We start from the raw sequence: 69,248 nt of genomic DNA on the forward strand, positions 1-69,248 counted from the left end.
TATACAGGGGGTACCAGTACAGAGTCAATGTGGAGGCTATATACAGGAGGTACCAGTACAGAGTTAATGTGGAGGCTATATACAGGAGGTACCAGTACAGAGTCAATGTGGAGGCTATATACAGGGGGTACCAGTACAGAGTTAATGTGGAGGCTATATACAGGACCAGTACCAGTACAGAGTTAATGTGGAGGCTATATACAGGAGGTACCAGTACAGAGTCAATGTGGAGGCTATATACAGGGGTACCAGTACAGAGTCAATGTGGAGGCTATATACAGGGGTACCAGTACAGAGTCAATGTGGAGGCTATATACAGGGGTACCAGTACAGAGTTAATGTGGAGGCTATATACAGGGGGTACCAGTACAGAGTCAATGTGGAGGCTATATACAGGGGGTACCAGTACAGAGTCAATGTGGAGGCTATATACAGGAGGTACCAGTACAGAGTCAATGTGGAGGCTATATACAGGGGGTACCAGTACAGAGTTAATGTGGAGGCTATATACAGGAGGTACCAGTACAGAGTCAATGTGGAGGCTATATACAGGGGTACCAGTACAGAGTCAATGTGGAGGCTATATACAGGAGGTACCAGTACAGAGTTAATGTGGAGGCTATATACAGGAGGTACCAGTACAGAGTTAATGTGGAGGCTATATACAGGGGGTACCAGTACAGAGTCAATGTGGAGGCTATATACAGGGGGTACCAGTACAGAGTCAATGTGGAGGCTATATACAGGAGGTACCAGTACAGAGTCAATGTGGAGGCTATATACAGGAGGTACCAGTACAGAGTTAATGTGGAGGCTATATACAGGGGTACCAGTACAGAGTCAATGTGGAGGCTATATACAGGGGGTACCAGTACAGAGTCAATGTGGAGGCTATATACAGGGGGTACCAGTACAGAGTTAATGTGGAGGCTGTATACAGGAGGTACCAGTACAGAGTTAATGTGGAGGCTATATACAGGGGAGTACCAGTACAGAGTTAATGTGGAGGCTATATACAGGAGGTACCAGTACAGAGTCAATGTGGAGGCTATATACAGGAGGTACCAGTACAGAGTTAATGTGGAGGCTATATACAGGAGGTACCAGTACAGAGTCAATGTGGAGGCTATATACAGGGGTACCAGTACAGAGTCAATGTGGAGGCTATATACAGGGGTACCAGTACAGAGTCAATGTGGAGGCTATATACAGGGGTACCAGTACAGAGTTAATGTGGAGGCTATATACAGGAGGTACCAGTACAGAGTTAATGTGGAGGCTATATACAGGAGGTACCAGTACAGAGTCAATGTGGAGGCTATATACAGGAGGTACCAGTAGTCAGAGTTAATGTGTTAATGAGAGCTATATACAGGGGGTACCAGTACAGAGTTAATGTGGAGGCTATATACAGGAGGTACCAGTACAGAGTCAATGTGGAGGCTATATACAGGAGGTACCAGTACAGAGTCAATGTGGAGGCTATATACAGGGGTACCAGTACAGAGTCAATGTGGAGGCTATATACAGGGGGTACCAGTACAGAGTCAATGTGGAGGCTATATACAGGAGGTACCAGTACAGAGTCAATGTGGAGGCTATATACAGGGGTACCAGTACAGAGTCAATGTGGAGGCTATATACAGGAGGTACCAGTACAGAGTTAATGTGGAGGCTATATACAGGAGGTACCAGTACAGAGTTAATGTGGAGGCTATATACAGGAGGTACCAGTACAGAGTTAATGTGGAGGCTATATACAGGAGGTACCAGTACAGAGTTAATGTGGAGGCTATATACAGGGGGTACCAGTACAGAGTTAATGTGGAGGCTATATACAGGGGTACCAGTACAGAGTCAATGTGGAGGCTATATACAGGAGGTACCAGTACAGAGTCAATGTGGAGGCTATATACAGGGGGTACCAGTACAGAGTTAATGTGGAGGCTATATACAGGGGGTACCAGTACAGAGTCAATGTGGAGGCTATATACAGGAGGTACCAGTACAGAGTTAATGTGGAGGCTATATACAGGAGGTACCAGTACAGAGTCAATGTGGAGGCTATATACAGGAGGTACCAGTACAGAGTTAATGTGGAGGCTATATACAGGGGTACCAGTACAGAGTTAATGTGGAGGCTATATACAGGAGGTACCAGTACAGAGTCAATGTGGAGGCTATATACAGGAGGTACCAGTACAGAGTTAATGTGGAGGCTATATACAGGAGGTACCAGTACAGAGTTAATGTGGAGGCTATATACAGGGGGTACCAGTACAGAGTCAATGTGGAGGCTATATACAGGAGGTACCAGTACAGAGTCAATGTGGAGGCTATATACAGGAGGTACCAGTACAGAGTCAATGTGGAGGCTATATACAGGACCAGTACAGAGTACCAGTACAGAGTACCAGTACAGAGTAATGTGGAGGCTATATACAGGAGGTACCAGTACAGAGTTAATGTGGAGGCTATATACAGGGGGTACCAGTACAGAGTTAATGTGGAGGCTATATACAGGGGGTACCAGTACAGAGTTAATGTGGAGGCTATATACAGGAGGTACCAGTACAGAGTCAATGTGGAGGCTATATACAGGAGGTACCAGTACAGAGTTAATGTGGAGGCTATATACAGGGGGTACCAGTACAGAGTTAATGTGGAGGCTATATACAGGAGGTACCAGTACAGAGTTAATGTGGAGGCTATATACAGGGGGTACCAGTACAGAGTCAATGTGGAGGCTATATACAGGGGTACCAGTACAGAGTCAATGTGGAGGCTATATACAGGGGGTACCAGTACAGAGTTAATGTGGAGGCTATATACAGGGGTACCAGTACAGAGTCAATGTGGAGGCTATATACAGGGGGTACCAGTACAGAGTTAATGTGGAGGCTATATACAGGGGTACCAGTACAGAGTCAATGTGGAGGCTATATACAGGGGTACCAGTACAGAGTTAATGTGGAGGCTATATACAGGGGTACCAGTACAGAGTTAATGTGGAGGCTATATACAGGAGGTACCAGTACAGAGTTAATGTGGAGGCTATATACAGGAGGTACCAGTACAGAGTCAATGTGGAGGCTATATACAGGGGGTACCAGTACAGAGTTAATGTGGAGGCTATATACAGGGGGTACCAGTACAGAGTTAATGTGGAGGCTATATACAGGAGGTACCAGTACAGAGTACCAAGAGTCAATGTGGAGGCTATATACAGGGGTACCAGTACAGAGTCAATGTGGAGGCTATATACAGGAGGTACCAGTACAGAGTCAATGTGGAGGCTATATACAGGGGTACCAGTACAGAGTTAATGTGGAGGCTATATACAGGGGTACCAGTACAGAGTCAATGTGGAGGCTATATACAGGGGTACCAGTACAGAGTCAATGTGGAGGCTATATACAGGGGTACCAGTACAGAGTTAATGTGGAGGCTATATACAGGGGGTACCAGTACAGAGTCAATGTGGAGGCTATATACAGGGGGTACCAGTACAGAGTTAATGTGGAGGCTATATACAGGAGGTACCAGTACAGAGTCAATGTGGAGGCTATATACAGGAGGTACCAGTACAGAGTCAATGTGGAGGCTATATACAGGAGGTACCAGTACAGAGTCAATGTGGAGGCTATATACAGGGGGTACCAGTACAGAGTTAATGTGGAGGCTATATACAGGGGGTACCAGTACAGAGTCAATGTGGAGGCTATATACAGGAGGTACCAGTACAGAGTTAATGTGGAGGCTATATACAGGAGGTACCAGTACAGAGTTAATGTGGAGGCTATATACAGGGGGTACCAGTACAGAGTTAATGTGGAGGCTATATACAGGGGGTACCAGTACAGAGTCAATGTGGAGGCTATATACAGGGGGTACCAGTACAGAGTCAATGTGGAGGCTATATACAGGAGGTACCAGTACAGAGTTAATGTGGAGGCTATATACAGGAGGTACCAGTACAGAGTTAATGTGGAGGCTATATACAGGGGTACCAGTACAGAGTCAATGTGGAGGCTATATACAGGAGGTACCAGTACAGAGTCAATGTGGAGGCTATATACAGGGGGTACCAGTACAGAGTTAATGTGGAGGCTATATACAGGGGGTACCAGTACAGAGTTAATGTGGAGGCTATATACAGGAGGTACCAGTACAGAGTTAATGTGGAGGCTATATACAGGAGGTACCAGTACAGAGTTAATGTGGAGGCCAGTACAGAGTTAATGTGGAGGCTATATACAGGAGGTACCAGTACAGAGTTAATGTGGAGGCTATATACAGGGGTACCAGTACAGAGTCAATGTGGAGGCTATATACAGGGGTACCAGTACAGAGTTAATGTGGAGGCTATATACAGGGGTACCAGTACAGAGTTAATGTGGAGGCTATATACAGGGGGTACCAGTACAGAGTCAATGTGGAGGCTATATACAGGAGGTACCAGTACAGAGTCAATGTGGAGGCTATATACAGGAGGTACCAGTACAGAGTCAATGTGGAGGCTATATACAGGGGTACCAGTACAGAGTCAATGTGGAGACTATATACAGGGGGTACCAGTACAGAGTCAATGTGGAGGCTATATACAGGAGGTACCAGTACATAGTCAATGTGGAGGCTGTATACAGGAGGTACCAGTACAGAGTTAATGTGGAGGCTATATACAGGGGATACCAGTACAGAGTTAATGTGGAGGCTATATACAGGGGGTACCAGTACAGAGTCAATGTGGAGGCTATATACAGGAGGTACCAGTACAGAGTTAATGTGGAGGCTATATACAGGGGGTACCAGTACAGAGTTAATGTGGAGGCTATATACAGGAGGTACCAGTACAGAGTTAATGTGGAGGCTATATACAGGGGTACCAGTACAGAGTTAATGTGGAGGCTATATACAGGGGGTACCAGTACAGAGTTAATGTGGAGGCTATATACAGGGGGTACCAGTACAGAGTTAATGTGGAGGCTATATACAGGAGGTACCAGTACAGAGTTAATGTGGAGGCTATATACAGGAGGTACCAGTACAGAGTTAATGTGGAGGCTATATACAGGGGGTACCAGTACAGAGTTAATGTGGAGGCTATATACAGGAGGTACCAGTACAGAGTCAATGTGGAGGCTATATACAGGGGGTACCAGTACAGAGTTAATGTGGAGGCTATATACAGGGGTACCAGTACAGAGTTAATGTGGAGGCTATATACAGGGGTACCAGTACAGAGTTAATGTGGAGGCTATATACAGGGGGTACCAGTACAGAGTTAATGTGGAGGCTATATACAGGGGTACCAGTACAGAGTTAATGTGGAGGCTATATACAGGGGGTACCAGTACAGAGTTAATGTGGAGGCTATATACAGGGGTACCAGTACAGAGTTAATGTGGAGGCTATATACAGGGGGTACCAGTACAGAGTCAATGTGGAGGCTATATACAGGGGTACCAGTACAGAGTCAATGTGGAGGCTATATACAGGGGTACCAGTACAGAGTCAATGTGGAGGCTATATACAGGAGGTACCAGTACAGAGTTAATGTGGAGGCTATATACAGGGGGTACCAGTACAGAGTCAATGTGGAGGCTATATACAGGGGGTACCAGTACAGAGTCAATGTGGAGGCTATATACAGGAGGTACCAGTACAGAGTCAATGTGGAGGCTATATACAGGAGGTACCAGTACAGAGTTAATGTGGAGGCTATATACAGGGGGTACCAGTACAGAGTCAATGTGGAGGCTATATACAGGGGGTACCAGTACAGAGTCAATGTGGAGGCTATATACAGGGGGTACCAGTACAGAGTTAGTGTGGAGGCTGTATACAGGAAGTACCAGTACAGAGTCAATGTGGAGGCTATACCAGTACAGGGTCAATGTACCAGTACAGAGTTAATGTGGAGGCTATATACAGGGGTACCAGTACAGAGTTAATGTGGAGGCTATATACAGGAGGTACCAGTACAGAGTTAATGTGGAGGCTATATACAGGGGTACCAGTACAGAGTTAATGTGGAGGCTATATATACAGGAGGTACCAGTACAGAGTTAATGTGGAGGCTATATACAGGGGTACCAGTACAGAGTTAATGTGGAGGCTATATACAGGGGTACCAGTACAGAGTTAATGTGGAGGCTATATACAGGGGTACCAGTACAGAGTTAATGTGGAGGCTATATACAGGGGGTACCAGTACAGAGTCAATGTGGAGGCTATATACAGGGGTACCAGTACAGAGTTAATGTGGAGGCTAATACAGGGGGGGTACCAGTACAGAGTTAATGTGGAGGCTATATACAGGGGTACCAGTACAGAGTCAATGTGGAGGCTATATACAGGGGTACCAGTACAGAGTCAATGTGGAGGCTATATACAGGGGTACCAGTACAGAGTTAATGTGGAGGCTATATACAGGAGGTACCAGTACAGAGTCAATGTGGAGGCTATATACAGGGGTACCAGTACAGAGTCAATGTGGAGGCTATATACAGGGGGTACCAGTACAGAGTTAATGTGGAGGCTATATACAGGGGTACCAGTACAGAGTTAATGTGGAGGCTATATACAGGGGTACCAGTACAGAGTTAATGTGGAGGCTATATACAGGGGTACCAGTACAGAGTTAATGTGGAGGCTATATACAGGGGTACCAGTACAGAGTTAATGTGGAGGCTATATACAGGGGGTACCAGTACAGAGTCAATGTGGAGGCTATATACAGGAGGTACCAGTACAGAGTTAATGTGGAGGCTATATACAGGGGGTACCAGTACAGAGTTAATGTGGAGGCTATATACAGGGGGTACCAGTACAGAGTTAATGTGGAGGCTATATACAGGGGGTACCAGTACAGAGTTAATGTGGAGGCTATATACAGGAGGTACCAGTACAGAGTTAATGTGGAGGCTATATACAGGGGGTACCAGTACAGAGTTAATGTGGAGGCTATATACAGGGGTACCAGTACAGAGTTAATGTGGAGGCTATATACAGGGGGTACCAGTACAGAGTTAATGTGGGGCTATATACAGGGGGTACCAGTACAGAGTTAATGTGGAGGCTATATACAGGGGTACCAGTACAGAGTTAATGTGGAGGCTATATACAGGGGGTACCAGTACAGAGTTAATGTGGAGGCTATATACAGGGGGTACCAGTACAGAGTTAATGTGGAGGCTATATACAGGGGTACCAGTACAGAGTTAATGTGGAGGCTATATACAGGGGGTACCAGTACAGAGTTAATGTGGAGGCTATATACAGGGGGTACCAGTACAGAGTTAATGTGGAGGCTATATACAGGAGGTACCAGTACAGAGTTAATGTGGAGGCTATATACAGGGGTACCAGTACAGAGTTAATGTGGAGGCTACCAGTACATACAGAGGGTACCAGTACAGAGTTAATGTGGAGGCTATATACAGGGGGTACCAGTACAGAGTTAATGTGGAGGCTATATACAGGAGGTACCAGTACAGAGTTAATGTGGAGGCTATATACAGGGGTACCAGTACAGAGTTAATGTGGAGGCTATATACAGGGGTACCAGTACAGAGTTAATGTGGAGGCTATATACAGGAGGTACCAGTACAGAGTTAATGTGGAGGCTATATACAGGGGGTACCAGTACAGAGTTAATGTGGAGGCTATATACAGGGGGTACCAGTACAGAGTTAATGTGGAGGCTATATACAGAGGGTACCAGTACAGAGTTAATGTGGAGGCTATATACAGGGGGTACCAGTACAGAGTTAATGTGGAGGCTATATACAGGGGGTACCAGTACAGAGTTAATGTGGAGGCTATATACAGGGGGTACCAGTACAGAGTTAATGTGGAGGCTATATACAGGGGGTACCAGTACAGAGTTAATGTGGAGGCTTTATACAGGGGGTACCAGTACAGAGTTAATGTGGAGGCTATATACAGGGGGTACCAGTACAGAGTTAATGTGGAGGCTATATACAGGGGTACCAGTACAGAGTTAATGTGGAGGCTATATACAGGGGTACCAGTACAGAGTTAATGTGGAGGCTATATACAGGGGTACCAGTACAGAGTTAATGTGGAGGCTATATACAGGGGTACCAGTACAGAGTTAATGTGGAGGCTTTATACAGAGGGTACCAGTACAGAGTTAATGTGGAGGCTTTATACAGGGAGTACCAGTACAGAGTTAATGTGGAGGCTTTATACAGAGGGTACCAGTACAGAGTTAATGTGGAGGCTTTATACAGGGAGTACCAGTACAGAGTTAATGTGGAGGCTTTATACAGGGAGTACCAGTACAGAGTTAATGGCCTTTTGGCAAACTCCAAGCGGGCTGCCATGTGCCTTTTACTGAGGAGGGGCTTCCGTCTGGCCACTCTACCATAAAGGCCTGATTGATGGAGTGCTGCAGAAGGCTATCCCATCTCCACAGAGGAACTCTGAAGCTCTGTCAGACTGACCATTGGGTTCTTGGTTCCCTCCCTGACCAAGGCCCTTCTACCCTGATGGCTCAGTTTGGCCAGGCGGCCAGCTCTCTACTTCTTTCCTTTAAGAATGATAGAGGCCACTGTGTTCTTGGGGCCCTTCAAAGCTGCAGAAATGTTTTGGTACTCTTCCCCAGATCTGTGCATCAACACAATCCTGTCTCGGAGCTCTACGTACAAGTCCTTCGACCTCGCGGCTTGGTTTTTGCTCTGACATGCACCGTAACTGTGGGACCTTATATAGACAGGTGTGTGCCTTTCCAAATCATGTCATAACAATTGAATTTACCACAGGTGGACTCCAATCAAGTTGTAGAGAACAGCTAAAGGATGATCAATGGAAACAGGATGCACCTGAGCTCAATTTCGAGTCTCATAGCAAAGTGTCTGAAAACTTATGTAAATAAGGTATTTTTGTTTTGTTATTATGGGGTATGATGTGTAGATTGATGAGGGGAAAAAATATATTTAAAATAAGGCTGTAACGTAAAAAAAATTGGAATAAGTCAAGGGGTCTGAATAGTTTCCAAATGCACTGTAGCTGGCCACTAGAGATGTAGAGATGCTGGCCACTAGAGATGTATATATATATATATCACTAGAGATATATATATATATATGCCACCCCCGTGCTTCATGGTTGGAATGGTGTTCTTCGGCTTGCAAGCCTCCCCCATTTTCCTCAACACATATCAATGGTCATTATGGCCAAACAGTTCTATTTTTCCAAAAAAAGTACCATCTTTGTGTCCATGTGCAGTTGCAAACGGTAGTCTGGCTTTTTTATGTTGGTGTTGGAGCAGTGGCTTCTTCCTTGCTGAGCGGCCTTTCAGGTTATGTTAATATAGGACTTGTTTTACTGTGGATATAGATACTTTTGTACCTGTTTCCTCCAGCATCTTCACAGGGTTCTTTGCTGTTGTTCTGGGATTGATTTGCACTTTTCGCACCAAATTATGTTCATCTCTAGGAGACAGAATACGTCTCCTTCCTGAGCGGTATGACGGCCAACTGGTCCCATGGTGTTGTTTGTACAGATGAACATGGTACCTTCAGGCTTTTGGAAATTGCTCCCAAGGATGAACCAGACTTGTGGAGGTCTACAATTGTTTTTCTGAGGTCTTGGCTGATTTCTTTATATTTTCCCATGATGTCAAGCAAAGTATGAAGGTAGGCCTTGAAATACATCCATAGGTACACCTCCAACTGACTCAAATTATGTCAATTAGCCTATCAGAAGCTTCGAAAGCCATTACATTTTCTTACTGACTTGCCTAGTTAAATAAAGGTAAAAACAAAAAAGTCCCCTAAGTAAGCTGGTCCTGGGGCTCTGTTCACAAATAGACCCCACAGAGCCCCAGGACAGCAACACAATTAGATCCAACCAAATCATGACAAAACAAAAAGATAATTACTTGACACATTGGAAAGAATTAACAAAAAACAGAGCAGACTAGAATGCTATTTGGCCCTCAACAGAGAGTACACAGTGGCAGAATACCTGACCACTGTGACTGACCCAAACATAACAGTGCTGTACAAGATTTTGCTTTCAAATTGCGTTAAACATGATTTTAGGCCGCCGTAGGCAGACATGGCTCTCAAGAGAAGAAAGGCTATGGGCACACTGCCCACAAAATGAGATGGAAGTGCAGCTCAGTTTCCTAACCTCCTGCCCAATGTATGACCATATTAGACACATGTTTTTCTCAGATTACACAGAACCACAAAGAATTTGAAAACAAATCCAATTTTGATAAACTCCCATATCTATTGGGTGAAATACCACAGTGTGACATCACAGCAGCAAGATGTGTGACCTGTTGCCACAAGAAAAGGGTAACCAGTGAAAAACAAACACCATTGTAAATTCAACCCATATTTATGTTGATTTATTTTCCCTTTTGTACATCGTTACAACACTGTATAAAGACATAATATGCCATTTGAAATGTCTTTATTCTTTTGGAACTTTTGTGAGTGTAATGTTTACTGTTCATTTTTTATTGTTTATTTCACTTTAGTTTATCATATGTTTCCCATGCCAATATAGCCCCTTAAATTGAAATTGAATTGAGAGAGAGAGACTGTTGACTGACCTCAAGTAGAGTAGATAAGACAAATACTTTCTATGTTCTCACTCTATTTTAAGTTGACCTTTGTCCAAGCTTTTATTTATTTTAGGGAGTCCACGCCAGGACAGTTTGCCCATTTAAAAGAGCTATTGACTCTTGGCTTTCTAAGGATAAGTAACAGACATTTAGCCTACTGTGGGGAATTTACTGAGGTATCAATATCATTAGACCTATTGTGCATGACTTCTTTCATTGCAAATGGTAACTGTACGAATGTTATTCGCATGACATAACGTGACATTGTGTCTGGCAGTGGTACGTGATATAATGAAACATACCTGGTGACATAGAATAGTCTCATGAACGAGCCTGGCGAATCCATCGAGCTTCACACCTGAGTTACTGCGGCTCCGCATGTTGCCGTCTCTATCTGTCAATGTGAAATGATGACAGACAGGTAGTTAGAGCAGGATCATTTATAGTAGGGTACAGTAGTCGTGAGTCCTGAATACATGTGAAGCGTTCGCAATAGTAAAAGTACTGCCGTATGCTGTAATCAAATAACATTACTGTGTATAGAAAGTCACCTACCTTGAACCCATCAGTTATTGTGCAATGCATAAATATCGCTGTTGACAGCTTTGCAGTAGCAGCTAACAATTCCACATCCATTCAACGCATTTCATAAAACTCCTAGTTGCTCCAGCGCAGTAGCATCAGTGTCAAAATATGACCGAATACTTCACGTCGCAGAGGTGTTTTTAGCTCAACATACACCATTCCTTCACATGTAACAGATTACTGCTCCTCTCTCGGTCTCTCAATGTGCCTCTCCTCTTCCTGATGTGGACAGAATGTCCGGTATACAGTTGCCATAAAGGGGGCGCTAGAGCAGCCAACGTAGAGAAGATGAGTTGGTTATTACATATATGAATTATTGTTAGAATCTGTTATGTTTTTTTAACATAACATAGATCTCGATTTAAACCAACAAACGGTGCCTGGTTTGTTTTCGGCTTTGCTTTCTCTTTTACTTCCTGTGGTCTTTGTATCACCTCGGCATCTTTCTGTTCAATCTAATATTTTCATATTTTCAGATTTTGATTGACAGTGCGACCCCACCTTGTCCATTTACATTCTGCAGGCATAGTAAACAAGGACTGGGATAACGGAATTTTTAAGCCAATCAAAAATCCGGACAGTAGATGTGTTAACCAATCAAAATAGATCTAACTGCATCCCCGCTGAACGCTCGACTTCACTGGGTGGACTGCACATTTCTGTTGGATAGATTTGAATCTGCAATTCATAGTGTTTTTGAGTCAACAATCAAGATAAAGGTACGTTTTACCTCCTTATTTGTTTGGCCAGTCGTTGCAATTGCACATGTTGAACGAAAAAGCGTCCTGTGCTTCTGATAATGTCCACAAAAAGCCATTGAAAAAGTAGCTAGCTAGACATCCTTACTGTGCATGTTAGCTGCTAGCGCTAGCCACCCATCTCTGAGCTAGCTTTACACTCACATTGGATGGATATACTGAGGGCCATAAGCTACCTAACTAACAACAACTAGGCTAACTAGTTATATGACTGGGAAAATGTCTGTGTTTTCATAGGCAAATCCTCAGTTGGCTAGATAGTTAGACAGAGAAGACCATATGAGGTCTTGACTATGGAGAAGACCTTTCACTAGCTATGTAAGCAAACTACCATTTATGTTTGGCTACTTTACCTCCTTGCTCCAACATACACCCTCACCCTGCCTCTGTATTGTATCACTTTACTGAACAGCCTGGGTTTAAGTCTCTAGTGTGCCTGAAGACGGAATCATCCCGATGAGCTAAAGCCCACCGAACCACCTCTGTTACACTTGTATTGATCCTCGTCTCCGCTCATATCTCCTCTCACCTTCCTCCTTCCCTCTCCTCTGTCCCCTATCATTCTCCCTTTCTCTCCTCTCCCCTCCCCATCCCCTCTCCCTCCTCTCCACCCCCCCCTCCTCTGTCCTCCCCCTCCTCTGTCCTCCCCCTCCTCTGTCCTCCCCCTCCTCTGTCCTCCCCCCCCTCCCTCCTCTGTCCTCCCTCCTCTGTCCTCCCTCCTCTGTCCTCCCCCTCTGTCCTCCCCCTGTCCTCTCCTCTATCCTCCTCTCATATCTCCTCTCACCTTCCTCCTTCCCTCTCCTCTGTCGCCTATCATTCTCCCTTTCTCTCCTCGCCCCATCCCCTCTCCCTCCTCTCCACCCCACCCTCCCCTGTCCTCCCCCTGTCCTCTCCTCTATCCTCCTCTCATTCTCTCTCCTCCTCTGCTGTCCCTCTCTCATTCTTTCTCCTCCCCCCTGTCCTCTCCTCTATCCTCCTCTCATTCTCTCTCCTCCTCTCCTGTCCCTCTCTCATTCTTTCTCCTCTCCACCCCATCCCCCTCCCTCCTCTGTCCTCCCCTCATTCTCTCTCCTCCTCTGCTGTCCCTCTCTCATTCTTTCTCCTCTCCTCTGTCCTCTCCTCTATCCTCCTCTCATTCTCTCTCCTCCTCTCCTGTCCCTCTCTCATTCTCTCTCCTCCTCTGTCCTCTTCTCCTTCCACCAGATGCAGTTCATGCTGCTGTTCAGTCGGCAGGGTAAGCTGCGGCTGCAGAAGTGGTATGTTCCCCTGTCAGACAAAGAGAGGAAGAAGATCTCCAGGGACCTGGTCCAGACCATTCTAGCCCGTAAGCCCAAGATGTGTTCCTTCCTGGAGTGGAGGGACCTCAAGATCGTCTACAAGAGGTCAGAGAAAGACAGACAGACAGACAGACAGACAGACAAGGGCGTTAATGGTGGGAAATGATGTGCTCCTTCCTGGAGTGGGTGGACCTTAATATCATCTACAAGACAGACAGACGGGGGAAATGTGGACTCCATCTGATAGTGTTGAGGTCAATTCAGGAAGGGAATTTCACAATCTTTGTTAAAGTTTTTACTTCCTGAAATTGGCAGTTGTGACAACTAAATTGTAGTATAGTCTCAAACCACTATACTTGTGCCAATGTTTAGAAGGTTGGTTTCCAATAAGACTTTGCTGCTAGGGAGGCACCCTTACAGTTTTGTTTTCAGTCAGGGGGGCATTTTGTTACAGCACTCATTCTCAGAATGGTGAAGGACATCTGATGCTTTTGTTATTCATTATTATCCCTGCTGAACGAAAGTATGTTTGTCAGAATGTGGCCCAAGGTTAGTGGCTTTGTTGTTTATCCCTGTGTTATCCTGTCCTCCAGATACACCAGCCTGTATTTCTGTTGTTTATCCCTGTGTTATCCTGTCCTCCAGCCTGTATTTCTGTTGTTTATCCCTGTGTTATCCTGTCCTCCAGATACACCAGTCTGTATTTCTGTTGTTTATCCCTGTGTTATCCTGTCCTCCAGCCTGTATTTCTGTTGTTTATCCCTGTGTTATCCTGTCCTCCAGATACACCAGCCTGTATTTCTGTTGTTTATCCCTGTGTTATCCTGTCCTCCAGATACACCAGCCTGTATTCTGTTGTTTATCCCTGTGTTATCCTGTCCTCCAGATACACCAGTCTGTATTTCTGTTGTTTATCCCTGTGTTATCCTGTCCTCCAGATACACCAGCCTGTATTTCTGTTGTTTATCCCTGTGTTATCCTGTCCTCCAGCCTGTATTTCTGTTGTTTATCCCTGTGTTATCCTGTCCTCCAGATACACCAGTCTGTATTTCTGTTGTTTATCCCTGTGTTATCCTGTCCTCCAGATACACCAGCCTGTATTTCTGTTGTTTATCCCTGTGTTATCCTGTCCTCCAGATACACCAGCCTGTATTTCTGTTGTTTATCCCTGTGTTATCCTGTCCTCCAGATACACCAGCCTGTATTTCTGTTGTTTATCCCTGTGTTATCCTGTCCTCCAGATACACCAGCCTGTATTTCTGTTGTTTATCCCTGTGTTATCCTGTCCTCCAGATACGCCAGCCTGTATTTCTGTTGTTTATCCCTGTGTTATCCTGTCCTCCAGATACACCAGCCTGTATTTCTGTTGTTTATCCCTGTGTTATCCTGTCCTCCAGATACACCAGCCTGTATTTCTGTTGTTTATCCCTGTGTTATCCTGTCCTCCAGATACACCAGCCTGTATTTCTGTTGTTTATCCCTGTGTTATCCTGTCCTCCAGATACACCAGCCTGTATTTCTGTTGTTTATCCCTGTGTTATCCTGTCCTCCAGATACACCAGCCTGTATTTCTGTTGTTTATCCCTGTGTTATCCTGTCCTCCAGTTTATCCCTGTGTTATCCTGTCCTCCAGATACACCAGTCTGTATTTCTGTTGTTTATCCCTGTGTTTTCCTGTCCTCCAGATACGCCAGTCTGTATTTCTGTTGTTTATCCCTGTGTTATCCTGTCCTCCAGATACACCAGCCTGTATTTCTGTTGTTTATCCCTGTGTTATCCTGTCCTCCAGATACACCAGTCTGTATTTCTGTTGTTTATCCCTGTGTTTTCCTGTCCTCCAGATACGCCAGCCTGTATTTCTGTTGTTTATCCCTGTGTTATCCTGTCCTCCAGATACACCAGCCTGTATTTCTGTTGTTTATCCCTGTGTTATCCTGTCCTCCAGATACACCAGTCTGTATTTCTGTTGTTTATCCCTGTGTTTTCCTGTCCTCCAGATACGCCAGTCTGTATTTCTGTTGTTTATCCCTGTGTTTTCCTGTCCTCCAGATACGCCAGCCTGTATTTCTGCTGTGCGGTGGAAGATCAAGACAATGAGCTCATCACGCTGGAGATCATCCACAGATACGTAGAGCTGCTGGATAAGTACTTTGGCAGTGTGAGTCTTCATATTGCTACTGTTCTCTCTGTGGTCCTGTTGGTGATCATGACAGTGGCCATACTGTTCTCTCTGTGGTCCTGTTGGTGTTCATGACAGTGGCCATACTGTTCTCTCAGTGGCCATACTGTTCTCTCTGTGGTCCTGTTGGTGATCATGACAGTGGCCATACTGTTCTCTCTGTGGTCCTGTTGGTGATCATGACAGTGGCCATACTGTTCTCTCTGTGGTCCTGTTGGTGATCATGACAGTGGCCATACTGTTCTCTCTGTGGTCCTGTTGGTGTTCATGACAGTGGTCATACTGTTCTCTCAGTGGCCCTGTTGGTGATCATGACAGTGGCCATACTGTTCTCTCAGTGGTCCTGTTGGTGATCATGACAGTGGCCATACTGTTCTCTCAGTGGTCCTGTTGGTAATCATGACAGTGGCCATACTGTTCTCTCAGTGGTCCTGTTGGTGATCATGACAGTGGCCATACTGTTCTCTCAGTGGCCATACTGTTCTCTCAGTGGCCATACTGTTCTCTCAGTGACCATAGTGTTCTCTCAGTGACCATAGTGTTATCTCAGTGGTCCTGTTGGTGTTCATGACAGTGGCCATACTGTTCTCTCAGTGGTCCTGTTGGTGTTCATGACAGTGGCCATACTGTTCTCTCTGTGGTCCTGTTGGTGATCATGACAGTGGCCATACTGTTCTCTCAGTGGTCCTGTTGGTGATCCAGTGGCCATACTGTTCTCTCAGTGGTCCTGTTGGTGATCCAGTGGCCATACTGTTCTCTCAGTGGTCCTGTTGGTGATCATGACAGTGGCCATACTGTTCTCTCAGTGACCATAGTGTTCTCTCAGTGACCATACTGTTATCTCAGTGGTCCTGTTGGTGTTCCATGGCCACTGTTCTCTCAGTGGTCCATAGTGTCCTCTCTCAGTGGCCATACTGTTCTCTCAGTGGTCCTGTTGGTGATCATGACAGTGGCCATACTGTTCTCTCAGTGGTCCTGTTGGTGATCATGACAGTGGCCATACTGTTCTCTCAGTGGTCCTGTTGGTAATCATGACAGTGGCCATACTGTTCTCTCAGTGGTCCTGTTGGTGATCATGACAGTGGCCATACTGTTCTCTCAGTGGTCCTGTTGGTGATCATGACAGTGGCCATACTGTTCTCTCAGTGTTCATGACAGTGGCCATGACCATAGTTCTCTCAGTGGTCCTGTTGGTGATCATGACAGTGGCCATACTGTTCTCTCAGTGGTCCTGTTGGTGTTCATGACAGTGGCCATACTGTTCTCTCAGTGGTCCTGTTGTTGTGATCATGACATGGCCATAGTTCTCTCTGTGGTCCTGTTGGTGTTCATGACAGTGGTCATACTGTTCTCTCAGTGGTCCTGTTGGTGATCATGACAGTGGCCATACTGTTCTCTCAGTGGTCCTGTTGGTGATCATGACAGTGGCCATACTGTTCTCTCAGTGGTCCTGTTGGTGATCATGACAGTGGCCATACTGTTCTCTCTGTGGTCCTGTTGGTGATCATGACAGTGGCCATACTGTTCTCTCAGTGGCCATACTGTTCTCTCAGTGACCATAGTGTTCTCTCAGTGACCATAGTGTTATCTCAGTGGTCCTGTTGGTGATCATGACAGTGGCCATACTGTTCTCTCTGTGGTCCTGTTGGTGATCATGACAGTGGCCATACTGTTCTCTCAGTGGTCCTGTTGGTGATCCAGTGGCCATACTGTTCTCTCAGTGGTCCTGTTGGTGATCCAGTGGCCATACTGTTCTCTCAGTGGTCCTGTTGGTGATCATGACAGTGGCCATACTGTTCTCTCTGTGGCCATACTGTTCTCTCTGTGGCCATACTGTTCTCTCAGTGACCATAGTGTTCTCTCAGTGACCATAGTGTTATCTCAGTGGTCCTGTTGGTGTTCATGATAGAGGCCATACTGTTCTCTCAGTGGTCCTGTTGGTGATCATGATAGAGGCCATACTGTTCTCTCAGTGGTCCTGTTGGTGATCATGATAGAGGCCATACTGTTCTCTCAGTGGTCCTGTTGGTGATCATGACAGTGGCCATACTGTTCTCTCAGTGGTCCTGTTGGTAATCATGACAGTGGCCATACTGTTCTCTCAGTGGTCCTGTTGGTGATCATGACAGTGGCCATACTGTTCTCTCAGTGGTCCTGTTGGTGATCATGACAGTGGCCATACTGTTCTCTATGTTCATGACAGTGGCCATACTGTTCTCTCAGTGGTCCTGTTGGTGATCATGACAGTGGCCATACTGTTCTCTATGTTCATGACAGTGGCCATACTGTTCTCTCAGTGGTCCTGTTGGTGTTCATGATAGAGGCCATACTGTTCTCTCAGTGGTCCTGTTGGTGATCATGACAGTGGCCATACTGTTCTCTCAGTGGCCCTGTTGGTGATCATGACAGTGGCCATACTGTTCTCTCAGTGGTCCTGTTGGTGATCATGACAGTGGCCATACTGTTCTCTCAGTGGCCATACTGTTCTCTCAGTGGCCATACTGTTCTCTCAGTGGTCCTGTTGGTGTTCATGACAGTGGCCATACTGTTCTCTCAGTGGTCCTGTTGGTGATCATGACAGTGGCCATACTGTTCTCTCAGTGGTCCTGTTGGTGTTCATGACAGTGGCCACACTGTTCTCTCAGTGGTCCTGTTGGTGATCATGACAGTGGCCATTATGTTAAAGCACCATTGCTTAGCACCTATCCAAATGATCAGATCTGTGAGAAGGGGAAGAAGGCCATACTGTTCTCTCAGTGGTCCTGTTGGTGACAGACAGTCTGGTGTTCTCTCAGTGGTCCTGTTGGTGATCATGGAGCCTGTTGGTAATGTTCAAATGGGTTTGATCATTTGTGGCCAATGTTCTCTCAGTGGTCTGTTGGAAAATAATGTTCTTCCAATGTGTTCCCTCTTGGTGTCTGTGTCTGTCTCCATGTCAGGTGTGTGAGCTGGACATCATCTTTAACTTTGAGAAGGCCTACTGTTCTCTCATCCTGTTGGTGATGAGTTCCTCTGTGGTCCTGTTGGAGGAGAGGGCTCAGGAGACTCTCCAAGAAGAACCATAGTGTTCTCTCAGTGAGGTGGTCCTGTTGGTGTTCATGAGCAGGGCCATACTGTTCTGCAGGAGGTATGATGACATCTCTGGGCTATGTCCTAGATGAGTTGGTGTAGTGATGACATCTCTGGTCTATGATGTCACATACTGTTCTCTCAGTGGTCCTGCTGGTGATGACCATCTCTGTTCTCTCATGTCCTGATGAGTTGGTGTTATGGCCATACTTTCTCTCAGTGGTCCATCTCTGGTGATTCCTATGACCATAGTGTTATCTCAGTCCATTCTTGTTCTTGTTTAGTTTTGTGTTGAAAGTGTTTGTTCTCTAGTGGTCCTGTTGTGATTAGGCTACTGTTCTCTCTGGTCAGCTGTTGGTGGACAGTGGCCATACTGTCTCAGGCACTCTACCGCCATACTGTCCTCTGAGTGGTCCTGTTGGTGATCCTGACAGGGCCATTGGCTGTCTGAGCTCTCATCCATACTGTTCATCCACATGACTGAGCTATGGGAACTGTTCTCTCCCCAGGGTCCTGGCTGGCCATCTGAGCTGTTGGTGATCACATACTGTTCCTCAGTGGTCCTGTTGGTGATCATGACTGTGGCCTATGGGAACTGTTCTCCCCAGTTCTCTTGGCTGTGTTCTGAGCCATCTGTTCTCCAGTGGTCCTGTTGGTGATCCATATACTGTTCTCTCAGCTGTTGGTGAACCTCCCCAGGGTCCTGGCTGTCTGAGCTCCACTACCTGCATCCACATGACTGAGGTCTGTGGGAATCTCCCCAGGGTCCTGTTGGTGTTCATGACAGTGGCCACACTGTTCTGAGCTGGTGATCACTGACCTGGCATCCAAATGATCAGATCTGTGAGAAGGGGAAGAAGTATACATGTTGTTATTGGAACAGGGTCTGGTTGTTCCTGTGTCTAATGGAGCTGTTCAAATGGGTTTACCATTTGGAGTAAATACTTTGGACTAGGAAAAATAATCTTCCAATGTGTTCCCTCTTGGGAACCATCTTTAACCCCTGCTAGGAGGAGAGGCTCAGGGTTGGCTGTCTGAGCTCTCACTACCTGCATCCACAGCCATGACTGAGCTAGGAGGAACCTCCCCAGGGTTGGCTGTCTGAGCCCTAACATCTGACCCCAACACTAACCCTGACCTCTAAGAAGAACGTACTGAAGGCTATCCACCTGCCAGGAGGTGTTGACTGAGCTATGATGACATCTCTGGTCTATGATGAACCTCCTGGTCTATGTCCTAGGGTTGGCTGTCTGATTCTATACGTCATTCTTGACTTGTTTATCCACTATAGACTGCTGTATTTAGGAACCTCCACAGCTCTGCATCCATGACTGAGCTATGGGAACCTCCCCAGGGTTGGCTGTCTGAGCTCTCACTACCTGCATCCACATGACTGAGCTATGGGAACCTCCCCAGGGTTGGCTGTCTGAGCTCTCACTCCCTGCATCCACATGACTGAGCTATGGGAACCTCCCCAGGGTTGGCTGTCTGAGCTCTCACTCCCTGCATCCACATGACTGAGCTATGGGAACCTCCCCAGGGTTGGCTGTCTGAGCTCTCACTGCCTGCATCCATATGACTGAGCTATGGGAACCTCCCCAGGGTTGGCTGTCTGAGCTCTCACTACCTGCATCCACAGCCATATGACTGAGCTATGGGAACCTCCCCAGGGTTGGCTGTCTGAGCTCTCACTCCCTGCATCCACAGCTATATGACTGAGCTATGGGAACCTCCCCAAGGTTGGCTGTCTGAGCTCTCACTACCTGCATCCACATGACTGAGCTATGGGAACCTCCCCAGGGTTGGCTGTCTGAGCTCTCACTCCCTGCATCCATATGACTGAGCTATGGGAACCTCCCCAGGGTTGGCTGTCTGAGCTCTCACTCCCTGCATCCATATGACTGAGCTATGGGAACCTCCCCAGGGTTGGCTGTCTGAGCTCTCACTCCCTGCATCCACAGCTATATGACTGAGCTATGGGAACCTCCCCAGGGTTGGCTGTCTGAGCTCTCACTACCTGCATCCACATGACTGAGCTATGGGAACCTCCCCAGGGTTGGCTGTCTGAGCTCTCACTACCTGCATCCACATGACTGAGCTATGGGAACCTCCCCAGGGTTGGCTGTCTGAGCTCTCACTGCCTCTGTTCATAAAGGGAGCTTCACTCACTATTCAGCTCTCATTCATGACTACCATCAGCATGAAACACTGGAGAATCTGACTGGGGGGCGGGGGTGACAAAAGGGGGGGGTACTTTTCCAGTCTAATCCACCCTTTTCATCAGAATTGTTCCAACTAAAACTATAGAGCTGCATCATACTTTCTATATTTTACGTCTAGCTGAAGAGTCTGTGCTTGAGGAAGGATGATTTGTGTTTTAGGTCTGATAATGTTTACTAGTTTATACAAGGCTTGGCTAACAATGTCACAGAAACGATGCGAGCTCTTCAATGGGACCCGAAGGCTGTGTGTGGTGATTCTGGATGGTCAGATGGCAACGAGGAAGTAGGGGGACTCGTTCAATCTCGTTCTGTCACCAGAGCTCGGTGCTTATTATGGGATGTATTAGGTTACGATATCCGACTTCTTCGATATAGCGTTAGCGATATGTTAGAGAAAGAACCCACTGAACGATTCAGAATATGAAGAATCATATTTGTCTTGGTAAAATGTATTTTATAACAACGGAAGTGAAATGCAATCACCAAAGCGCGTTACGGACACCCTTTGTGTTTGAGAGACAAGTGCACATTTTTATTTATGTTTTCAATAAACATTGAAATATAGTTTACATGTTGTCAACAGTCTAATAAAAAAAAGAACGATCTCGCTCTCCCAGAACAAGCTTGGCTAGTGGTAAAAACCTGCTTATTCAGACAAAAGACCAATCTAAGCCGACCACGTCTCTGCTAAACAACCAACCCATCCATTTGTTAGCTTACTAACTGGGCCTGGCAGTCATACACATCATATGAAACTAATGAGGTGGTAAGTGCAGCACCATGCTCACAACACTAAATGCTTTACCAAGCTAGCTATCTGGCCACTGTCGCTAGTGACATCATTAACTCGCAATGGATCAGTTTTCACGAAGCAGCTGCCTAGAGACCCTTTACCTACCTACCTAGCTAGCTAGCGAATCATGCTAACCATTTAGCTTACGTTAGCCAGCTAGCTAAAAGTCTATCTATGGGGCTGTATGCGATTATGGAAAGTGAATTAAAAAAATATATATCTTTCTGTGGCCATCTGACTAGTATCAAAAAGGGCATTCTGCAACATCAGTGCAGCTAGCTAACATTGACTAGACCGTAAAGCAACACACACGGACATCCATTGCCAAACAACGCTATTGCCATCTTCTGGTTTAAAGTATTTTAACGAGGCTGAGGACTTCGCTGTGTGACAACTCTGTTCGGAGGTGCTAAGTACTGTCGGCAGGCAAACATTTGACAATCCTACTGATGTGTCTGTTATTGATTAAATACCTTGTTAACAGCGCAATTTTTGAAGCCACAACTAATGTCTGGATTGGACATTTTGTGCCTTTCCTTTATTGCTCATTTGGAACACAGGAGGTTGGTGGCACCTTAATTAGGGAGGACGGGCTCGTGGTAATGGCTGGAGTGGAATCAGTGGAACGGTATCAAATACATTCATTTTTTAAACCTTTATTTAACTAGGCAAGTCAGTTAAGAACAAATTCTTATTTTCAATGACGGCCTAGGAACAGTGGGTTAACTGCCTTGTTCAGGGGCAGAACGACAGTCAGCTCGGGGATTTGAACTTGCAACCTTCCGGTTATTAGCCCAACGTTCTAACCACTAGGCTACCCTGCTGCCCCACATGGTTTGATACCCTTCCATTCGCTCCATTGCAGCCATTTATTATGAGCCGTCCTCCCCCCAGCAGCCTCCTCTGATTTACACCAGCTGGTCTAGCGGTCAGTTGTATTCAAACAGTGCTTTTCTCTCTCTCTCCGTGCTTCACCTCCTGCTAGGATGCCAAAGTAAGTGTTACATCTACCTGATCTGCTTTATTTAATCGTGGCGTTGGAGCAGTTACTCAAGTCATTGCATTTAGGCTTCAAACACCTGTTTCTTGTATGCACTCCATAAACCAATCAAACGGGTCCATCTTCAGACTGACTACAGTGTTTTATCCTTCTCAACTGTCCTGTTGTCTGTTCCCTCCCTCCTTTAGGAAGCTGAAGCCCCACGGAGTGTCCTGGAGGAGATTGGCCTGACATAAAGTCCCTCCATCACTGCCCCAACTATCTCCCTCTCTTTACTCTCTCTCTCTTCACGGGGGCCCAAACATCTTGTTCTCGCTCCTTTGATGTGCTGTAGTGTTGTCTTGTACTAAAACTCTTATCATGTTGTTAATGTTACTTGTGCCAACTGTCTGTTCCTTGTTTTTTTTTTTGTACCTCGTCAAACACTCACCTTTTGAAACCCCTGGGGTTTATGCAGCCAGTGGCCACAAACTACACCAATAATAACTGAAATCTCACCCACCTTCCTTAAGTCCGTGTTTTTGTTGTACGTGACATGTCCGTGACGGGCATTTTAACTCCAGTCTCGTCTAGAGAATTTAAAACAATTCAAAGTATATCATAAAGAGTAAGAAACCCCTTTTTTTACTTAAATGGGATGTTCACAAGTAAAGAAAAAGCAAAACGATGTCAGTATTTTTAAAGAAGTGTTACAGTTTAAAAGTATTAATGTTCATTCTTTCATTGTTTGACCAAAGAACACTGTGTTATAATCATATCGTTTTGAAGATAAATGGTGTTTAGGGGGAAAATATGTGCTCTCTCAGGGTTGGGGTCAATTCTATTTAAATTCCAATCAATTCAGAAAGTAAACCAATTTACACTTTTTACTCATTGAAAATCATTGAAGGAAATGTGCATTGGAATATCAGTGTATTCCTGAATTTAAATGGAATTGACCCAAGCCTTGCTCTGTATAGCCTGAGTCCCAGATCTTTGTGCTGTCTTGCTACCTCCTGTGTCGTTCAGTTGGGAAGACGGCACAAACACACCTGGGACTCCTCCCATTCTGCATGCTTTAAAAGGCAAGGGAAGAGTAACACCGGGGACTCCGCCCACTCTGCATGCTTTAAAAGGCAAGGGAAGAGTAACACCGGGGACTCCGCCCACTCTGCATGCTTTAAAAGGCAAGGGAAGAGTAACACTGGGGACTCCGCCCACTCTGCATGCTTTAAAAGGCAAGGGAAGAGTAACACTGGGGACTCCGCCCACTCTGCATGCTTTAAAAGGCAAGAGTAACTCCCACTCTGCATGCTTTAAAAGGCAAGGGAAGAGTAACATCCTGGGGACTCCGCCCACTCTGCATGCTTTAAAAGGCAAGGGAAGAGTAGCATCCTGGGGACTCTGCCCACTCTGCGTGCTTTAAAAGGCAAGGGAAGAGTAACACTGGGGACTCCTCCCACTCTGCATGCTTTAAAAGGCAAGGGAAGAGTAACTCCTCCCACTCTGCATGCTTTAAAAGGCAAGGGAAGAGTAACACTGGGGACTCCGCCCACTCTGCATACTTTAAAAGGCAAGGGAAGAGTAACTCCTCCCACTCTGCATGCTTTAAAAGGCAAGGGAAGAGTAACTCCGCCCACTCTGCATGCTTTATAAGGCAAGGGAAGAGTAACACAAGTGAAAATGAACAAAAAGGGATTCTGTTACTAATCAAACTTCTATTCGTCACACAATGTTTTAACTGTCAATGAAAATGCATTTAGGGCACTTGATTCGTAGCCTGGTTCTGAACTGAATTCATGAAGTGATCGTGAAACTGGAATATTCTGTTTGAATCATAACAGGCTACTTGTTGAGGAAGGTTGTGACAATTGAAGCACAAATCATGAGGTACTCCCACTATATCACTGCCTGTGCTTAGTGCACACAGACATGACCAGTTATTGAATTGTTTACACAAACCATTGGTTAAAGAAGCCTAAACCTGTTGCAATTCCCTGTCTACCGTACAGACTGCTCCTTTACCAATGACCAGAACGGTGTCCTGTGAGGACATTTAATGTTCTCTTTCAGCTTGTACTGTATTGGCTCTTTAACTGTGGTGACATCCCAAATGGCACCCTATTCCCTACATAGTGCACTACTTTTGGCCAGAGCCTATGAAGAAGTGCACTATATAGGGAATAGGGCACCATGTCTTGCTCCTGTGTACATTATGAATCATTTCAAAGTATTGCATTTTATTTTACACAAGACAACTGTCACTACTTCAGTTCTCTCAAATACTGTAAATCATTAAAACAATACATGTCTATGGATTAGCAGAATGGTTGTTTTGCCTGGCCTTTTTTTTCACAGAAAATGTCAAGTGTGTGGAAGAAACAAGGTTCAATTGTAGGTCAAAGAGCAAATGCTCTCGAGTTACTTTTGGCAATAAAAATACACATACTGTATAAAAACATTTAAATTGTCACATCTTACATTTGGAACAAACTAACATTTGTGAAAGCTAGGTTGAGCAGTGCATTGGTGAAGATCACAAACAGTCAATGCATAAACAGTGTACACTTCAAAATGCCCATAGCAGTCATGGTGAAGTCCATACAGAACACATTTCATTCCGCTATGGGTCATAGCAGTCATGGTGAAGTCCATACAGAACACATTTCATTCCGCTATGGGTCATCATCGTCAGGGGAATCAGGCAGCATCTCAGGTCCATCCTGTTCACATTCCTCTTCAGGCACACTGGGTAGAGAGGGATACTCCTGCTTGACGAAGATACTATGGAGGTCTGGGGAGAGTGTGTTTGCCTCAGGAGTACTGTTGTCAGTGGCCCCAGGAGTCTGAGCGATGTCCACATCCCCAGGGCTAGGAGAGGGGACAATAGGTGGACAGGGATCCTCAGCCTCCTCCTTGACCTGGGTCTGTATGTCTGAAGTGACTGCATTGGCATTATCAAGAGACTCAGACAACATGAGACTAAGTATGGCATTTACCCTAGCAGTCTCCTGGGTAGTGTTGTCTATATCCACAGTCTCCTGGGTAGTGTTGTCTACATCCACAGCCTCCTGGGTAGTGTTGTCTACCTCATGAGGAGTCCGTGTACTGCTGTCTACAAGGTTTGGAGAGGGTTTCTCCTCATCCCAAGACTCCTTCCCTGACTCTGCAGATGAACTCTGACCCCCAGCCGACTGGCTCTTTTTGTCCCTCTTGGGTTTCCTCCTCTTGCTCTTCTTCTTTTTGCTTTTTTTGGAGTGTTTGTGGCGTGATGGAGCTGTGTCGCTGCTGTCGTTGGCTGGCTGCTTGTCTTTTTGGGATGTTTTCCCAGGGCTCCTGCTCCCCTGTCTCTTCCTCTTAGAGGCCTCTCCAGGGCTCCTGCTCCCCTGTCTCTTCCTCTTAGAGGACTCTCCAGGGCTCCTGCTCCCCTGTCTCTTCCTCTTAGAGGACTCTCCAGGGCTCCTGCTCCCCTGTCTCCTCCTCTTAGAGGACTCTCCAGGGCTCCTGCTCCCCTGTCTCTTCCTCTTAGAGGCCTCTCCAGGGCTCCTGCTCCCTGGTCTCTTCCTCTTAGAGGACTCTCCAGGGCTCCTGCTCCCCTGTCTCTTCCACTTAGAGGACTCTCCAGGGCTGGCTGATCTGGATCTCCCCCTACTAGCCTCTGTGGGTGAACCCCTCCACCCCTCTCTCTTGCTCCCATCTCGGTCTCTGCTCCCATCCCGCCGGTCTCTGTCCCTGCTCCTGCCTCTGTCCCTCCTATCTCTGCTCCTGTCTCTCCTTTCTCTGTCCCTACTCCTCGACCTGAGTCTTGTGCTGGTACGACTGGTCCAAGACCTGTCACTCTGAAGACTATCTCTCCTTTGGGCTATTCTGCTCTCCCTACTTCTACTCCTCCTGCTCCTCTCCCCCCGTCGGCTCTGTGACCTCTCGGTCCACGAGGAGCGGTTACTTCTCTCAGAGAACCAGCCCCCAGCGAAAGACCCGGTACCTCCTCCTCCCCGGTCGGGGGACATGTGCAGGTCCCTGTCCGCCTCCCAGAACTCATTTCCAGGGTTACGGTACACGTGCAGGAAGTTGCAGTGCTTTCCTTTCGGACACTTCTGTCGGTCGAACAAACCTGTGGAGGATCACGGCAATCAAACAAATACCAGGGTCTTAATGATATACACAACTTATGACTAGCATGATTCTGTACAAATCTTGGTAGGTAGGTGTATTGTGGTTCTCAGTTGTACTTTTGTGTTCCATTCACTCACCACATATAGCAGTCTTCCATCTGGTGACAGGAGAGAACTCACACTGGAGCTGTTTACCAGCGTACCATCTTCCATTGAACATCATGAAGGCCTCTTTGCACTGCTCCTCTCTAAAGACACAGACAGCAAAGAGAAAAATAGACCGTAAAAGATACACTACTTGATTACTCAAAATTGAGAAACACCATTGTTTCTTCGCCTACAAAACCTATCAGACCATTTTCATAAGCTGCTTAGTTTACTTACGTGTCAAACTGGACATAAACATTTCCTCTCAAATGTGGCTCAAAGTTGCAGCTGACCTGAAGACAGAGACAAAACGAGAGAGAAGTTTGATTCATTGCCCCTCAAGAGTGGATAGGTCTCCTTTCCATTGAATCATTCCTTCCAGTCCAGCAAGACAAACATCATATTCACCTTAAACTGCACCACCTTGCCAGCAGTCCTGAACTCAGGAAGTACATCCTCGTAGAAATCCACAAACTGCTGTTGTACCTCCTCCTCGCTGTGCTCCAGACAGGCGTCTGTATCGTAGTCGTCCCGTGACCTCTGGTCCATCCCGAAAGTCGCAAACATCCCCCGGATCATCAGAGTAGGGCTGGACGGGGGGTGGACATGCTTACGAGAGCACCTGACCAGTCAGGTAAGCAGAAGATTTCATTAGTTAAACGCTAATATAAAGAAAATATGGTATACAAATGACTGTGCTATGCAGTATTCTGAAAGATGAGCTTCATTTAAGGAAAATTAACAAGAATGCACTTCCCAGGACTCCCTGGAAAAAGGTGTTGGACTATCCTAGCTAAAAATAATCATACAAATAATTATAGTAATAATATTAAAAACAAAAAATTATAAATATACAAATAAAAAATAAATTATAATTAGAAAAATACAAATAAAAATAAATTATAAAAACACAATAAAAAAATGAAATGTGTTCCTATTTAGAACCATTACCAACCTGTCGCCGAAGCGGCAGGCTCCAGTTTTGAGGAAGAAGGGACAGTTAGCCCGATCTTGCTCCGTACCAAAATCTGGAGCCTCGGGGTTTCTCCAGGGACCCCCATTCTCCAGCTACACGCAAAACAGGAAGTAGAATAGGTTAGTTTCTTTAAGAATTGCAAAACTCATCCTTGTGTAACACTTAACTGCTTTACAGAAAAATGTTCCATCAAAGACGGTCAAGACTCCTTTCCAAACATCAACTTGGTATGCAATATGCATTTGGTTTGTGTTTTTCATACCTGACTCTCAGCCTGGTCCAACATTTTCTGTACAGCTTCCTATAAATGGTGCAAACATAGGATGGGCTGGTGAAAACCTGCAGTGGCATATCTGGATGTCTGTTACTGCAAGTCAAGAATCTCTTACCAGTGGTTGAAAGCCGAGCCACAAAATATGCCTTTGTACAAAGACACTAGACATAAGAACTGCAAAGGTGTGTGTGTGTGTGTGTATATTTTGTCCCTGAGCAGTATGAGAATAACCAGAAGACATGAGGAAACAAATCCACAGATAAAAGATACATCCTTGTCCCATGGCAGCACAGACCTGTAGGAGTGTCCCTCTTTGTGTGTATCTTAGTTAAGGTCTTTGCGTGTATCACAGTTAAGGAAAAACACGTGGATAAAAGTGGATGTCTGAGGCAAAAACACTTCTTTCTCACACAAAAGACACATTACTGTGTAATATTTCTTAAGTTAAAACCATTGTGTGACCAAAATACAAAAGGAAGAGGATATGTAGCTCTTCCATTGTGCGTTTATCCTCCCGGTGCACGTTTCACCTCTCTGTCTCTCTTCTCCTGTTTCTTCTGCTCCTTCTCCTCTTCCTCTCTCCTCTGCTGGGCCTCCCATTCCTGCTTTATCCTCGCCTGCAGACATGGAAAGCGGTTACACACATTATTTCAGTGAAGCATGTGGGGGGGGGGGCACTTCATTTGGCCCAAGTTCTGGTTAAACTTAGGGAATAGGGTGCCATTCTACATTGTGACAGTTCTGTACCTCCTCTTCCTCCTGTCTCTTCCTTGCAGCGTCTTCCCTCTCCCACCGGAGTCTGAATTCCTGCTGGGCCAGCCTCTCCCTCTCCAGCCACTCCTGGTCTAGGCGCCGTCTGAATCAAAACACATTTTATTTGTCACATGCGCCGAATACAACAGGTTACCGTGAAATGCTTACCTACAAGCCCTTAACCAACAATGCAGTACAATAATTGTTTGTTTTTTTAACTATCAAAACATAACACAATACATTTACATAACGAGGCTATACACATGGGGTACCAGTACCGAGTCAATGTGTGGGGGTACAGGTTAGTCGAGGTCATTTGTAAAGTGACTATGCATGGATAATAAACAGTGAAAAAAAAGATGGGGGGGGTATTTGATTGGTTGTTCAGCCTTTAGGTCCCGGACCAAGGCGCTACAGTACCGCGCGGTAGCAGAGAGAACAGTTGATTGGAGTCTGACAATTTTTTGAATACAGGACACATGGAACAATATTACAGACCCTGAAAAAAGTGCCATTGCTTATCAGCTTAAAACTGTAGAAATATTTGCTACCTTTCTTCCTCAGCCTTCCTTTCATCATCATCATCATGTTCTGGTGGAGAATCATCTCCATTTTCTGAGGGTTTAGGGAGATGAATTAGAGCTCGTCAGTGGATGGTTAGACATTCAGAATACATAGTCCCCGTCGGGAATTAGGCTGATAAACAACTGGCTAGTAGTAGAGAGAATATCATGTAGGATTTTCAAATATAACCACTGTGACATACCACCAGATTCTCTGATTTGGGCTTTGGCGAGGGCTTGGCGTTTTCGTTTTCTTCTTTCTTTCTTCTTCAAAGATGCCCTGCGTTTTTGACTGTGGGGAAATATAACAAGGCATGGGTTGTCTAAGTTACTATCTATTCAGTGTTTGTCAACACAGTCACTGCGAGCTTGCTAACGTTAGTTATCGACTTGACTACCGTAATTAGATACCTTACAGCACTACGGTGTGATTCTTTGGCACCACCATGCATATAAATTAAATTTACATGACATAACAACATCAGATTAACGCCAATTATCTTAACATACCCCAATGAGGTTGCGGACACCGCAGAAAGTATTGATGCTGCCATTTTGGAGAAAACTCATTCAATTCGTCAGGGGTCAAAGTTGAACATTTCACTCTTCGTTTGAAATGTTTGTCAAAATCGTTTTAAACGAATATGACTTGCACCGTATGAATCGTTCCGTTGTACTGTCGCCATAAACTTTTACATTTGAACGCATTAATTTTTAGATTGTTCGACGATAAATCACTTCCTGGTCATGTCTGCGCACGCGCCGTTACTACGTTGTTGTGAGAACGCATGCGCTGTGCTCTCCATCCTCGGATGCGCGCATAAAAGAAAGAGGGATTTTGAGTGGTCAACAAATTCCGCTGTGTTTTGGCCTTTTGCGAATAATATAGAATAGCTACCTAGTTACCTTGCTTTCGGGCAAACCCACGGGTGACCTAAAATTGCAGGATCCCCTAAAACCCAAACATGGCGGATAAAGAAGGTATGGAATTGATGGGCTCGGTTCATTTCATGCATGCTTTGTGTGCGCGGCTGGATGCATAGCCAAATGAAAAGTGCGGTCTGTTAGCTAGCTATGCTAACCAGTACAGGCTGCATACGTTCGGCCTGGGTTTACTATCTGTGCTCCATAAGTTGAGAATTTAGATAGCTAACTAATAGTTTATCTTGTTAAATAAATTATTAGCTATCTAGCTCACATTGACAGTCCTCCCGCTTGCTTGTGTAACATGCAAATGAGGCACAACTGGCCCGAGGGTACAGGAATGCAGTAAATCCCAACGTTACACTAGCCTTGGTAGTAACTGTCCAAGTGTTGCTTCTTTCACTGTTCTAGTGTACGACGATGCAGTTGAGGAGCGGGTGATCAATGAAGAATACAAAATCTGGAAGAAGAATACTCCTTTCCTCTATGACCTGGTGATGACCCACGCGCTGGAGTGGCCCAGTCTCACTGTGCAGTGGCTACCTGACGTCAACAGGTACAGTAGCCAATGCTACGTCACCATTTCTGTTCCTCTTGCTGCTCTCAACATAAAACTGTGTGCTGACCTACCTAATATACTGAACATTGTATTGTTCTCTCTACCAACCTGGCCTTCCTTGTCAGCCATTCTAGTTTAGTCTAGAAAAGCATGTTATTTTGCCATGTGGTGTCTTCTGACATAGCAGTGCACTACATTCGACTATAGGTCTCTTGTCAAAAGTAGTGCACTTAGGGAATAGTGTGCCACTTCAGACACACACAAGGACCGTATTTAATGTGTCTCTCTGTGCAGGCCGGATGGAAAGGACTATGCGGTCCACAGACTGGTACTGGGAACTCACACGTCAGATGAGCAGAATCACCTGGTGATCGCCAGCGTACAGGTCCCCAACGATGACGCCCAGTTTGATGCTTCCCACTACGACAGTGAAAAAGGAGCAGGTATGTTCATCGTAGTATGATCTCTTCTCTCTACATTTTGAGGATGGTCTCCCGGACACAGATTAAGCCTAGTCCCGGATTTAAAAATAATTTTAATAGACATTTTCCATTAGTTTTTTTTTTTTGTCTGGGAATCTGGCCTTATATGCATATAAGTCAAGATGTTATCGGCACAGTGAACATTATCTCTTGAGAAAATATGCTGAATATGCAGTATTTCTTCCTCAGAATTTGGAGGTTTTGGATCCGTGAGTGGAAAGATAGAGATTGAGATCAAGATAAACCACGAGGGTGAAGTGAACCGGGCCAGGTACATGCCTCAGAACCCCTGCATCATTGCTACCAAGACCCCCACCTCAGACGTACTGGTCTTTGACTACACCAAGCACCCTTCCAAACCAGGTAAGACAATACAATACACATCTGGTAAATAGATCACTGCTCTTTAAAACAAATCAAAATGCTATTGGACGTGATTCAAATGTTTGAGTCTGCACTTTTGGAACGATTCCATCCGACCAGGAAAACATAAATCCGGTTCCTGAAAGTAGTAACTTTATGTATTTGACCCTTTTCTGGTCTTAACATTTTTCTACCATCTTGTCTCTCCCTCTCATAGACCCCAGTGGTGAGTGCAGCCCAGACCTGCGCCTGCGGGGCCACCAGAAGGAGGGCTACGGCCTGTCCTGGAACCCCAACCTCAGTGGCAACCTGCTCAGTGCTTCTGATGACCACGTAAGTGTCTCTCTCTACACTCCGTCAGCACAACATTTTCCCCTGTGCGTTTTAAGAATTTCAAGCTAGATTGTGGCTTTCACTGAAAATGAAAGTGTTTTTGCATTGTTATTAAGCAAACTTATTAGATCTAGACAAATGCTATATGAACTACTATATATTGTGTTATTAAGAAGTGCACTGACATGTTTAATGTCCAGACGATCTGCCTGTGGGACATCGGTGCTGGTCCTAAGGAGGGGAAGATAGTGGATGCTAAGACCATCTTCACCGGTCACACTGCAGTGGTGGAGGACGTGTCCTGGCACCTGCTCCACGAATCACTGTTTGGCTCTGTGGCCGACGACCAGAAACTGATGATGTGAGGGAGCCTTCTGTTTATTATTTTTCTACTCTCAATGTATTTTCACACAATCTGATACTTTGAAGTTGTAACTAATCATGTGACATCCAGTGTGTTTTATGTACAGTGTGTTGCCTTAAACTTTCCACACAAGATCTCTCAAAGGAAAAGTTATTTGGAAACTGGATGGAAGGATCTGATTCTCTTAACTGTCGATCCCTTAATTCAGTCTCTATTTATAAGGAACTCCGAATGGCTTTAAACTTACTCTTGAAAGTTGTAATACTAGAAGGTGCCGTTTTGAAATGGGGTCCATCACTATTCCAGTCATTGAATACCGTAGCTATTTATAATTTGTCAAATGTCCAGATCAACTAGCCCATGTCAGCTAATGTTTTAAGGTTTTTTTAGCCCATAGATTGTTGTAATTTGTCTGTCATTTCACATGAATACACATTAAACATGGCAAAGTGTATAGAAAAACAATTAGCTTTAAAACAGCAAAATGTTAATTGTACCCCATGACAAAATAAACTTTAAACCTGAAATTCTCTCCATCAACAAGAGGGGTATGACCAGTCCTTGTGTCAATAGATATAGATGTGGCGCGGGATGTTCCCCTATGTTGGAAGGGAGGGGGGGCAAGTGGGAAAAGGTTTGGGAACCCCTGTCATTAACCTTTGACATCTCTCTGTCTCAGCTGGGACACACGGTCCAACAACACGTCCAAGCCCAGCCATGCAGTGGATGCCCACACTGCAGAGGTCAACTGTCTGTCCTTCAACCCCTACAGCGAGTTCATCCTGGCCACCGGCTCTGCAGACAAGGTCTGTACCCATTTTCTTTTCTTTGATAAACACAATCAGTCCGTCCGTCTCACCTCAAGTGCCGTAGCCTAGTGGTTAGAGTGTAGAGGCGGCAGGATAGCCTAGTGGTTAGAGTGTAGAGGCGGCAGGATAGCCTAGTGGTTAGAGTGTAGAGGCGGCAGGATAGCCTAGTGGTTAGAGTGTAGAGGCGGCAGGATAGCCTAGTGGTTAGAGTGTAGAGGCGGCAGGATAGCCTAGTGGTTAGAGTGTAGAGGCGGCAGGATAGCCTAGTGGTTAGAGTGTAGAGGCGGCAGGATAGCCTAGTGGTTAGAGTGTAGAGGCGGCAGGATAGCCTAGTGGTTAGAGTGTGGTTAGAGGGCGGCAGGATAGCCTAGTGGTTAGAGTGTAGAGGCGGATGGCAGGATAGCCTAGTGGTTAGAGTGTAGAGGCGGCAGGATAGCCTAGTGGTTAGAGTTGGAGGCGGCAGGATGGCCTAGTGGTTAGAGTGTAGAGGCGGCAGGATGGCCTAGTGGTTAGAGTGTAGAGGCGGCAGGATAGCCTAGTGGTTAGAGTGTAGAGGCGGCAGGATAGCCTAGTGGTTAGTGTTGGACTAGTAAAGGTTGCAAGTTCAAACCCCCGAGCTGACAAGGTACAGATCTGTCGTTTTGCCCCTGAACAGGCAGTTTAACCCACTGTTCCTAGGCCGTCATTGAAAATAAGAATTTGTTCTTAACTGACTTGCCTAGTTAAAAAAGGTTGTGCACAATGGTGTGGTCAGGTCACAAATCACATGACCAGGAAGTGTATTTCCTACTGGACGGTAGTCAAAGAATACGTTCTAATATATTTAACGTTACTAAATGTTTTCTATCTCCTTTTTGTGTAACAGACTGTTGCTCTCTGGGATCTGCGTAACCTCAAACTGAAGCTCCACTCGTTTGAATCGCACAAGGATGAAATCTTCCAGGTAATACTCCATAAATAGTGAACATCTCAATCCCTCTGAACCAATAGGATTGAGAGTCTGGATAAGTTACCAGGCTTTGTTGGCGTCCCGTTCAACTTTCTATTTTATTTAACCCAGGGTAGTCTCATTGATTTTCCATCTCTTTTCCCAAGTGTTGGTGTCCCTCGTAGACGTTGTGCTGAGCTGGAGTTTATTGCACTGACAGTGCTTTACTGACTTCTTTGGCAGGTGCAATGGTCCCCTCACAACGAAACCATTCTGGCTTCCAGTGGAACAGATAGGAGGCTCAACGTATGGGATCTCAGGTAAAGACCGACCACAGGGCATGTTGACTGGACTAGCCTTTTTGGTTCGTTTGCTCAGTGCCCTTGGGGGGGTGTTGTCTGATCGGGTGATGTTTCATCAACACTGTCTGATAGGGTGATGTTGAAATGGTTGTCTTGTCGGTCCCCAGTAAAATCGGAGAGGAACAGTCTGCTGAAGATGCAGAGGACGGACCTCCAGAACTCCTGGTGAGTGATAGACCCATCATCCACAATTATGACCTTTATCTCCTTAGTAGGGTTGTAGAAATGTCAACTTTCCCAAAAATTCCCTGGATTTCCAGCCTGTTCTTTCAGAATTCCAGGAATCCTGGGAAAACCATGACGTTTCTGGGAAAGTTGCCAGTTTTGCAACCCTACCCCTGAGCTTTTAAATAACCAGCAATAGGAGAGTAGCCAATGGGACAGGTGGCCTATAGGGAGGTTATATTTTGGCATATTACTCATCCTGCGGACTTGTTTTATCTCGTCAGTTCATCCATGGAGGACACACAGCGAAGATTTCTGATTTCACATGGAACCCCAACGAGCCATGGGTCATCTGCTCCGTCTCCGAGGACAACATCATGCAGGTTTGGCAAATGGTGAGTACACTGTTGTCGAAAGAAAGTACCACGTTTGCTTCCGCACTTTCACGAAACTTAACCCTGGTGGTTTTCTAACTTTTGTCTACATTTATTTGTTTTAAAGCTAATTCAAGAAGTCTGCTCCTATTAATCAGAGTAATTGTGAATCCTTTAACTGATGTAACAATTTCCTTCTCTAGGCTGAGAACATCTATAATGATGAGGAGCCTGACACCCCTGCTTCAGAGCTGGAGGGTCAAGGGTCGTAACCGCCTACTCCACCCCACCTTACCCCAGCCCAACCCACCTCCTGGTGCATCTCTCTCCTCTTGTACAGTATTTCACATTGTAGCCTCCAGCTCTACCTGACAGACATTCTGTTTCCCATATAGAAGCATTCTTCTGGATTTGGTTTGATATATTGATCAAGCAGCCCTTACAGGTACAAAGGGCTGGTTTCCTGAACACAAATGTAAGCGTAGTTCTTAACTTAAAAGCATGTTCAATGGATATTCACAATTGGCTGTGCTTCTTAGTCCAAGACTAGGCACTCTGTCCAGGAAACTGGTCCAAAGTGTATAGACGTTGTTTATAAAAGGATAATCTCATCTGAGTGGAATGTCACTGAACCGTGCAGGTGGACAGTCCAACAAATGCACTTGGTAAAGCAGGGGTTGTTTTCCACCTGTCTAAATAAGGATTTCCTTTGGTATCGTTTCTGCTTTGACTTGAGGCAAGTGACTAAATCATTTTGAACCTTGGATTTTTTTGTTTTGTGCATAAATTGCAATAAAGTACTTTTTGTAACTTTTAAAATTAAGTGTTTTTTTTGTTTTCTATAAATCACTTAGGAAAATGTAACCCCATTTACGGACTCCAACTGAATTATTCCACGGTGCTGTTCGCCACATATCAGACTGACATCGCCACGGTGCTGTTCTCCACATATCAGACTGACATCGTCACTGCTGTTCGCCACACATCAGACTGACATCGCCACTGTGCTGTTCTCCACATCAGACTGACATCGCCACTGTGCTGTTCTCCACATATCAGACTGACATCGCCACTGTGCTGTTCTCCACATATCAGACTGACATCGCCACTGCTGTTCGCCACATATCAGACTGACATCGCCACTGTGCTGTTCGCCACATATCAGACTGACATCGCCACGGTGCTGTTCTCCACATATCAGACTGACATCGCCACATATCAGATTGACATCGCCACGGTGCTGTTCTCCACATATCAGACTGACATCGCCACTGCTGTTCACATATCAGACTGACATCGCCACTGTGCTGTTCCACATATCAGACTGACATCGCCACTGCTGTTCGCCACATGACTGACATCGCCACAAATTACTTCAGGGGCTTCAAAGTCAGCGATTGGACCATTCGAGTATCAAAGCCAAAGACGACTTTTCAAAATGCCAATTTACTTGTGTATTCTGGTTCCAGGAACCGATGGGTTGGACCAATCAGAATGTGTCTGGAAGTCAGTTACTGAGCCAGACTCATTGTGGCGGAAGGAAAAACTAACGTCCGTGGGCATAGTGTTTGGCCAGAGCAAGGAGTCTGGGAAGCCACGCAAGGTTGTGTGTGTATACTGCCTAGAAATTAACTTCATTCACAAGACCAATTTAAACCTTGAGCAAACTAGGAAATTAAAATGACAACCAAGTTTGAAATTCTACAAAATAGTTTATTGAAAAGCGAGAGACTGGACTATAAGAACATTTCACAATCTTAAAGGGGAATGTGGGCCCAAAGCTTTCTGAACATGAACTAGCTCTGCTTTCACAGTTCTCACCTGCAGAGGTAGATGTCTTTACGTAACCTGAGTTTAACTGGCGGGCATCCACAATAGCCTGAGTGCCAGTCTGTTTGTACATTTTGCCTACTTCATTGCTGTCAGTCAAGACAAACATTTAGCATGACAATGAGTTGGCATAATAGCCCAAGCAGATGGACTCAGGCTACATCCAACTGGCCTGGACCACATCACACAGTAAAGTATTGAACTTGATTTAGACTTGAGGGTTAAGATGCAGTATCCCCCCCAAACCGTGGCTTGGACCCATCTTAACATTCACGTTTAAAACTTCAGGGGCTGTGCTCTGAATTACATCCTTATGACTTCACAAGAAAACCAAAGACAATGTAAGCTGGTGATATCTGAGGTTTAGGTCGATGACAGGGTGATCGGACCAGTAGGGGAACCTGGGTAGTGTTTATTAGGGCACGGATCCGATCACGGTTTAAATATTTTGCAGCTGGAAACAGTTTCAGTGATTGAACCCAGTTTCAATTTGTTTTCTTGTTTGATGCCTAATGAACAACCCTGACCTGGGGCCCAAAACCACCATCATTCTCATTACAAGAGATTGGTTACATTTTCACATTGTCGGCAAGTATCTCCAATGACAAATAAGTTCTTAGTGAACGTTCGCATCGTGTTTGAATTACATAAGTTTCGTTTGTATAAAAAAAAATGCAAATCACATTTTTCCAGTATAAAGTATAAGATGACAAGGCACCTTATAAATCCATGTGTCTTTTTGCTTCCAGAAATAAAACCAATTTCTGTCTATTAACAAAACAAAAACAAGACATAAGGAATAGAAAGAAGCCTATTTGGAGCCTAAGAAACATTACGTCCCATATAAATGTTCACTGGTCTGGAACACAACCAAGTTATCCAAGCAGACCCAGTTCCTGAAGGCCCAGTGTCTGCAGTAAAGTGCCTCACTGACTTCTCCAACCAAATGATCACACAGAAGTACAATTACATTGTGAGCCCTTAACCATTGGGTAAATGACCCAGTGAGCCCTTAACCATTGGGTAAATGACCCAGTGAGCCCTTAACCATTGGGTAAATTGAACCGAATGCCCCCTCTCCATCATGTGGAGGTATCAGTTAAGGAGAGCTGGAGAACAGTTTGGCCCTTGGCGTATTGGAATGATAGCCTGGTCCCAGGTATATTGTGCTGTTTGTCAAGTTGGACCAGACAACACACAGATCTGGGGCCAGGCTACTGGAATTACAAACCAGGAAAGCCTGTAGATACAGCAGCATCAGAACCAGGGGTCCTCCTGCAGAAACTGGGAACCTACAATGACTGAACGTGCTGTCTGTTGACTGCATGGCATCTTGGTCAAAGCTGAACAGATTTAACCCTTTAGACTCAGTCCCATGTTAAAAGGACAGGGATTTTCAAGTCCCAGGTGCTTCAGAAAGGAGACTTGACTGAAACTAAACACCAGTGTTGAGGTATTAGAAAGCCAGTAGATTCCATCATGACAAGCCAACGACTGAAATGGCCCAGCCGTAGAAATACAAGTCAACCAATCATGTTACATTGACTTGACTGGGAATTCCCATCCTAGTAAATCTATGGTACCTGCTCTGAGATAAACATTGTATGTTTGCAACTCTTCTACTGTACAATGCCCTGCTATTTCTGGTCCTAGACAGAGATTAGATTCAGTTAGTCACGACGATGCAACAAGGCTACTTTAATATAGCAATATGCATATGATAGAATTTAAATCCCACTACAATATCAGTTCAAAATATATTTAATCTGAACACTGTTAAGAGTTCTAAAAGAGATTTAATCTGACTACAATTCCACAGCTCCAAAATATCCAAAATAGATTTTTCAATGGAAGAAAGCTGCACAGAGACGTGAGAAAGAAAAAGTATAATTTTAGTCCAACTGGAAAGCTGCTGAACAACAACAGCCCTGTGACTGACCACAGGAAAGCTGCTGAACAACAGCCCTGTGACTGACCACAGGAAAGCTGCTGAACAACAACAGCCCTGTGACTGACCACAGGAAAGCTGCTGAACAACAACAGCCCTGTGACTGACCACAGGAAAGCTGCTGAACAACAACAGCCCTGTGACTGACCACAGGAAAGCTGCTGAACAACAACAGCCCTGTGACTGACCACAGGAAAGCTGCTGAACAACAACAGCCCTGTGACTGACCACAGGAAAGCTGCTGAACAACAACAGCCCTGTGACTGACCACGAGAAAGCTGCTGAACAACAACAGCCCTGTGACTGACCACGAGAAAGCTGCTGAACAACAGCCCTGTGACTGACCACGAGAAAGCTGCTGAACAACAGCCCTGTGACTGACCACGAGAAAGCTGCTGAACAACAGCCCTGTGACTGACCACGAGAAAGCTGCTGAACAACAGCCCTGTGACTGACCACAGGAAAGCTGCTGAACAACAGCCCTGTGACTGACCACAGGAAAGCTGCTGAACAACAGCCCTGTGACTGACCACAGGAAAGCTGCTGAACAACAACAGCCCTGTGACTGACCACAGGAAAGCTGCTGAACAACAGCCCTGTGACTGACCACAGGAAAGCTGGAAAGCTGCTGAACAACAACAGCCCTGTGACTGACCACAGGAAAGCTGCTGAACAACAACAGCCCTGTGACTGACCACAGGAAAGCTGCTGAACAACAACAGCCCTGTGACTGACCACAGGAAAGCTGCTGAACAACAGCCCTGTGACTGACCACAGGAAAGCTGCTGAACAACAGCCCTGTGACTGACCACAGGAAAGCTGCTGAACAACAGCCCTGTGACTGACCACAGGAAAGCTGCTGAACAACAGCCCTGTGACTGACCACAGGAAAGCTGCTGAACAACAGCCCTGTGACTGACCACAGGAAAGCTGCTGAACAACAGCCCCACAGGAAAGCTGTGACTGACCACAGGAAAGCTGCTGAACAACAGCCCTGTGACTGACCACAGGAAAGCTGCTGAACAACAGCCCTGTGACTGACCACAGGAAAGCTGCTGAACAACAGCCCTGTGACTGACCACAGGAAAGCTGCTGAACAACAGCCCTGTGACTGACCACAGGAAAGCTGCTGAACAACAGCCCTGTGACTGACCACAGGAAAGCTGCTGAACAACAGCCCTGTGACTGACCACAGGAAAGCTGCTGAACAACAGCCCTGTGACTGACCACAGGAAAGCTGCTGAACAACAGCCCTGTGACTGACCACAGGAAAGCTGCTGAACAACAGCCCTGTGACTGACCACAGGAAAGCTGCTGAACAACAGCCCTGTGACTGACCACAGGAAAGCTGCTGAACAACAGCCCTGTGACTGACCACAGGAAAGCTGCTGAACAACAGCCCTGTGACTGACCACAGGAAAGCTGCTGAACAACAGCCCTGTGACTGACCACAGGAAAGCTGCTGAACAACAGCCCTGTGACTGACCACAGGAAAGCTGCTGAACAACAGCCCTGTGACTGACCACAGGAAAGCTGCTGAACAACAGCCCTGTGACTGACCAACAGCATGAAGACAATCATCTAAGAAAATACAAATGTGGTAGAAAAGGGGGGAGCCTCGTGCTCACCACAAAGCCCAGTTTTACAATGTACAGTCAGGGCAAAAAGTATTATATTCATTGTTAATAATGCAGTCATTTTAATCTTAATTATAACTTTAACACACAAAAAAAGATATACTGTATTCAAATATACCCCCCAAAAGGCAGAGGGGGTTAGTGGCTCAGTTGTCAAGTTGCTCTGTGGTGGAGGACTCTAGCTCCAGTTCAGGGGTAGTAAGGGGCTGCGTCTCTTCCCCTCTCCCAGGCGGAGACATCTCATCCTGGGTAGACTCCTGGCTGGGCTGGGGGTCTGGAGGTCCCGTCCCCTCCTCCTCCTCGGTTGTTGACTGTAGGTCTCCCAGTTTGGTGGTGAGGTCGTCCCTCTCCTTCTGCAAAGCCCGGCACAGTTTCTCCAGGCACTCCAGCTTCCCATGCAGACCCTTGTAATGTTTGTCCCGCAGTGTCTTCTGGAGAGGACGAACAGCCAACGACATTCAATATCAGATATTCTACAATTAAGTGACATCATTCATTGAGATACTTTGTGTAATTGTACAGTACAACATATTCTTAAATGTCTGCTGCTATTAGTAAATGATAAAGTAAGATGGCCCTTTGGGAGAGTTTGTCATCTCACCTCCTCAGCCATCTGTAGCAGAGCCTGATTGTTGGTCTCCCACTTCGTTCTCCACAGAGTCGTCTCCTTCTCCAGCTTCTTGATCTTCTTGGTCATCTGGAGAACAGAAAAAAGATCAGAGCTAGAGAGAGGTCTGTCGACAGACCTCAACCCTCCCAGCTAGAGAGAGGTCTGTCGACAGACCTCAACCCTCCCAGCTAGAGAGAGGTCTGTCGACAGACCTCAACCCTCCCAGCTAGAGAGAGGTCTGTCGACAGACCTCAACCCTCCCAGCTAGAGAGAGACTGTCGACAGACCTCAACCCTCCCAGCTAGAGAGAGACTGTCGACAGACCTAAACCCTCCCAGCTAGAGAGAGACTGTCGACAGACCTGAACAACCCCCCAGCTAGAGAGGCCTGTCGACAGACCTCAGGACCCTCCCAGCTAGAGAGAAAAGGTCTGTCACCAGACCTAAACCCTCCCAGCTAGAGTAGAGGTCTAGAGACCTAAACCCTCCCAGCTAGAAAGAGGTCTACTGACCTAAACCCTCCCAGCTAGAGAGAGGTCTAGTGACCTTAAACCCTCCCAGCTAGAGAGAGGTCGTCTCTTCCCCTCTCCCAGGCGGAGACCTCAACCCTCCCAGCTAGAGAGAGGTCTAGAGACCTAAACCCTCCCAGCTAGAGAGAGGTCTAGAGACCTAAACCCTCCCAGCTAGAGAGAGGTCTAGAGACCTAAACCCTCCCAGCTAGAGAGAGGTCTAGAGACCTAAACCCTCCCAGCTAGAGAGAGGTCTACAGACCTAAACCCTCCCAGCTAGAGAGAGGTCGACATACCTAAACCCTCCCAGCTAGAGAGAGGTCGACATACCTAAACCCTCCCAGCTAGAGAGAGGTCGACATACCTAAACCCTCCCAGCTAGAGAGAGGTCTACAGACCTAAACCCTCCCAGCTAGAGAGGTCTACAGACCTAAACCCTCCCAGCTAGAGAGAGGTCTAGAGACCTAAACCCTCCCAGCTAGAGAGAGGTCTAGAGACCTAAACCCTCCCAGCTAGAGAGAGGTCTAGAGACCTAAACCCTCCCAGCTAGAGAGAGGTCTAGAGACCTAAACCCTCCCAGCTAGAGAGAGGTCTACAGACCTCAACCCTCCCAGCTAGAGAGAGGTCCTAAACCCTCCCAGCTAGAGACCTAAACCCTCCCAGCTAGAGAGAGGTCTACAGACCTAAACCCTCCCAGCTAGAGAGAGGTCTACAGACCTAAACCCTCCCAGCTAGAGAGAGGTCTACAGACCTAAACCCTCCCAGCTAGAGAGAGGTCTACAGACCTAAACCCTCCCAGCTAGAGAGAGGTCTACAGACCTAAACCCTCCCAGCTAGAGAGAGGTCTACAGACCTAAACCCTCCCAGCTATATACCAAAGAAACACAAGAGTGTTTCATGTTAAATGTTCAGTTCCAAACCTTCTCCATCTCCTGTCTGAAGGTAGTGAACACCTCGTTGCTTTTCGCCAGAGTGGTCTGAAACTCCTCAAACTTGTCCATGTACAAAGAGAGCTACAAATCACAAAACACATGAACATAGTCACCCTGCAAATATATACACATGAACACACAGTCACCCTCCACATTAAAACACAGTCACCCTCCACATTAAAATACAGTCACCCTCCACATTAAAATACAGTCACCCTCCACATATATACACATTAACATAAAGTCAACCTCATATATATATATAGCTAAAAGAAATAAAGGGAACACTAAAATAACACATCCTAGATCTGAATGAATGAAATATTCTTATTAAATACTTTTTTCTTTACATAGTTGAATGTGCTGACAACAAAATCACACAAATTATCAATGGAAATCAAATTTATCAACCCATGGAGGTCTGGATTTGTAGTCACACTCAAAATTAAAGTGGAAAACCACACTACAGGCTGATCCAACTTTGATATAATGTCCTTAAAACAAGTCAAAATGAGGCTCAGTTGTCCGTGTGGCCTCCACGTGCCTGTATGACCTCCCTACGACTGGGTATACTCCTGATGAGGTGGCGGATGGTCTCCTGAGGGATCTCCTCCCAGACCTGGACTAAAGCATCCGCCAACTCCTGGACAGTCTGTGGTGCAACGTGGCGTTGGTGGATGGAGCGAGACATGATGTCCCAGATGTGCTCAATTGGATTCAGGTCTGGGGAATGGGCGGGCCAGTCCATAGCATCAATGCCTTCCTCTTGCAGGAACTGCTGACACACTCCAGCCACATGAGGTCTAGCATTGTCTTGCATTAGGAGGAACCCAGGGCCAACCGCACCAGCATATGGTCTCACAAGGGGTCTGAGGATCTCATCTCGGTACCTAATGGCAGTCAGGCTACCTCTGGCGAGCACATGGAGGGCTGTGCGGTCCCCTAAAGAAATGCCACCCCACACCATGACTGACCCACCGCCAAACCGGTCATGCTGGAGGACGTTGCAGGCAGAAGAACGTTCTTCACGGCGTCTCCAGACTCTGTCACGTCTGTCACATGTGCTCAGTGTGAACCTGCTTTCATCTGTGAAGAGCACAGGGCGCCAGTGGCGAATTTGCCAATCTTGGTGTTCTCTGGCAAATGCCAAACGTCCTGCACGGTGTTGGGCTGTAAGCACAACTCCCACTTGTGGACGTCGGGCCCTCATACCACCCTCATGGAGTCTGTTTCTGACCGTTTGAGCAGACACATGCACATTTGTGGCCTGCTGGAGGTCATTTTGCAGGGCTCTGGCAGTGCTCCTCCTGCTCCTCCTTGCACAAAGGCGGAGGTAGCGGTCCTACTGCTGGGTTGTTGCCCTCCTACGGCCTCCTCCACGTCTCCTGATGTACTGGCCTGTCTCCAGGTAGCGCCTCCATGCTCAGGACACTACGCTGACAGACACAGCAAACCTTCTTGCCACAGCTCGCATTGATGTTCCATCCTGGATGAGCTGCACTACCTGAGCCACTTGTGTGGGTTGTAGACTCCGTCTCATACTACCACTCTAGAGTGAAAGCACCGCCAGCATTCAAAAGTGACCAAAACATCAGCCAGGAAGCATAGGAACTGAGAAGTGGTCTGTGGTCACCACCTGCAGAACCACTCCTTTATTGGGGGTGTCTTGCTAATTGCCTATAATTTCCACCTGTTGTCTATTCCATTTGCACAACAGCATGTGACATTTATTGTCAATCAGAGTTGCTTCCTAAGTGGACAGTTTGATTTCACAGAAGTGTGATTGACTTGGAGTTACATTGGTGTTGTTTAAGTTCCCTTTATTTTTTTGAGCAGTGTATATACACACAGACATGAACAGTCACCCTCCACATATACAGTCGCCCTCCATATATATATATATATATATATATATACACACACACATAAATATACAGTCACCCTCCATATATATATATATACACACACACACAAATATACAGTCACCCTCCATATATATATATATATATACACACACACAAATATACAGTCACCCTCCATATATATATATATATACACACACATAAATATACAGTCACCCTCCATATATATATATATACACACACATAAATATACAGTCACCCTCCATATATATATATAACACACAAAATATACAGTCACCCTCCATATATATATATATATATACACACATAAATATACAGTCACCCTCCATATATATATATATATACACACACACATAAATATACAGTCACCCTCCATATATATATATACACACACACATAAATATACAGTCACCCTCCATATATATATATATATATACACACACACACATAAATATACAGTCACCCTCCATATATATATATATATACACACACACATAAATATACAGTCACCCTCCATATATATCCTTTGGCCGCCTCTCCTTCCAGTTCTCTGCTGCCAATGACTGGAACAAACTACAAAAATCTCTGAAACTGGAAACACGTATCTCCCTCACTAGCTTTAAGCACCAGCTGTCAGAGCAGCTCACAGATTACTGCACCTGTACATAGCCCATCTATAATTTAGCCCAAACAACTACCTCTTCCCCTACTGTATTTATTGATTTAGCTCCTTTGCACCCCATTATTTCTCTCTACTTTGCACATTCTTCCACTGAAAATCTACCATTCCAGTGTTTTACTTGCTATATTGTATTTACTTCGCCACCGTGGCCTTTTTTTGCCTTTACCTCCCTTATCTCACCTCATTTGCTCACATCGTATATAGACTTATTTATGCTGTATGTTTGTTTTACTCCATGTGTAACTCTGTGTCGAACTGCTTTACTTTATCTTGGCCAGGTCGCAATTGTAAATGAGAACTTGTTCTCAACTTGCCTACCTGGTTAAATAAAGGTGAAATAAAAAAATATATATATATGGAGGGTGAAGGAGTGTATCTATATACACACACACACACACCATCCATTTCCAGTTGAAGTCGGAAGTTTACATACTTAGGTTGGAGTCCTTAAAACTCGTTTTTCAACCACTCCAAAATGTCTTGTTAACAAACTATAGTTTTGGCAAGTCGGTTATGACATCTACTTTGTGCATGACAAGTAATTTTTTCCAACAATTGTTTACAGACAGATTATTTCACTGTATCACAATTCCAGTAGGTCAGAAGTTTACATACACTAAGTTGACTGTGCCTTTAAGCACCTTGGAAAATTCCAGAAAATTATGCCATGGCTTTAGAAGCTTCTGATAGGCTAATTGACCACATTTGAGTCAATTGGAGGAGTACCTGTGGATGTATTTCAAGGCCTACCTTCAAACTCAGTGCCTCTTTGCTTGACATCATGTGAAAATCAAAAGATATCAGCCAAGACCTCAGAAAAGAAATTGTAGACCTCCACAAGTCTGGTTCATCCTTGGGAACAATTTCCAAACGCCTGAAGGTACCACGTTCATCTGTACAAAAAAATAGTACGCAGGTATAAACACCATGGGACCACGCAGCCGTCACACCGCTCAGGAAGGAGACGTGTTCTGTTTCCTATAGATGAACTTACTTTGGTGCCAGAACGACAGCAAAGGACCCTGTGAAGATGCTGGAGGAAACAGGTACAAAAGTATCTATATCCACAGTAAAACGAGTCCTATACCGACAACCTGAAAGGCCGCTCAGCAAGGAAGAAGCCACTGCTCCAAAACCGCCATAAAAAGCCAGACTACAGTTTGCAACTGCACATAGGGACAGAGATCGTACTTTTTGGAGAAATATCCCCTGGTCTGACGAAACAAAAATAGAACTGTTTGGCCATAATGACCATTGTTATGTTTGGAGGAAAAAGGGGATGCTTGCAAGCCGAAGAACACCATCCCAACCGTGAAACACGGGGGTGGCAGCATCATGTTGTGGTGGTGCTTTGCTGCAGGAGGGACTGGTGCACTTCACAAAATAAATGGAATCATGGAGGGAAAATGATGTGGATATATTGAAGCAACATCTCAAGACATCAGTCAGGAAGTTAAAGCTTGGTTGCAAATGGGTCTTCCAAATGGACAATGACCCCAAGCATACTTCCAAAGTTGTGGCAAAATGGCTTAAAGACAACAAAGTCAAGGTATCTGAGTGGCCATCACAATGCCCTGACCTCAATCCCATAGACAATTTGTGGGCAGAACTGAAAAAGCGTGTGTGAGCAAGGAGGCCTACAAACCTGACTCAGTTGCACCAGTTCTGTCAGGAGGAGCGGGCCAAAATTCACCCAACTTATTGTGGGAAGCTTGTGGAAGACTACCCAAAACATTTTCCCCAAGTTAAACAATTTATAGGCAATGCTACCAAATACTAATTTAGTGTATGTAAACTTCCGACTTAACTGTATATACACATACAGTCACCATCCATATACACACACATTAACATAGTCACCATCCATATACAGTGCCTTGCGAAAGTATTCGGCCCCCTTGAAATTTGCGACCTTTTGCCACATTTCAGGCTTCAAACATAAAGATATAAAACTGTATTTTTTTTGTGAAGAATCAACAACAAGTGGGACACAATCATGAAGTGGAACGACATTTATTGGATATTTCAAACTTTTTTAACAGATCAAAAACTGAAAAATTGGGCGTGCAAAATTATTCAGCCCCCTTAAGTTAATACTTTGTAGCGCCACAGCTGTAAGTCGCTTGGGGTATGTCTCTATCAGTTTTGCACATTGAGAGACTGAAATTATTTCCCATTCCTCCTTGCAAAACAGCTCGAGCTCAGTGAGGTTGGATGGAGAGCATTTGTGAACAGCAGTTTTCAGTTCTTTCCACAGATTCTCGATTGGATTCAGGTCTGGACTTTGACTTGGCCATTCTAACACCTGGATATGTTTATTTTTGAACCATTCCATTGTAGATTTTGCTTTATGTTTTGGATCATTGTCTTGTTGGAAGACAAATCTCCGTCCCAGTCTCAGGTCTTTTGCAGACTCCATCAGGTTTTCTTCCAGAATGGCCCTGTATTTGGCTCCATCCATCTTCCCATCAATTTTAACCATCTTCCCTGTCCCTGCTGAAGAAAAGCAGGACCAAGCCATGATGCTGCCACCACCATGTTTGACAGTGGGGATGGTGTGTTCAGGGTGATGAGCTGTGTTGCTTTTACGCCAAACATAACATTTTGCATTGTTGCCAAAAAGTTCAATTTTGGTTTCATCTGACCAGAGCACCTTCTTCCACATGTTTGGTGTGTCTCCCAGGTGGCTTGTGGCAAACTTTAAACGACACTTTTTATGGATATCTTTATGAAATGGCTTTCTTCTTGCCACTCTTCCATAAAGGCCAGATTTGTGCAATATACGACTGATTGTTGTCCTATGGACAGAGTCTCCCACCTCAGCTGTAGATCTCTGCAGTTCATCCAGAGTGATCATGGGCCTCTTGGCTGCATCTCTGATCAGTCTTCTCCTTGTATGAGCTGAAAGTTTAGAGGGACGGCCAGGTCTTGGTAGATTTGCAGTGGTCTGATACTCCTTCCATTTCAATATTATCGCTTGCACAGTGCTCCTTGGGATGTTTAAAGCTTGGGAAATCTTTTTGTATCCAAATCCGGCTTTAAACATCTTCACAACAGTATCTCGGACCTGCCTGGTGTGTTCCTTGTTCTTCATGATGCTCTCTGCGCTTTTAACGGACCTCTGAGACTATCACAGTGCAGGTGCATTTATACGGAGACTTGATTACACACAGGTGGATTGTATTTATCATCATTAGTAATTTAGGTCAACATTGGATCATTCAGAGATCCTCACTGAACTTCTGGAGAGAGTTTGCTGCACTGAAAGTAAAGGGGCTGAATAATTTTGCACGCCCAATTTTTCAGTTTTTGATTTATTAAAAAAGTTTGAAATATCCAATAAATGTCATTCCACTTCATGATTGTGTCCCACTTGTTGTTGATTCTTCACACAAAAAAAATACAGTTTTATATCTTTATGTTTGAAGCCTGAAATGTGGCAAAAGGTCGCAAAGTTCAAGGGGGCCGAATACTTTCGCAAGGCACTGTAAACACATTCACATACAGTGCCCCTCCATATAAACACATTCACACACAGTCCCCCTCCCTATAAACACATTCACATACAGTCCCCCTCCCTATAAACACATTCACATACAGTCCCCCTCCATATAAACACACATTCACATACAGTCCCCCTCCCTATAAACACAGTCCCCCTCCTTATAAACACATTCACATACAGTCCCCCTCCATATAAACACATTCACATTACATTCCCCCTCCATATAAAAACACATTCTAATACAGTCACCCACATCCATATAAACACAGTCCCCCTCCATATAAACAGTCCCCCTCCATATAAACACATTCACATACAGTCCCCCTCCATATAAACACAGTCACATACAGTCCCCCTCCATATAAACACATTCACATACAGTCCCCCTCCATATAAACACAGTCACATACAGTCCCCTCCATATAAACACACATTCACATACAGTCCCCCTCCATATAAACACACATTCACATACAGTCCCCCTCCATATAAACACACATTCACATACAGTCCCCCTCCATATAAACACACATTCACATACAGTCCCCCTCCATATAAACACATTCACATACAGTCCCCCTCCATATAAACACATTCACATACAGTCCCCCTCCATATAAACACATTCACATACAGTCCCCCTCCATATAAACACAGTCACATACAGTCCCCCTCCATATAAACACAGTCACATATAATATAAACACACATTCACATACAGTCCCCTCCATATAAACCATATAAAACACACATTCACATACAGTCCCCCTCCATATAAACACACATTCACATACAGTCCCCCTCCATATAAACACAGTCCCCCTCACATACAGTCCCCCCATATAAACACATATACAGTCCCCTCCATATAAACACAGTCACATACAGTCCCCTCCATATAAACACAGTCCCCCCCTCCATATAAACACAGTCACATACAGTCCCCATATAAAAACACACACATTCCCCTCCATATAAACACAGTCCCCTCCATATAAACACAGTCCCCTCCATCCCCCTCCATAAAACAGTCCCCCTCCATATAAACACAGTCACCCCTCCATATAAACACAGTCCCCCTCCATATAAACCATATAAACACATTCACATACAGTCCCCCCCCTCCATATAAACACATCAGTCCCCTCCAACACAGTCCCCTCCATATAAACACAGTCCCCCATCCATATAAACACAGTCCCCCTCCATATAAACACAGTCCCCCTCCATATAAACACAGTCCCCCCCCTCCATATAAACACAGTCCCCCTCCATATAAACACAGTCCCCCTCCATATAAACACAGTCCCCCCTCCATATAAACACAGTCCCCCTCCATATAAACACAGTCCCCCTCCATATAAACACAGTCCCCTCCATATAAACACAGTCCCCCCCCTCCATATAAACACACATTCACATATATAAAGTCCCCCTCCATATAAACACATTCACATACAGTCCCCCTCCATATAAACACATTCACATACAGTCCCCCTCCATATAAACACATTCACATACAGTCCCCCTCCATATAAACACATTCACATACAGTCCCCCTCCATATAAACACAGTCCCCCTCCATATAAACACAGTCCCCCTCCATATAAACACACATCACATACAGTCCCCCTCCATATAAACACATCCCAGTCCCCCTCCATATAAACAGTCCCCCTCCATATAAACAACACATTCACATACAGTCCCCCTCCATATAAACACAGTCACATACAGTCCCCCCATCCATATAAACACATCACATACACACATTCACATACAGTCCCCCTCCATATAAACACACATTCACATACAGTCCCCCTCCATATAAACACATTCACATACAGTCCCCCTCCATATAAACTGACTGCCAGAACAGGGAAGGAAAAGGCAGCTAGTTACCTGCTGTTTGAGCTGCGTCTCCTGTTCCTTCAACAGCTCACATTCATGTCTCCACTCTGTGGCGTCTTTCAGGAGCTGAACAGGAGACGGGAAATGGTCACAACTTCTGACAGACAGACAACCGATACAATCAATGAGTCAATGCAAACAGACAACCGATACAATCAATGAGTCAATGCAAACAGACAACCGATACAATCAATGAGTCAATGCAAACAGACAACCGATACAATCAATGAGTCAATGCAAACAGACAACCGATACAATCAATGAGTCAATGCAAACAGACAACCGATACAATCAATGAGTCAATGCAAACAGACAACCGATACAATCAATGAGTCAATGCAAACAGACAACCGATACAATCAATGAGTCAATGCAAACAGACAACCGATACAATCAATGAGTCAATGCAAACAGACAACCAATACAATCAATGAGTCAATGCAAACAGACAACCGATACAATCAATGAGTCAATGCAAACAGACAACCGATACAATCAATGAGTCAATGCAAACAGACAACGTTCACTCACTTCCAGTTATTAGAGAGAAACACAAAGTGTCCTGGGTTGTGTTCATTAGGCACCTGGACCTCATTTGAAGTTGCAATTGAGAAATGTTTTCAGTTGTGTGCCCCATGGAACACAACCCTCCAGTTATTTGTAGCTAGCTAGAGCATCACCATAACAACCCAGTGGGACTCACAAAGTCATCACCATAACAACCCAGTGGGACTCACAAAGTCATCACCATAACAACCCAGTGGGACTCACAAAGTCATCACCATAACAACCCAGTGGGACTCACAAAGTCATCACCATAACAACCCAGTGGTACTCACAAAGTCATCACCATAACAACCCAGTGGGACTCACAAAGTCATCACCATAACAACCCAGTGGGACTCACAAAGTCATCACCATAACAACCCAGTGGTACTCACAAAGTCATCACCATAACAACCCAGTGGGACTCACAAAGTCATCACCATAACAACCCAGTGGGACTCACAAAGTCATCACCATAACAACCCAGTGGTACTCACAAAGTCTCTCTCTCTCTGCTGCTTCCCCTCCAACTCTCTCATCAGCTCAGCTGTCCTCTGGAGCTTGGCATCCACCAACTGCTGCTGCTTCTCCTTGTGCTTGAACACCTTGTCAATGTGCTGGGGACAGACAGACAGGACACCTTGTCAATGTGCTGGGACAGACAGACAGGACACCTTGTCAATGTGCTGGGAACGGACAGACAGACAGACAGACAGAACACCTTGTCAATGTGCTGGGACAGACAGACAGGACACCTTGTCAATGTGCTGGGAACAGACAGACAGACAGACAGACAGAACACCTTGTCAATGTGCTGGGACAGACAGACAGGACACCTTGTCAATGTGCTGGGAACAGACAGACAGACAGACAGACAGAACACCTTGTCAATGTGCTGGGAACAGACAGACAGACAGAACACCTTGTCAATGTGCTGGGACAGACAGACAGGACACCTTGTCAATGTGCTGGGAACGGACAGACAGACAGGACACCGTGTCAATGTGCTGGGAACGGACAGACAGACAGGACACCGTGTCAATGTGCTGGGAACGGACAGACAGACAGAACACCGTGTCAATGTGCTGGGAACGGACAGACAGACAGGACACCGTGTCTATGTGCTGGGAACGGACAGACAGACAGAACACCTTGTCAGGGGTGGCAGGTAGCCTAGTGGTTAGAGCATTGGACTAGTAACCGGAAGGTTGCAAGTTCAAACCCCCGAGCTGACAAGATACAAATCTGTCGTTCTGCCCCTGAACAGGCAGTTAACCCACTGTTCCTAGGCAGTCATTGAAAATAAGAATTTGTTCTTAACTGACTTGCCTATTTAAATAAAGGTGAAAAAATAAAATAAAAATGTGCTGGGAACAGACAGACAGGACACCTTGTCAATGTGCTGGGGACAGACAGAAAGGACACCTTGTCAATGTGCTGGGGACAGACAGGACAGACAGGACAGACCAGAGATAAAGCTAGATGGAACTTCATGCTTCAGATTTCCAGAGGCTCTTAAATGCATTTAACATGTTGAAAAATACACCTAGTAAAAAAGACCCATCGGGGGCAATTCCAAACTAAATCCCAGTAAAAGTGTTGAAACACGCAGTAATCGTGTCATCAAAGCACCAATCAGACTGCTCCTACATGTTGTAGGTCGGCCATAGGCACCTGACTAAAGAGACAGAAGGGGTAGAGAGAGAGAACGATGGGAGGAATAGAGAGAATGTGTGCATGTGAGTAGAAAGAGGTCTCGTCCTCCTACCTCCTCCCTGAGCTCGTACTGTTTGATGAGCCTGTTGAGTTTCTGGGCCAGCTCCATGTTCTCCTGGCGCAGCTTGGAGTTGTGAGAGTTGTGCTGTTCCATCTGTACCTCGATCTGGTTCAGCGTCACCTGGAAGTGAAGGGTGGCCTCCTTCCGACGCTCCTCATACTCTCTGGACCGTTGCGTGTTGTCATCCTGACATGGGATATGGCAAAACGGTCCATTTGCAAAAAACAATGGTAACAGGGATGGGGGGTCAATTCTGTTTTCGATTCATGAATTCTATTGAAATTTAATTCATTCATAAAAAATATTTTCTGTGAAGAGTTTTCACTTCCGGAATTGACTGAATTTAAACCTAAATCGAACCCAACCCTGAATACTCCCTGTATGAAGCTCCATTCTTGTGGATTCAATTTAATTCCTCGTGTTAGTTACTATTTTATTTTTGCTACTCTGCATCGTTGGGAAAGGTCCGTAAGCCAGCATTTCACTGTAAAGTCCAGTTGTATTCAGAGCATGTGATGAATACAATGTGATTTGATACAAGCATAGAGATCCTATGATTCTATATGTAGTTCAATGAGTACACAGGCTTACAGTAGCCACTAACTGACTTGCTGTGTGACAGACTCTCCTCACTACCTACCTTGAGGGTCTTATTGTGTCTCTGCAGTTCCCTACAGAGGCTCTCCAGCTTGCTGTGTGACAGACTCTCCTCACTACCTACCTTGAGGGTCTTATTGTGTCTCTGCAGTTCCCTACAGAGGCTCTCCAGCTTGCTGTGTGACAGACTCTCCTCACTACCTACCTTGAGGGTCTTATTGTGTCTCTGCAGTTCCCTACAGAGGCTCTCCAGCTTGCTGTGTGACAGACTCTCCTCACTACCTACCTTGAGGGTCTTATTGTGTCTCTGCAGTTCCCTACAGAGGCTCTCCAGCTTGCTGTGTGACAGACTCTCCTCACTACCTACCTTGAGGGTCTTATTGTGTCTCTGCAGTTCCCTACAGAGGCTCTCCAGCTTGCTGCGTGACAGGATGGCCTTGCTGTGTTCACTCTGCAGGTGGATCTTCTCTTTGACCATCTGGGACTGCTTCTTCTGCAGCACCTTCACCTGCTTCTGTATACTGCGGCTCTCCTCCAGCTGTCAATCAATCAATCAATCAAAGCTGTCACAGGACACAAAGGCGTAGTGATACTCAAAACACCATTTGAACAGAGATTCAAATGAGACCTGGTTAGTGTTCATTAGGCATGAAATGGAAGAAAACTAACTGAATTGGTGTAATTAAAAATTCTCGTTTTGCTTTTGGTTGCAAAATAGTTTTGCCAGGGTGTGTACTAATAAATACAATCCGGGGTATACAAACTCAAAACACAAATAGAGATGAACATGTTTAGCTGATCAACTAGCAGTGGCCCACTGCAATTTATTAGATGAAAATAATCCCTTAAAGCAGCATAGACATGTGGAGGCTTCCAGCTCTTACCGAATCAGCATACTTCTTGCACAAAGCGGCCAGCTTCTCCTCTGGGGAGGCTAGTGTGGTCAGGGCTTGCATCAGTAAGAGAACCTCTTTTCCTGTTACAAAACAACAAGTGAAGAGATCAGCCACTTGTCATGGTTGAAGAGGAAGGGACATCCTCAATAACTTGGCTAAAATCACCATGACAGCATGCAGTGGTTTCCATATATTACCTCACACGCGTTAGACAGGCAACGACAGTCTCGTGTTAACCTACCCAATCCCTTTTGGTCCTTGATCTTGCCACCACCACCGCCTGGGTCCAGCTCAGCATTGTTGGGGTCCAGGGTGCAGTCCTCTCTCCCTGGAGTCTCCCCTCTCACCTCCTCACTGCAGCAGCTACTGACCAGCTCAAACATCCCCAGGTGCTCCTGGCTACCTGGGCTGTCCAGCTCTGGAGGGGAGCTGCTGCCAGATCCCCCCACTAGCCCCCGAGTCGCCACCTCCATTCCACAGAACCCTGCGGCCTCCATGATATTGGTCCCAAACTGGCAAAGAGGAAAAGTTAACTCAGTGAAATATAGGTGGTCGTATCCACCTGACCATGTGAGCATTGATTCAATTCGTTAACAGAACCGATTCATACTTGATCATTCACTGATCTTGTCAGTGGTGTGTAACTTATTTCAATAGCATCAACAACACTTGTAAACATTGACAGTAATGAGACAGCAAGTTAGCAACCACATGCTGTCCTCTGTTTTACGTCTCTGGTCCGGACTCTAGCAAGGCACCAACTCTAGCAGGGCAAGACAGGTCCCCACCTTTAACTCTGATCTGACCAAGGGTCACTAAGTTCAGATCATTCTAATAACTAGGGTAGCATTGGCAGTAGTGGTAACTATAGTTATTCATATATTAATGAAACACTGGACCACAGTTCCCTCAACAATCAAGAAGGGATAGAATCCTTTAAGAAGATAGTTGAGGATTACCACGTGCTAGACCTAACAGCACCAACAGAAGGACTCGCCATATAAATCAGCACAAGAACCCCTCAATTCCCTTGATTTAGTTAACTGCCTAGATAACCCGGACACCGAAGATAAAATCATTATCCGACTGAACACAAGTGAAGGATGTAGCCTAAACACCGCTGTTGCAGTGACACCCAAACAAGTAAACACCCAAACAAGTAAACTTGCCACACAGTAGTGGCAATAAAACGAGCTACCTAACGTTGGCTAGTTTTGATATATTATTAGCAGGCACTAGCTAGCCAATTCGGGTTAGCTAATAACCTCCAAACAATTTCAAGTGACTTTACCTACCCAGCTAATAGCTATACTGATAGGAAAACATTGCGCCATGTATCGGCTACGCTAAAGCTAATGGATGTAGCTAGCGAGCCACATATCTAAATAATCTAGTTAGCATAGCTATAACGTCAGTCACAGTAACCTTTGGTATGCTAGGCTAGCTAGCGTTGACACGAGCTAGCTGTAGGTTAGCTTGTTAGCTGAGTAACAAATCAAACGTTGACATTCAACTCAAAATAAATTGTGGACTAAAGTGTTTCTATCAAGTATTGATTGATGTATGGATTATTGAACGTAAGTATAGAAAGAAAATACCACCAAGCAATAATTCGCAAACTGTTTGGGTTTGGCAGGTGCGTGAGTCCACACTGTGCCAACTTATGCTAAGCTAACAACCTGTCACTGGCAAACTATGCTATGGACTTCCTTAGTAAATAAAGCATGTTTTAACACTTCGCGGTCTCTTTTGTTTGACTGTAACACGTTACAATCATTTAGAAATACAGACATCATTTGTGTAGGGTCAGTGAAACACAGAAAAGGGCGTAAAAGTACCACACTGTACCTGTATGTTTTTACTGTTTAAATCGACTCTGTCTCTGGCATCGGAGTGTGTCGCTATGATGTGACGCAATATATAATGACGAGGCGGGGCTGCTTGACCCTATTGTCATGTTGCATAAACAACACCAAAACAAAACCCTTCCCTATACAGCCCTTCATATATAACAATATGTCTGTAATTTTCATTAAGGAAAGACATTTAGACAATTGGAAAGAAGTATATTTATTAGGGAAAAACTGAAAGCAGGATTTGAGTAGCACAGAAACAAGTATTATTTGGAAAGATGTACACATCCCAACTGCAAAAGAATTCCAGAAAAAGAAAAGAGCAGAATAGAGAAAAAATAACAATATGCAATATGTCAGTTGCCTCCTCGGCCATAAACGTTCACAGCTAAAATGACAGCCAGCCACTAAACTGTACAGACAGAAAATGTATATTATACAGTATTTCAACACCTGACCATCACCAGATCAGAATACACCCCATAGATGTTCCCATTCTAGAGTATGCTGAAACAAACAGTTAATGGTTTGTATGCAGCGGTTCCCTTCATTTCTATACCATTCTATTTCTATGGTCTAGACTAGACAAGGTCATGGTTACTGATCCTTCGTGGTGCTCTCTCTCATATCAGAGATACTAGACTGAAGCAAGACGGGTCGGTCACCTCTACTCGTCCGACTGAAGCATCTTCTCGATCTCTTTATCCCAGTTGTCATCTTTGTTGTCTGCCTCCGTCACCACCTCATACTCCTGTAACTCTGCCTGGAGTTCCTTCTCCCAGTCCGCTGTCTCCTCTGAACAAATAACAGCATTATGAGATGAATGCTACAGACTGAAGAGAAAACAACTAAACATGCCATTCACTCTCCTCTAATTCAACATCCAGCTCTACCACCTGAGCCATTATATTAAATCCAAGCCCTTTCCAGGTTCCAGTGAAATCAACCAATAGAACTCTGGAGTTCTTGCTGGTTGTTTGTTACTCTAGATATGATCTAATAGTTCTAGTTCTGACCCTCTGGAGTTGCAGCGTCCTCCTTCTTGTCCAGCACCAGCTGTTCCATCTCTTTCCTCAGGTCTTCATGGTCGATGTTACAGGAGTCAAAGGCATCGCTCACAAACTCAGAGACCCCAGGGCTGGTGGAGATCTCATTCTCCTCTTCCTCCTGCTATTTAACAACATTAAAAAGAGAATCCAGACCATTTCATACATTTGACTTGATATTTACACAGTATTTCAGTGGTCTATAGAATTATTCAAAGGGGCTGACTTTTCTTCAGAAAAACAAAACATTGACTCACCTCTCCACTCTTGGGAATGTCACTAATGGATACTGGAGGTGTTTTTGGTCTGATGGTATTTTCTGCATGACAACAAACAACAATAACATGAAACAGAGGTTAGGCTATAAACTGTTGCTTGACAGTAGTTCACCAATTGCTCTGCTTTGCACATAACACCAATGCAGTGTTTTTAGTTAGGGAAGTGTCAGGATCACACAAACTGAATTCCGACCAACCATAGAACAGAATAGAGTACCTGTGAGGATGACACCCTCCGGGCTGATGGTCTTCTGCTCCTCTCTGTGGTCTACAGCCTGCTGCTGTGCTGCCAGGGCCGTGAGCTGGGCCGACTGCTTTATCAGGGACACACGGTAGAAGTAGTTCCTCCAGAACACATCCTCCTTCACTCTAAACATACAGAGCATTGAATATGTAAGTAACAGACACATATACTGAAGGGTTAATCGATAACTTGATATGGATGGAAACACGTGTACAGTTCTTCCAATTTCAAAGGCTGGTCCAAGCTTTGTGAACCAGCCTGATTGAGCGATAGCTCACCATTCTTTTTCAATTGAATGCAGCAATCTGGCTGGTTCTAATAGGCTTATCAATGGACAGGATTGGCATCATCCAACATTAGCCAACAGGCCAACTTTATGCCTGCAATCTCTATCTGTAAATAATTCTGAGTTGAATCGAGGCATGTTTGAAGTGCAATAATGGATTTGTAATGCATTAGATTTGTAATGGTTGTCTGCTGACTGTTTGGGGACCAGGTCGAAGCGCATCCTGTTCAGTAGCTCATCTTCCTGCAGCATCACCATGGCGATAGGATACATCTGCTCAGAGTCGAACTGGAACTGAACTCCAGCTGGTGGGTCTCTCAGGAAGTTCCTCCTGTCCTGGAATAACAGATCAATAAAGTTGTGATGAAAAGGTACAATCAACACAATGCACTCTGACAGTGATGAGATCCAATTGGATGGAATCAAATCACAAACTCTTAAGTGAACAATGTGGACAGACAATGTTAGAAATGCTACTAACAGCGGACAAAGCCAGGATCTGTTGCTGCATGGTCTCCTCCTCACTGTAGCCAACCCATGGTGGTACAGCTGTGTCTGGAGGGGAACAAGAAGAAACCATTTTAGTTCCACCATGTATGTATGTATGTATGTATGTATATATATATGTATGTATAACTATGATCATGTTTACTGGTATATCATCTCAAGATAGTCTGGTTGCCAGTCTGTTTAGCTAACATTCTACTCTGTGTCATTTATCAGCAGTATCCCTGCACATTGATATGGTGCTGGTACTGGCCTGTAGAGTACATTCTCCTGTGGGTTTTATTTATTGTGTTACCTGACCTGACTTCGCATCGGTTCTGTTCTCTTTGTTTTTTTTAAGAATCTATTCTGAATTTGACACTTTTCTATTTCTTTACCTTGATATTGAATACGGCATTGTTGAGAAAGAGCTTGAAAGTGAGCATTTCACTTGACTGTTTACACCTGTTGTGTCCTGTCATTATATAACTAGTTAACTAAAACAAATCATGAAAAAACAATTTCGTAAACTGAAATAAAATAATTAGCAAACCCGTTTGAAAAACTAAAACTATACTGGAATTATACTTTAAATGGCTGTAGCCATACTGAGTGTTAAGGCTAAAGCAAATTACTGTAGACGAAAGTCGAGGAGTGAAGTCCGACACTAAATGTGGTTTTCCAACAAGGCATGTAGGCGCAAGTCGGACAATCCCCCACGCCAAATAAAAACGTGGTTCACATTTAAAATATATATATATATTTATTTTCTTCACATTTTCAAACAGTCCATTTTCCAACGGGGCTATACATTTTGATGAGTTTTTTTTCTCTCTCCTAAGTAGCCTCGTTTCACTGCCAAAAATAAAATTAAACAACAAGTTCAGCAAAAAAATGTTTTTTTTTAAACCTTTATTTAACCAGGCAAGTCAGTTAAGAACAAATTCTTATTTTCAATGACGGCCTAGGAACAGTGGGTTAACTGCCTGTTCAGGGGAAGAACGACAGATTTGTACCTTGTCAGCTCAGGGGTTTGAACTTGCAACCTCCCGGTTACTAGTCCAACGCTCTAACCACTAGGCTACCCTGCCGCCTCTACACTCTAACCACTAGGCTACCCTGCCGCCTCTACACTCTAACCACTAGGCTACCCTGCACTAGGCTACCCTGCCGCCTCTACACTCTAACCACTAGGCTACCCTGCCGCCTCTACACTCTAACCACTAGGCTACCCTGCCGCCTCTACACTCTAACCACTAGGCTACCCTGCCGCCTCTACACTCTAACCACTAGGCTACCCTGCCGCCCCTAACCACTAAAAACCCTTTACACTCTAACCACTAGGCTAAACCACTGATCTAGGCTACCCTGCCGCCTCATCTCGCTAGGCTACCCTTCCCCCTATAAAACAAAACCACTTAAACACTCGCTGAGTCTTCCTTTAAACCTAGCCTACTGGCTACTGTCTGTCCCCCCCTATACAGTGGCTACTGTCTGTCCCTAACACTAAAACAAAACACTATACATATACACACACAGGCTACTAGCCTCCCACATCCCCCAAAACAAAACCACTATACATATACACACACAGGCTACTAGCCTCCCATGCATAGGCTACTGTCTGTCCCTAACACTAAAACCACTATACATATACACACACAGGCTACTAGCCTCCCATGCATAGGCTACTGTCTGTCCCACTAAAACACTAAAACAAAACACACTATACATATAACACAAAACACTAGGCTACTAGCCTCCCATGCATAGGCTACTGTCTGTCCCTAACACTAAAACAAAACCACTATACATATACACACACAGGCTACTAGCCTCCCATGCATAGGCTACTGTCTGTCCCTAACACTAAAACAAAACAACTATACATATACACACACAGGCTACTAGCCTCCCATGCATAGGCTACTGTCTGTCCCTAACACTAAAACAAAACAACTATACATATACACACACAGGCTACTAGCCTCCCATGCATAGGCTACTGTCTGTCCCTAACACTAAAACAAAACAACTATACATATACACACACAGGCTACTAGCCTCCCATGCATAGGCTACTGTCTGTCCCTAACACTAAAACAAAACAACTATACATATACACACACAGGCTACTAGCCTCCCATGCATAGGCTACTGTCTGTCCCTAACACCCAAAACTAACACTAAAAACAAAAACCACTATACATATACACACACAGGCTACTAGCCTCCCATGCATAGGCATCTGTCCCCAGGCTACACTAAAACAAAACACTCTGTCCCTACTGTCTGTCCCTAACACTAAAACAAAACCACTATACATATACACACACAGGCTACTAGCCTCCCATGCATAGGCTACTGTCTGTCCCTAACACTAAAACAAAACCACTATACATATACACACACAGGCTACTAGCCTCCCATGCATAGGCTACTGTCTGTCCCTAACACTAAAACAAAACCACTATACATATACACACACAGGCTACTAGCCTCCCATGCATAGGCTACTGTCTGTCCCTAACACTAAAACAAAACAACTATACATATACACACACAGGCTACTAGCCTCCCATGCATAGGCTACTGTCTGTCCCTAACACTAAAACAAAACCACTATACATATACACACACAGGCTACTAGCCTCCCATGCATAGGCTACTGTCTGTCCCCAACACTAAAACAAATATACATATACACACACAGGCTACTAGCCTCCCATGCATAGGCTACTGTCTGTCCCTAACACTAAAACAAAATCATATGAAGACGAAAATATTCATATTTTCATAAAACATTAACCAAATAAAAACGAATCAAGTGGATCTGAAAACTAAATAAATAAACCGAATGTCAAATAAAAATCTGAAAATGAATAGAAACTAATATAAAAACACTAAATAATAACCTTGCTGTGCACATGACAAATGTTGCTTTGAGGACACCAAGTACAAGGAGTGGAAGGTAAGCTAATCTCAAGTGGGTATGATGTTATGTCTCCACACTGACCTGATTTCTTAGCTTTCTTTTCTTGGACAAATTTGTCCTGTTCTTTTTTGAAATCCCCCAAAATAGTCTGGAAAACAGAAACACAGACATGTGATGTTACAAGACAGAAACCTCAAAGCTTCAAGAAATCAGCGGTTTTGCGCACCAGAGGGGTGTTATATAGCAACCGATGCTAACACTAAAACACCCTCCTTGTCAAACACGATTCAGGAAAGTTTAGTATGCCATGCACCTTGTCAAAAATTCCATCTATGTTCCCTTCTTCCACGCTCTTCTTGATGGTGTGTGCGGTCTCTGCCACAGAGTTGGAGATCTTCTTGGTAGCATTGCTGGCAAAGTTGAATATTAAGCCTGTATATGTAACAAGAATATAAAAACTGGATCAATTCTCAGCTTCAGATGGCATTGTCATTCAAGTTTTGGCAGGCAAACAATGTATTGTTGTCTCTTAGGCCTACATAATCATTATTAGTCTGTTAATCACTTTTCACATGAATATAAATGAAACCATCTATAATCTTCCTTACCACCGAATCCTTTAGCTTGCTGAGAGATGAGTTGGACGGTGTCTCCGTCCTCCTGCCCCAGTTCTTCTGTTGCTGGAGGTTCGTGTTGTTTGTTTACTTCATTTTGGTCTTGAACAATTTTCTCCTCCACAGCAACGTCAGCCACTTCGCTCTCCTCTGTCGTCGAGGTGTTCTCTATACCCAGCCACGTTCCCCACCCTTTGAACATTTTCGCCGATGTCTTTCGCTTGTAGCTATGATAGAAAATCGATTGTAAACTAAGTGCTTAGAATTTTACCTTCATGGTTCTGTGTTTACGTCACCAGGAAACGGTGCGATTCTTGTTCTTGTTTTTCTTCATAATAAATACAAAGCGAGCGCATTACTGCCGCCTACTGTTACATCTGGGAAATGTTAGCATCTATATAGTTTTGTAACAGTATCGCTATCAGATCAAATGTGGGATTCGAACAACAGTGTGTTATTTTAAGAATGAAAAAAATTGATAAACTCCAAGCTGTCCCACTGTATTTTTTGTATTTTATTCACTTACTTCTCATTCCACACCAACAGGTGACAGTGATGTCCCTTTTCATTGGTTAGTTAGACAGTGATACGAAACAAATGAGGAAGTAATGGTGCTTTCAACAAAACTGGGAACTCGGAAAAAACGATGTCAAATCATGAAGTTAATGATCTTCAGGCCGGGGCTTGTTTTTTTCTCGAGTTTGCGGTTGTCTTGAACCAGAGATATTAGAGTACGTAATATCATGATTCCAAAGCTATATAATATTACATAGAACAAGTTAATTATCTCACATATTGGAAAATAGTAGCATGTTGTACCTCTTTTTGACGAAATTAATGCTAATGTTTGGGTTTTGCGCTGGCGCCCAATTAACTCCCAATAACTTTTTGAAGGAGAACGCTCCTTCTTCCAGATTCACCCAGAATGCACCACGCGGCTCATTGACGACGCATGGGCAACGAACACATTGGTCGTTCATACGGTTTCCCATCTCCTCGAAAGTGTCTCTGCTTGAACGCTCAGAAGTCGGAGATTTCCGAGGTCCGAGCGGCTCAATAAAATCGTCTTTATACTTAAACCAAGATAGACCACAGCCTGTCGTTTCAAACGGGAACAAATTAATCTAGTGGGCAGAACAAGCAAGGTGGTGGGCAGAGCCAAGCACGAACTAGAGAGATTCTATCGGCGCGTTCTAGCACGTATTTGCATATTTCCATTAGGGAACGTCTACTCTGTAAAGTGCACTTCTGCAATAACTCAAATCGCCTTCACACTCATTCTAAACAACGCAATATTTTTTTTAAACTTTTGGTAAAGTCTACAAAACTTAGTTCACTCTGTTCGTAACAGATTCAAATTTTGTGAACAGAAAACTGCTGAGATCAAATGTTTAGTCGATGAGAAAATGTGAAGGATCTCGGCCAAAATCCATCGAGCTCCATCTTCTCCCACTGCGGGCCACTGGGCTTCCTCTCACTACCACATTTGATGATTTGACATCGTTTTTTCCAAATTTGGTAGTGAGTGGAAACGCCAAGCGGATGCTTCACATTTACACATCCGGTGGAACATCTGTCTCATTGTTCTATCTGTGTCTCAATGGTTCCCAGTTCCCAGTTGTTCCGAACGCGACATGTCTCAAGTGTGTGTTTAAGATCCAACCAGCGATGTCACGCATCTAAATTTACATTTGTGTAAACGGTGTAACAACAGTGTGGGGTAAGATCCTAAGTGAATACACACATTGATACATATATTATTTGACAAGCAGTTTACTGTTTAGAACGACGTAAAAGGAGCTAGCTACTGTACTTGGTGTGTAATAGATTGACTGTTAGCTAGCCAGTTCCTAGCTAGTCAGCAGACAGTTCAAAGAACACTCTTAGCCATTCAGTAGCTAGCTAGATAGATACTGCTTGGTCACTAGCCTTTTTCACTTCAGTTCAATTCAAGGGGCTTTATTGACATGGGAAACATGTGTTAACATTGCCAAAGCACTTTCTGTTTAGTGTCTGACTGCCTGCCCCCTCCCCAGTGTTGGAAAAAGTACTCAATTGTCATACTTTAGTAAAAGTAAAGATGCCTTAATAGAAAATTACTCAATTAAAAGTGAAAGTCACCCAGTAAAATATTGAGTAAAGGTCTACAACTATTTGGTTTAAAATATACTTAAATATTAAAAGTATAAATAATTTCAAATTCCTAATACTAAGCAAAGCAGACAATACCATCTCCTCTCTCTCACCCCTCTCCCTCTCTCTCTCTCTCTCTCTCTCTCACCCCTCTCCCTCTCTCTCTCTCTCTCTCCTCTCTCACCCCTCTCCCTCTCTCTCACCCCTCTCTCTCTCTCTCTCACCCCTCTCCCTCTCTCACCCCTCTCCCTCTCTCTCTCACCCCTCTCCCTCTCTCACCCCTCCCTCCCTCTCTCTCTGTGTCTGGCTGCCTGTCCGTGTCTCTTCTAACAAACCTATTCCACCAGTGTTTTGCAGCAGAGGAGAATCATCATGAAGACTCTGCTGGTTTTTGACTTCGACCACACCTTGGTGGATGACAACAGTGACACCTGGGTCATTCAGTGTATCCCGGACCAATGCCTGCCAGACCTGGTCAAGAACTCCTACCAGAAGGGACTCTGGACAGAGTACATGGGCAGAGTCATGTCCTATATAGGAGACCAGGACATCAGCCCCGATACAATCCGAAGTGTGATGGAGACGATACCGTTTACAGATGGAATGATGGAACTGTTGATGTTCATTGTGAGTAACAAGAACGACATTGACTGCATCATTATCTCAGATTCAAACACAGTGTTCATCGACTGGATACTGCAGGTGGCTGGGGTTCAAGACGCGGTCGACCAAGTCTTCACCAATCCGGCTGCGTTTGACAAGCGTGGCTACATGGAGATAGAATGTTACCATTCTCACCAGTGTAGCCAGTGCCCTGTCAATCTGTGTAAGAGGAAAGTGCTGGCTGATTTCCTAGCAGGGCAGTTGAAGGGAGGGGTAGAGTATCAGAGAACTTTCTATGTAGGGGACGGAGGGAACGACCTTTGCCCTTCCAACAGTCTAAGGGAAGGAGATGTGGTGTTCCCTAGAAAGGGTTACACCTTGGAGAGGCTGCTCTCTAGACAGAGTGCACAACAAGGAGAGGGTTCATCCAACCCGAGAGTCGTAGGATGGACAAGTGGAAAAGAGATCCTGATGGAACTGAAAGCATGTGTTCCCCTGTAGGGTACAGCTCTTTCTCATACTAAATGTAAGTGTACTTGCAACGATTAAAAAGTATACCAAATGCTTGAGAGGGAAGGATTGTGATTGTGTCTTTGTCCTGTTTTGAAAAGTCTTTGAAGATGATATTTTAAATCAGCGGGACTGTATTACATCATTCTCTCAGGTTCAGATGCAAATGAATGGACATCGTTGTGCTTATTTTTGTCTTTAGCAAATGTAGAGAGATACAGAACCCAATAAACAGAAAATGAAAAAACAAATCACACCTGTAAATTACATGTTATAACTGTTTATAATTAAATATATATTCTAGGATGTACAGTCAATAAAATACATTGGCTTAACTTTTTACTAGGGCACTATCTATGTGCAAAATGTATTACCAGTCCTGTGTATTAACAGTGCAATTATCTGTTGTCTCTACTAGGCTCTATTGTGAGTGTTATTATATAAATGGCCGATTACTGCTTCAGCAGTGCGGTTTCGTGGACCGTGACCCCGTCTCCCTGCCTCCCAAGATAACCCTCTGTCTGTCCCTTTGTGTCAATACGCTGATAGTAGGACGAGGCGCGGTGAATGTGATTGGTCGAACGCTGTTATTTGCGGCTGGTAAGATTATCAGAGGCGCTGCTGTCTTCGGCTGAGATGCTCTGTCACATCAGCTGAGCGCCTGCCGCGTCAGCCTAAACAGATAACGAAACTAAATAGCGGAATGTCCGGCGTTTATTAGATTGGTTGGTTTACAAGGGAATTGCGCATAAATAAGGATTTACAACAGATGGCGTGTGATGCGGTTTGACTCGCTCCAAACACAGGATGCTTTAACAACAGGAAAAGAAACCATGTCGAGCAGGTAGATGTGTGGCTATTGTTCAGTGAGCTGTGTTAATGATCTTCACTCGGGACTATTTAGATTGAATAGTATTCTGTCAAGTGTATGTAGGTCCTATGTGAATCCATTACATTGTGTTTTAAATAAGACGACTAATAGATTACATGATCAAATACTCTCTGGATCCGTTGCAAATCCATGTATGTTTACTATCTGTGCTCAGTTCATCGTTTTTTGCAAGGTGTTGCTGCTTACAGTATTGCAAAATGTTCATTATGCAATGTTTTCTGTTTTAGCAATAAACCCAATTTGATTCTATCAAGCTTCATTCATTTAAATGTCATGTTGAAACTAATTCCCATTGCGGTTTGCATCCTACAGACCATAGCCTGTCTTAATAACGTCAGTATAACCAGATGTGTAAAGGGACAGGGAAGTCCAACGTCAGCTGTTCTGTATTACTAATGTATAATGCATGGATGGGCCAAGGCAATGGCATACATTTTTAAAGGGTACATTAAGATATTTAATGTCTCGTGTTTCAGGAACACAATGTCATCTAAGGGACAGGAGTCGCCGGAATCCTTCTACACCTATGATTTCTGTGACCCAACCCATCCCACGGAGGTTCTAGAAGCCCTCAGAGAATACTACACAGAAGGCTTGTTCACTGACATAGCTCTACAGTGCTCTACAGGGGAGCTCTTCCACTGCCATAAAGTGGCTCTATGCTCCCGTAGTTCCTACTTCAGAGCCATGTTCACAGCCGATATGAGAGAGAGGTCCCACAGTGTCATCAGACTAGCTGGGGTAGATGTGGAGGTGCTGACGACTCTGGTGAACTATGTGTACACCTCCAAGGTAGGCTACACCTCTGAGACCATTTATGAGTGACTGTCCATTATGTGAATGTAGTAGCCTAATATTAAAAAATGGTATGTTTTTTAACCTTTATTTAACTAGTCAGTTAAGAACAAATTCTTATTTACAATGACGGCCTACCAAAAGGCAAAATCGTCTATGATTGCTTATGGCGTCTCAAAAGTCATTTAGTCATTAAAATGGTGTTTTTACTTTTACACATGTTGTGTCTATTGTTTTAATATTGACATGGTCCCATGTAACCTTTTACTGCAGTGGGATAAACCAGGGTCACACAGACTCTTTCTTGGTCGTCTTAAACAAATCTACTTGGAAACAAGTACAAGTATACACCTCAAACACATGGTTATGGGTTTAACAAAAGAAGACACCTGTATCATGTCAGATATAGAGTTGAAATGTCTTACATTTTGATTTTGCATCCAAATATTACACTTTATATACATCACAGAAGACTGAAATTTAACAAAACTGTTTGACATAGAAACACAAGATTTTTGTCTGTTCAATAAAAAAATCTTTATCAATGATGAAACATGAGTAACATTCCACCCATGAGGCCAAAGAGGACACTTTTGGTCATTGACTGCAGGAAAGGGCTACATAATACCCTACATGATCAAAAGTATGTGGACACATGCTCGTCCAACATCTCATTCCAAAATCCCGGGCATTAATATGGAGTTGGTTCCCCCTTTGCTGCTATAACATCCTCCACTCCTCTGGGAAGGCTTTCCACTATATGTTGGAACATTACTGCGGGGACTTGCTTCCATTCAGATCATTAGTGAGGTCGGGCACGGATGTGGGGCGATTAAGCCTGACTCGCAGTCGGCGTTCCAATTCAATCCAAAGGTGTTCGATGGGGTTGAGGTCAGGGCTCGGTGGAGGTCAGGGCTCTGCAGGCCAGTCAAGTTTTACCACACTGATCTCAACAAACCATTTCTGTACGGACCTCGCTTTGTGCATAGGGGCATTGTCATAATGAAACAGGAAAGGGCCTTCCCCAAAACTTTTGCCAAAAAAACTTGGAAGCACAGAATCATCTAGAATGTCATTGCGTGCTGTAGCGTTAAGATTTCCCGTCACTGGAACTAAGGGGCCCGAACCATGAAAAACAGCCCCAGACATTATTCCTGCTCCAGGGTGCATTGGGGCAGTCGGCGTTCTCTTGGCATCCGCCGAACCCAGATTCGTCCATTGGACTGCCAGGTGGTGAAGTGTGATTCATCACTCCAGAAAACACGTTTGCAATGATCCAGAGTCCAATGGTGGCGAGCTTTACACCACTCCAGCCGACGCTTGGCATTGCGTGTGGTGATCTTAGGCTTGTGTGCGGCTGCTCTGCCATGATGGAAACCCATTTCATGAAGCTCCTGACGAAAAGTTATTGTGCTGACGTTGCTTCCAGAGGCTGTTTGGAACTTGGTAGTGAGTGTTGTAACTGAGGACATATGATTTTTACGCGCTTCAGCACTCGGCGGTCCCGTTCTATGAGCTTGCGTGGCCTACCACTTCGCGGCTGAGCCGTTGTTGCTCTGAGACATTTACACTTCACAATAACAGCACTTACAGTTGGCTGGGGGCAGCTCTAGCAGGGCAGAAATTTGACAAACTGACTTGTTGGAAAGGTGGCGTCCTATGACGGTGCCACGTTGAAAGGCACTGAGCGCTTCAGTAAGGCCATTCTACTGCCAATGTTTGTCTATGGAGATTGCATGGCTGTGTGCTCGATTTTGTACACCCGTCAGCAATGGGTGTGGCTGAAATAGCCGAATCCACAAATTTGAAAGGGTTTTCACATACTTTTGTATATATAGAGTAGGTTATTTACTGCACCCCAAATGGCACCCTATTCCCAGAAAGTGCTATATGGACCCTAAGGGCGCTGGTCAAAAGTAGTGCACAATAGGGTGCTATTTGGGACACAACTCTAAACTGTCTCCCAGGCCTCCATTACCCAGTGGAATGTAGAGTCTCTGCTGGAGGCTGCAGACCTGCTGCAGTTCGGAGCCGTGAAAACGGCCTGTGAGAATTTCCTGGTTCGTCTCCTCGACGTCGACAACTGTCTGGGCATGCTCCGTTTCGCCCAGCTCCATGTGTGTCTGTCCCTGGAGAAGGAGGCACGCAGGGTGCTGCTCTGCTACTTCCACGAGGTAATGGTTCAGGTTTAGGTTCAGGCTTATTCCTACATCGTGGTACATATACAGAAACGAACAACAAATATGATGTCATTCAATATATACAGTGCCTTGCGAAAGTATTCGGCCCCCTTGAACTTTGCGACCTTTTGCCACATTTCAGGCTTCAAACATAAAGATATAAAACTGTAT

At 44.9% G+C, this 69,248-nt stretch overlaps 7 protein-coding genes and 1 long non-coding RNA gene across 13 annotated transcripts in view; 5 read left to right on the forward strand and 3 right to left on the reverse strand.

Annotated features, from left to right (window-relative positions):
* Nucleotides 1-11,696: 11,696 nt before the first annotated feature.
* Nucleotides 11,697-18,470, forward strand: LOC135572504 (AP-1 complex subunit sigma-2-like). The gene is made up of 4 exons (XM_065020551.1): nucleotides 11,697-11,910; nucleotides 13,153-13,331; nucleotides 15,276-15,384; nucleotides 18,345-18,470. Exons 2-4 carry the CDS (start codon nucleotides 13,153-13,155, stop codon nucleotides 18,468-18,470), a joined length of 414 nt encoding a protein of 137 aa, XP_064876623.1. The 5' UTR covers nucleotides 11,697-11,910.
* A 1,336-nt stretch (nucleotides 18,471-19,806) lies between these two features.
* Nucleotides 19,807-24,795, forward strand: LOC135573401 (uncharacterized). The gene is made up of 2 exons (XR_010464726.1): nucleotides 19,807-23,757; nucleotides 23,792-24,795. It is a non-coding gene; the product is annotated as an uncharacterized LOC135573401 (long non-coding RNA).
* Nucleotides 24,796-24,923: 128 nt separating this feature from the next.
* On the reverse strand, nucleotides 24,924-30,050 carry zrsr2 (zinc finger (CCCH type), RNA-binding motif and serine/arginine rich 2). Of its 3 annotated transcripts, XM_065022625.1 has the most exons (11): nucleotides 29,807-30,050; nucleotides 29,500-29,588; nucleotides 29,285-29,348; nucleotides 28,728-28,836; nucleotides 28,511-28,597; nucleotides 27,969-28,007; nucleotides 27,686-27,798; nucleotides 27,139-27,352; nucleotides 26,968-27,023; nucleotides 26,722-26,831; nucleotides 24,924-26,582 (listed from the first exon to the last, which is right to left on the reverse strand). In XM_065022625.1, exons 1-11 carry the CDS (start codon nucleotides 29,848-29,850, stop codon nucleotides 25,144-25,146), a joined length of 2,364 nt encoding a protein of 787 aa, XP_064878697.1. In that variant the 5' UTR covers nucleotides 29,851-30,050; the 3' UTR covers nucleotides 24,924-25,143. The 3 variants fall into 3 exon arrangements, with proteins under 3 accessions (XP_064878697.1, XP_064878701.1, XP_064878700.1); XM_065022629.1 differs by lacking the exons at nucleotides 28,511-28,597; nucleotides 28,728-28,836; nucleotides 29,285-29,348; nucleotides 29,500-29,588; nucleotides 29,807-30,050 and adding an exon at nucleotides 28,276-28,491; XM_065022628.1 differs by lacking the exons at nucleotides 28,511-28,597; nucleotides 28,728-28,836; nucleotides 29,285-29,348; nucleotides 29,500-29,588; nucleotides 29,807-30,050 and adding an exon at nucleotides 28,251-28,491 and having other exon boundaries at nucleotides 27,969-28,067.
* Nucleotides 30,051-30,092: 42 nt separating this feature from the next.
* On the forward strand, nucleotides 30,093-35,778 carry rbb4l (retinoblastoma binding protein 4, like). 2 transcript variants are annotated; one of them, XM_065022631.1, is made up of 12 exons: nucleotides 30,093-30,277; nucleotides 30,632-30,776; nucleotides 31,074-31,222; nucleotides 31,451-31,624; nucleotides 31,842-31,957; nucleotides 32,158-32,318; nucleotides 33,001-33,127; nucleotides 33,996-34,072; nucleotides 34,298-34,378; nucleotides 34,528-34,585; nucleotides 34,870-34,980; nucleotides 35,163-35,778. In XM_065022631.1, the coding sequence occupies exons 1-12, from the start codon at nucleotides 30,262-30,264 to the stop codon at nucleotides 35,229-35,231; spliced, it is 1,284 nt and encodes a 427-aa protein (XP_064878703.1). In that variant the 5' UTR covers nucleotides 30,093-30,261; the 3' UTR covers nucleotides 35,232-35,778. The 2 variants fall into 2 exon arrangements, with proteins under 2 accessions (XP_064878703.1, XP_029499509.1); XM_029643649.2 differs by having other exon boundaries at nucleotides 30,094-30,277; nucleotides 33,996-34,073; nucleotides 34,302-34,378.
* Nucleotides 35,779-40,193: 4,415 nt separating this feature from the next.
* On the reverse strand, nucleotides 40,194-56,145 carry LOC115116182 (alpha-taxilin-like). 3 transcript variants are annotated; one of them, XM_065022639.1, is made up of 10 exons: nucleotides 56,071-56,145; nucleotides 54,464-54,734; nucleotides 54,211-54,302; nucleotides 53,370-53,864; nucleotides 52,721-52,915; nucleotides 51,450-51,569; nucleotides 50,398-50,472; nucleotides 42,413-42,505; nucleotides 40,976-41,071; nucleotides 40,194-40,805 (listed from the first exon to the last, which is right to left on the reverse strand). In XM_065022639.1, exons 2-10 carry the CDS (start codon nucleotides 54,717-54,719, stop codon nucleotides 40,521-40,523), a joined length of 1,707 nt encoding a protein of 568 aa, XP_064878711.1. In that variant the 5' UTR covers nucleotides 54,720-54,734; nucleotides 56,071-56,145; the 3' UTR covers nucleotides 40,194-40,520. The 3 variants fall into 3 exon arrangements, 2 of the variants coding, with proteins under 2 accessions (XP_064878711.1, XP_064878709.1); XM_065022637.1 differs by lacking the exon at nucleotides 56,071-56,145 and having other exon boundaries at nucleotides 54,464-56,061; XR_010464727.1 differs by lacking the exons at nucleotides 40,194-40,805; nucleotides 40,976-41,071; nucleotides 56,071-56,145 and adding an exon at nucleotides 45,740-45,882 and having other exon boundaries at nucleotides 42,430-42,505; nucleotides 54,464-56,064.
* Nucleotides 56,146-56,276: 131 nt separating this feature from the next.
* syap1 (synapse associated protein 1) lies at nucleotides 56,277-62,285 on the reverse strand. The gene is made up of 9 exons (XM_065022647.1): nucleotides 61,959-62,285; nucleotides 61,664-61,782; nucleotides 61,432-61,498; nucleotides 58,411-58,484; nucleotides 58,126-58,265; nucleotides 57,617-57,768; nucleotides 57,379-57,440; nucleotides 57,092-57,245; nucleotides 56,277-56,870 (listed from the first exon to the last, which is right to left on the reverse strand). The coding sequence occupies exons 1-9, from the start codon at nucleotides 62,164-62,166 to the stop codon at nucleotides 56,743-56,745; spliced, it is 1,104 nt and encodes a 367-aa protein (XP_064878719.1). The 5' UTR covers nucleotides 62,167-62,285; the 3' UTR covers nucleotides 56,277-56,742.
* A 688-nt stretch (nucleotides 62,286-62,973) lies between these two features.
* phospho2 (phosphatase, orphan 2) lies at nucleotides 62,974-65,276 on the forward strand. Its single transcript, XM_065022651.1, has 2 exons — nucleotides 62,974-63,684; nucleotides 64,445-65,276. The coding sequence occupies exon 2, from the start codon at nucleotides 64,470-64,472 to the stop codon at nucleotides 65,199-65,201; it is 732 nt and encodes a 243-aa protein (XP_064878723.1). The 5' UTR covers nucleotides 62,974-63,684; nucleotides 64,445-64,469; the 3' UTR covers nucleotides 65,202-65,276.
* Nucleotides 65,277-65,382: 106 nt separating this feature from the next.
* Nucleotides 65,383-69,248, forward strand: part of LOC115116511 (kelch-like protein 23) — a 9,718-nt gene continuing 5,852 nt past the window's right edge. Inside the window, exons 1-3 of the mRNA XM_065022641.1 lie at nucleotides 65,383-66,054; nucleotides 66,579-66,894; nucleotides 68,865-69,071. Coding sequence (XP_064878713.1) covers nucleotides 65,990-66,054; nucleotides 66,579-66,894; nucleotides 68,865-69,071 — 588 coding nt within the window. The 5' untranslated portion in view covers nucleotides 65,383-65,989. The remainder of the gene's footprint in view (nucleotides 66,055-66,578; nucleotides 66,895-68,864; nucleotides 69,072-69,248) is intronic.

This window comes from Oncorhynchus nerka, linkage group LG2, assembly GCF_034236695.1.
Source record: "Oncorhynchus nerka isolate Pitt River linkage group LG2, Oner_Uvic_2.0, whole genome shotgun sequence".
Lineage (NCBI taxonomy): Eukaryota > Metazoa > Chordata > Actinopteri > Salmoniformes > Salmonidae > Oncorhynchus > Oncorhynchus nerka.

Excerpts from the sequence above, each read along its gene's own strand:
- rbb4l (XM_065022631.1), top strand. Across the intron at positions 34,586-34,869 it reads ACGGACCTCCAGAACTCCTG|TTCATCCATGGAGGACACAC; the intron begins GTGAGTGATAGA and ends TTATCTCGTCAG. Across the intron at positions 34,981-35,162 it reads TCATGCAGGTTTGGCAAATG|GCTGAGAACATCTATAATGA; the intron begins GTGAGTACACTG and ends TTCCTTCTCTAG.
- syap1 (XM_065022647.1), bottom strand. The coding sequence starts at position 62,166 with ATGTTCAAAGGGTGGGGAACGTGGCTGGGTATAGAGAACACCTCGACG. Across the intron at positions 61,499-61,663 it reads TAGATGGAATTTTTGACAAG|ACTATTTTGGGGGATTTCAA; the intron begins GTGCATGGCATA and ends TCTGTTTTCCAG. Across the intron at positions 57,441-57,616 it reads GGAGGGTGTCATCCTCACAG|AAAATACCATCAGACCAAAA; the intron begins GTACTCTATTCT and ends GTTGTCATGCAG.
- phospho2 (XM_065022651.1), top strand. The coding sequence starts at position 64,470 with ATGAAGACTCTGCTGGTTTTTGACTTCGACCACACCTTGGTGGATGAC.
- LOC115116182 (XM_065022637.1), bottom strand. The coding sequence starts at position 54,800 with ATGCTCACATGGTCAGGTGGATACGACCACCTATATTTCACTGAGTTA. Across the intron at positions 53,865-54,210 it reads GCAAGAAGTATGCTGATTCG|CTGGAGGAGAGCCGCAGTAT; the intron begins GTAAGAGCTGGA and ends ATTGATTGACAG. Across the intron at positions 50,473-51,449 it reads AGCAGAGAGAGAGAGACTTT|CTCCTGAAAGACGCCACAGA; the intron begins GTGAGTACCACT and ends TCTCCTGTTCAG.
- LOC135572504 (XM_065020551.1), top strand. The coding sequence starts at position 13,153 with ATGCAGTTCATGCTGCTGTTCAGTCGGCAGGGTAAGCTGCGGCTGCAG. Across the intron at positions 13,332-15,275 it reads CTCAAGATCGTCTACAAGAG|ATACGCCAGCCTGTATTTCT; the intron begins GTCAGAGAAAGA and ends CCTGTCCTCCAG. Across the intron at positions 15,385-18,344 it reads TGGATAAGTACTTTGGCAGT|GTGTGTGAGCTGGACATCAT; the intron begins GTGAGTCTTCAT and ends TCTCCATGTCAG.
- zrsr2 (XM_065022625.1), bottom strand. The coding sequence starts at position 29,850 with ATGGCAGCATCAATACTTTCTGCGGTGTCCGCAACCTCATTGGG. Across the intron at positions 28,598-28,727 it reads AGAGACAGGAGGAAGAGGAG|GCGAGGATAAAGCAGGAATG; the intron begins GTACAGAACTGT and ends CCATGTCTGCAG. Across the intron at positions 26,832-26,967 it reads GTTTATGTCCAGTTTGACAC|AGAGGAGCAGTGCAAAGAGG; the intron begins GTAAGTAAACTA and ends CTGTGTCTTTAG.